At 35.4% G+C, this 56,884-nt stretch overlaps 2 protein-coding genes across 3 annotated transcripts; one reads left to right on the top strand and one right to left on the bottom strand.

Moving 5' to 3' along the window:
- The first annotated feature begins 2,522 nt into the window (after positions 1-2,522).
- Positions 2,523-10,127, top strand: LOC138306185 (uncharacterized). Its single transcript, XM_069246580.1, has 5 exons — positions 2,523-4,912; positions 5,846-5,931; positions 6,541-6,631; positions 9,119-9,338; positions 9,975-10,127. Exons 1-5 carry the CDS (start codon positions 2,620-2,622, stop codon positions 9,988-9,990), a joined length of 2,706 nt encoding a protein of 901 aa, XP_069102681.1. The 5' UTR covers positions 2,523-2,619; the 3' UTR covers positions 9,991-10,127.
- Positions 10,128-29,003: 18,876 nt separating this feature from the next.
- On the bottom strand, positions 29,004-50,854 carry LOC138306760 (alpha-1,3-mannosyl-glycoprotein 2-beta-N-acetylglucosaminyltransferase-like). Of its 2 annotated transcripts, XR_011205911.1 has the most exons (13): positions 50,772-50,854; positions 47,677-47,831; positions 45,784-45,892; positions 45,059-45,194; positions 43,943-44,060; positions 43,522-43,660; positions 34,487-34,621; positions 33,803-33,893; positions 32,898-33,002; positions 32,108-32,198; positions 31,461-31,631; positions 30,702-31,163; positions 29,004-30,296 (listed from the first exon to the last, which is right to left on the bottom strand). XR_011205911.1 is itself a non-coding variant. In XM_069247230.1 (12 exons), the coding sequence occupies exons 2-12, from the start codon at positions 47,785-47,787 to the stop codon at positions 31,050-31,052; spliced, it is 1,320 nt and encodes a 439-aa protein (XP_069103331.1). In that variant the 5' UTR covers positions 47,788-47,831; positions 50,772-50,854; the 3' UTR covers positions 29,004-31,049. The 2 variants fall into 2 exon arrangements, 1 of the variants encoding a protein (XP_069103331.1); XM_069247230.1 differs by having other exon boundaries at positions 29,004-31,163.
- Positions 50,855-56,884: the final 6,030 nt, after the last annotated feature.

Genomic DNA, 56,884 nt, shown 5'->3' with positions numbered 1-56,884 from the left:
ATTGATTTTCTTTTTCTAATATGCTGTGATACTTATTCTCCACTAAGGGGAGAATCAAAATATTGGTAAACTAATGAATATTTAACTCATTTTAAAGCTACATTTTCATGAAAAATAAAAAAATCAGTAAAGCCATATACTTTTGATATTATTGTCCTCACTTGTCAGAGATATAAAAAACGCGCTATTTAAATTCGTAAAATTACACAATTTTGTAGTCTTGGGTAGTGTATAATTTGTGAATGAGACGAAATGAACGTGGGGATAACTACTTATGGTCAATAATTATATACCCTATTGTCATGTGTTTAATTAAGTTGATCACAACATAAGGTTTCTGATTAGTTGAGTAGATCGGCAGCCTGGTACTCGTGTCCTTACCTCGTGCATTCGAATTCATGACTTCAGGTAGAGATTACGTCATGCTGACTTATCAGGGTTAACTCCCTTTTTCCTCTGTCCCACTCCGTCACTACAGACACAGTGACTCGAGGGCAGATGGGTGTAATATATTTGCCGATGCGATCATTTCTCGGTCCGATGACAGGAACAACCTTACTTCATTAGTTAGCTAATGCATCTAAATTTAAAATGTACTCACAGCCAATCAAACGACTTTAAACATAAGAAAAGGAATGTAACAACCAACTTGATTGGTTTACTTGGTTTTGTACCAAAATGAGGACTCGCTTAATCCTCCTCACATAACATTAAAAATGATAACCCCCGTAATCTGATCACACTAAAATGTTTATATTATTCATACAAATAAATCTTTTTCACAAATAAACCGTGCATTTGTTATATTTGTTTACTTTATCGGTATGGCGAATAAAAGTAGATTGTATTCTAATTCAAAATATCGACCAAACAAGACTGGTTTGGTTTTATGTCTTATTTAAAGTTAGGGTTATTTTAGGATTATTAGGGAGTTATTTTTGGATAAATAATATTAATTTAATCCCATGTCCCGTGTATGCAATGTGCTGTGTGTGTGAGTGTCTGTTTAGTTTGGGAGGCTGCGGTATATTAGTGCTGTGTCTCCTTGTTTTACAGGAACTATTGCCCTTTTTACAGTGCTACTAACTCAACATATTCCACCCGGTTACATTATACCGACAACGGGCAAACCACTACACGGCATTTCAATGTAACGTTCCGAACATAAAACCAGTCCGTAATAACTAACATAAAAGTAGTTCGGTTGAGTATTAAGTTTTTTTTAAATGTAGCATAAACGTCACATGCAAAGGAAGAATTCTCTTCGACGCTTCACAGAACATTTAAATGTTTTACAGTGAAGCTGGTTATTTTTGTGGGCCTATTCTTTTTATCTATTCGACTATTTCTGTTTTGACTAAAACTTTAAAATCAAAATAAAACTGTTCTGAAATTTAGCGATTTTGCTGTAATTGTTTAAATATATCATCAATAACTCGATATTGATATCAAAGTTTTGCATACATAGCAATGTCCCGCGGACATGACTGGCCCACACATAGTAATATGTGCTTGCCTCGTACAGGAGTGGTCCTGGGCTAATACCTACATTGTATGTACTGTACAAATAAACAGTTTTGTTGGGTGAGAATAAAATCAAGTTTAGACGCTAATCAATCATCAAAAACTAATTATTTCAAGTATTTTCATTATCCTATTTATGATTAAAATATATACATAATTCATCAAAACATAGTCACGAACATGTAAGTGTATGTATGTTGTTATAGAAGGCTTTAGTAGCATAAACAAAACATGTTCATCAAAGATACTTTACTGAAGATGAAACAATTGAAGTCCACTTAACATCAAATGGCGGAGGGACGGAGGCGGAACAGTTCCTCATCAGCTGGGAACGGAAATAGACACACCACTGTATAATGTCCAATGACCAGTCGTGTTACATAGGACAGGTTGTAAACGCAGTGCTGATTGGTAGAATATGTCTTAAGCAATTAGAGTTCGATAGTAGACCACAAACAACACGCCACAGGATTGGCACCGCTAACACGAGTCAGTATGCAATAAAATATTCTGATATTTTATTCTCGACATTTGCATTCAATCGAGTATTTCGAATCTAATATTATTATCTTTACGTTGATAGAGGGGAGGGGGTGTGATATTCATATTAAATTAATATACCCGAATTAATCAAATCTTTACTTACACATAAATGTTATCATCTAAAGGTAAATTATGATAATTTTAATTAAATTCAAAAGCATTAATTCTATATAACATTCATCAAAAACAATAATAATAAAAATAAATAAATAAATCATCAAAAAATAAGCCTAAAGGAGAACTCAAGGATAACGCAAATTCATTGCGATGTAACGGAATCGAAGCATCCGGGTTTACTTAAAATCTACTTTACTGAAGATAAAGGCCTCTTCAACAACAATTGAGGGAGGTAGGGGGAAGAGTTCCTTGTTACCACATACCCTGTACATTATTTTTGTTGACCAACGACAAATCGCATTACATTAAATTATCTGGACTAAACACCATTGTGATTGGTGAAGTATTACTTGTCGAATTACAGAGGTGCCATCACACGTGGATAAGATACACAACAGATAGGACGTCGTTGTCTCTCTGTTAACAGTAACAGAAATGTATCCAATGTACACATTCGTAGTAATATTTCTACTGGTAAGTACCACTTACCAACAACATATCGGTCCGGACCGTAAACGGGAGTTCTATAAAGCGATTCATATAAATGAGGTGTTAGAAGAGGTCTTGCCTATAATTCGACGTTACTTAGATGGCGAGGCACAAACAAGTAGACAACAAATGGATCAGGTCAAAGCTACTATAGATGAGGTAAAAGAAGACATGAAAACGGTAAAAAAGCAGCTGAAAGTTTCTCTTGGGACCAGACATACAGACCAGGAGCTCGAGGCTACTGAGAGGCTGAATAATGGTACCAATATTTCGTTTGAAAGTTTTAGAGCGAAACTCGAGGATATGAGCATTTCCTTGGTAACAGTTCAATCAGAGCTTGAATCTACAAAACAGTGGAATAAGGATATGAACGTTTCCTTGGTAGCTGTTCAAAAGGAGCTTGCAATTACTAAAAAACAAAATGAGAATATGACCGTTTCCTTGGTAACAGTTCAAGCAGAGCTTGAATCTACCAAACAGTGGAATAAGGATATGGACGTTTCCTTGGTAGCTGTTCAAAAGGAGCTTGCAATTACCAAAAACCAAATTGAGGATATGAACGTTTCCTTGGGTACTATTCAAGTAGAGCTAGAATCTACTAAACAGTGGAATAAGGATATGAACGTTTCCTTGGTAGCTGTTCAAAACGAGCTTGCAATTACCAAAAACCAAATTGAGGATATGACCGTTTCCTTGGTAACAGTTCAAGCAGAGCTTGAATCTACCAAACAGTGGAATAAGGATATGGACGTTTCCTTGGTAGCTGTTCAAAAGGAGCTTGCAATTACCAAAAACCAAAATGAGGATATGAACGTTTCTTTGGTAACAGTTCAAGCAGAGCTTGAATCTACCAAACAGTGGAATAAGGATATGGACGTTTCCTTGGTAACACTTCAAGCAGAGCTTGAATTTGCCAAACAGCGGAATGTGGATATAAACTTTACCTTGGTAGCCGTTCAAAAGGAGCTTGAAACTACCAAAAAACAAAATGAGGACATGGGTATTTTAATGACGGCCGATCAAAATTGTACAGATATTTCGTGTGGAGGTTTTAGAACGAAACTTGAGGATATGAACGTTTCCTTGGTAGCTGTTCAAGCAGATATTGAAACTATGAAACAGCGGAATGTGGATATGAACGTTTCCTTGGTAGCAGTTCAAAAGGAGCTTGAAACTACCAAAAAACAGAATGAGGACATGGGTATTTTAATAATGGCTGATCAGAATTGTACAGATATTTCGTGTGAAGGTTTTCGAACGAAACTTGAGGATATGAACATTTCCTTGGTAGCTGTTCAAGCAGATATTGAATTTACCAAACAGCGGGATGAGGATATGAACGTTTCCTTGGTAGCTGTTCAAGCAGATATTGAAACTATAAAACAGCGGAATGTGGATATGAACGTTTCCTTGGTAGCTGTTCAAAAGGAGTTTGAAACTACCAAAAAACAGAATGAAGACATGGGTATTTTAATAACGGCTGATCAGAATTGTACAGATATTTCGTGTGAAGGTTTTCGAACGAAACTTGAGGATATGAACGTTTCCTTGGTAGCTGTTCAAGCAGATATTGAAACTATAAAACAGCGGAATGTGGATATGAACGTTTCCTTGGTAGCTGTTCAAGCAGATTTTGAATCTGCCAAACAGCGGGATGTGCATATGAACGTTTCATTGGTAGCTATTCAAGCAGAGATTGAATCTGCCAAACAACGGGATGAGGATATGAACGTTTCTTCTGTAGCTATTCAAGCAGATATTGAATCTACCAAACAGTTGAATGAGGATATGAACGTTTCTTTGGTAGCTGTTCAAGCAGAGATTGAATCTACCAAACAGTTGAATGAGGATATGAACGTTTCCTTGGTAGCTGTTCAAGCAGAGATTGAATCTGCCAAACAACGAGATGTGGATATGAACGTTTCCTTGGTAGCTGTTCAAGCAGAGATTGAATCTGCCAAACAACGGGATGAGGATATGAACGTTTCCCTGATAGCTATTCAAGCAGAGATTGAATCTACCAAACTGTGTAATGCGGATATGAACGTTTCCTTGGTAGCTGTTCAAACTGAGCTTGAAACTACCATAAGAGGTAATGGCGACATGAACGTTTCCTTGGTAGCTATGCAGACGACGATGAAGATGCTGAAGGGCCAATTTAATGTTAAGTTGTCCGCCATTGCAGCAGGCCTGGAAGCCACCACACAACAGGTCCAGGAGTTGATTACTGCCATAGCAGGTAATGGGATGGGTTTGTATAATTTCTGACTTTGACAATTTTACCAGGCATACCTGTTTTATTCCATACTTGTTTAAACATAACACGTTTAAATACATAGTTAGTGGTCGTTTATATACGTAATCTGCCTTGGTTTATTCCGTCACTTACCAATATCTCCGTGTTATAATTTAGAATTGTTTTAACACATTGACATATGACATATGTTACGATATGGTCTCGTTATCGGTTGAGATGGTTGAGATGGTTGAGAAGGGACAAGAAAATGTCTTATAAAAGATATTGTTTGAGAACGAAACGATATGCCACGCAAAAATCTTGAGTTCGTACGCAATAATGGTCTTTTCCCAGCCACTGTAGTCACGTGAAAGTATGCTAAATATAACGTATATATTAGCCCTGTTTATTGATAGTACTTGGTCATTTTTTCTTGATGAGAAAAATATTTTAGATCAGGATTTCCATATGTGAAAAATTACTTAAATTTATATATAAGTTGCGATTTTTTAAAGTTCCTATAAGGTACAAAAATGCCTTTGTTTTAGCCTCAATATTCCTCCCAATGAACTTGATTAACTTGAATGGTACGGAGATATAACACAAACACCAGAGTGTTTTCTAAGGCGCCCAGGTTAATGATGAGTACTATAGATTTTGTGATATAGGTCAATATCTTTTAAAAAAATCTATTTAGATAAATCATTTAATACAACCCCGTGTATTAGCCAATACTTTATATCTCTGGCCAATATTAATTCTCTCTCGTGTTTTTCACAAAGATTTTAATTCTCTCTCGTGTTTTTCACAAAGATTTTCCTTTAAAAGTTTTTTTCACTCATGACCTTCAGTTTGAGAATGTTGAGAATTTCTACGTGCTTTTTCTAAAATTTACACAATCTTGCCATTAATGACCATGTATTGTGATATGTTCAGTGGACACGTGTGTGGACCCCTGGGTGGCCCATGGGGATTTCTGTTATCAAATTATTGATGGAAAGATGAACTTTGAACTTGCTACAGTAAGTATATAGTTCACAATACAATCGGTAAGCGAGGTTTTCGATAATCCTATTAAGTCCATCAGCATTGTATGGCAAATTCAACTAGGTCTAATTATGTGTATGATAGTATAGGTAAATGTACCACACACACACACAGGTTGCACTAAAATGTTTAATATCTTTAATATACATGTACATATGCATAAACAAATAATGGTAATTTATAGGTATATGAAATGATTTTATCATCTTTATTGTATTATCATATGTTTTTATTTATTTTATCTATTTACTGAATTTTTTCGGGGGGGGGGGGGGGGGGGATATGTTTCAATTGCATGTATGTTTCAATACGGAGATTTCGAGATCCCAGAACGACGTGGATAAAGTACGATTTACCGTGGATAAGTCCCAACTGCCCTCGGTGACTATGACGTCACAAATCACAAATAAAATGTGACGGTAAAATCACCGAAATGTGGGACTAGTCGACGATAAAACATAGTTGATTCACATCGTATTGGTATCTCAAAGTGGATTAGATATTTTATGACAAAAATATCACTTTGCATCTAACATATTTACTGTGATTTATGACACTTTAATGTAAATTTTTGTATATTCTAGGAACAATGTCAGAATTTGCAAGCCTCAGTTGCAGATATTACAAATGAAGAGGAAGAATTATTCATCGTCAGAGAACTGGAGGAGTTAACAGGTTATACAGATGTAACACATCTTATCGGGAATCTTTGCTCTTTTTTCTCTCTAAATTATTTGTCCTCTATTATTTCACGTGTTTTCATAATATTCATCCTCGATACTCAAGGGGTTACTATCACTGTCGTTATAGCCACCCCTGGGCGATTCACGATATTCCAGGAGTTAATATCAATGTCGTTATAGGCACCCCTGGGCGATTCTCGATACTCCAGTTCATTCTCGATACTCAAGGGGTTACTATCACTGTCGTTATAGCCACCCCTGGGCGATTCACGATACTCATCAATGTCGTTATAGGCACCCATAGACCATCCTCGATACTCCAGGGGTTATTATCACTGTCGTTATAGCCACCCCTAACCATCCCCGATACTCTAGGAGATTATAGCCACCCCTTGACTATATCATATCAACCCTGGGGCATTGCAGGAGAAATTTAGAAGACAAATTTCACATTGCAATGATTATGGCAAAAACAAATTTCACAGAGGAAGAAGAGGGATGTCAGACACCATTTAGGCGATTTCTGGTCTCCTTACTCTAACGATGTATCCATCCATTGTGGTTAAAATACATTGATAACTTTATGACTAATGACGCTTAGAATACATTTGATTAATGCCTAGCACCATGTATGCAAAATCTGATCCCCTTCTCCCAAGGATATTTCGGATCAAATTCAGTGTATATCTATCATCTACTTCTATGATAAGGAGCTTATTTTAAGATTCGTTTTCTCTATTTCCCCTATTCAGCCGTGTCAACCAAGCCCCAGGGGTCAGAAGCATCATTTATGCAAAATCGATCCCCTCCCCGAAGAATGTTTGTAATCAAATCTGCTTAACACCAATCGACTACGTCAATACCATCAGGGATTTGAAGAAAATGTTGATGGACGGATAGACAACGGGCGTTACACCATGACATAAGCTCAAAAACTGAGCACATGTCTGAAGAGACTTTCTTTGTAGATTACAGAGAGTGACGACGTCTATCTTTAAAGTGATAAGTTGGTTATTGGACGTTATTCGATTGATTCCAAGCACATAAAAAGGATTCATATACATGTACTTGTTCCATCTGTTGTCACACACAGATCCTTCAGTTTGGTTTACGCTATGACATAGTCCAGGGGTAGATATCAAGACAGTGATAGTAACCCCCGGATTATCGAGGATGTATACGGTTCAACGACGAAGAAGGGATTAGTTTTTTTTGTAATTTACAATGGTTTTTTATCGTTAGAGAAAGGATTAGTATAGTTTTGTATATTAGGGATTAGTGTATTTTTGTACATTTGCATTGATTTTGTATCGTTTGAGAAGGGATTAGTGTATTTTTGTATATTTACATTGGTTTTGTATCGTTAGAGAAAGAATTAGTATAGTTTTGTATATTAGGGATTAGTGTATTTTTGTACATTTGCATTGATTTTGTATCGTTTGAGAAGGGATTAGTATGGTTTTGTATATTTATATTGATTTTATATCGTTAGAGAAGGGATTAGTGTATGATTGTATATTTACATTGATTTTGTATCGTTAGAGAAGGGATTAGTATGGTTTTGCTTATTTACATTGATTTTGTATCGTTTGAGAAGGGATTAGTGTATTTTTGTATTTTAACTTTGATTTTGTATCGTTAGAGAAGGCATGAGTGTATTTTTGTATATCTATATTTGCTTTTTATCATTAGAGAAGGGATTAGTGTATTTTTGTATATTTGCATTGGTTTCGTATCGTTAGAGAAGGGATTAGTGTATTTTTGTACATTTGCATTGATTTTGTATTGTTTGAGAAGGGATTAGTGTATTTTTGTATATTTACATTGGTTTTGTATCGTTAGAGAAAGAATTAGTATAGTTTTGTATATTAGGGATTAGTGTATTTTTGTACATTTGCATTGATTTTGTATCGTTTGAGAAGGGATTAGTATGGTTTTGTATATTTATATTGATTTTATATCGTTAGAGAAGGGATTAGTGTATGATTGTATATTTACATTGATTTTGTATCGTTAGAGAAGGGATTAGTATGGTTTTGCTTATTTACATTGATTTTGTATCGTTTGAGAAGGGATTAGTGTATTTTTGTATTTTAACTTTGATTTTGTATCGTTAGAGAAGGCATAAGTGTATTTTTGTATATCTATATTTGCTTTTTATCATTAGAGAAGGGATTAGTGTATTTTTGTATATTTGCATTGGTTTCGTATCGTTAGAGAAGGGATTAGTGTATTTTTGTATATTTGCATTGGTTTCGTATCGTTAGATAAGGGATTAGTGTATTTTTGTATATTTGCATTGGTTTCGTATCGTTAGAGAAGGGATTAGTGTATTTTTGTATACATATATTTACAGTGGTTTTGTATCGTTAGAGAAGGGATTAGTATGATTTTGTATATTTACATTTATTTTGTATCGTTAGAGAAGTCATAAATGTATTTTTGCTTTTTATCGTTTATTTTTTATTACATATCGTAGATAACATGCGGTCACGTTACTACTTACTTGGTGGGAATCTGAAGGGAGATGAGTGGGTTTGGAGCAGAACGGGACAGCGGATGGAGTACACCAATTGGTACACTCGGCATTATAACGTGCATGGAAATCACCGGTGTGTGGTTATATGTACAGAGGAATCTTACTGGTGGCACAAAGTAGGATGCACTGAGAAGCGAGATGGTGTGATATGTAAGAAAAGGTAAGCGTGCTCTGCATTTCATAAACCTCACTCGATTCCGGTATCCTACATATTAGATGTAAGATAACGGAATCGGACGAGGTTTGCCGAATTCCATCGGTGTTGTATTTTTGTTGTTTAAAGGTTTATTACTAAAACTGAAACGGGGTTTTGTTTTTATTTTTATTTTAGTTGTAAAGTATTATGAGATTAATAATTTAGTAAGTTCGCAAACGTTATTAGCTTACAGTAAAACCTACACTTACCATCACATTCGGAACAATTAAACTAACATAATTCAAATGTTAATTTTTATAACACGGGTCTTCTTATATTTTCTGTTGGCGTCTTAATCTATAGTGGAATATAATTGCGGCAAACATAATCTTCATTGTTAACATATATTACACTGGGAATCTTGCATTTGTTTGGTGTTGTAACCTCATGTTATTCCATAGATATAAATTTTCTTAAGTTAGGCCTAATGTTTTTGAAAACTTTTTGTTTCGGAAAGGTAGTAGGCCTTTAAATCAGTTTCAAATAAACATGTTTTAAATAAAAAGAAGAAATACGAAAACTAAACTCAAAAGATTGTTTTCATTGTGTTATTGCATGATGAAATTAAATGTCGTTTAAAACGAGTCCTCTTTTATACAGCGCACACATTGGATAAATCATCGTCATCGTCGGATGAGGAGGAGGAGGAAGAGGAGGATGAAGGAGGAGGAGGGAGAGTAGCAGGAGGAGGAGGAAGAGGAGGATGAAGGAGGAGGAGGGAGAGTAGCAGGAGGAGGAGGAAGAGGAGGATGAGGAGGGAGAATAGCAGGAGGAGGAGGGAGAATAGCAGAGGAGGAGGAGGGAGAATAGCAGGAGGAGGAGGGAGAATAGCAGGAGGAGGAGGGAGAATAGGAGGAGGAGGGAGAATAGCAGGAGGAGGAGGGAGAATAGCAGGAGGAGGAGGGAGAATAGCAGGAGGAGGAGGGAGAATAGCAGGAGGAGGAGGGAGAATAGCAGGAGGAGGAGGGAGAATAGCAGGAGGAGGAGGGAGAATAGCAGGAGGAGGAGGGAGAATAGCAGGAGGAGGAGGGAGAGTAGCAGGAGGAGGAGGACGAGAATAGCAGGAGGAGGAGGGAGAGTAGCAGCAGGAGGAGGAGGGAGAGTAGCAGGAGGAGGAAGAGGAGAAGGAAGAGGGAGAGTAGCAGGAGGAGGAGAAGGAGGAGGAGGAAGTGACAGGCAAGCTTACTGGGCAAGATTGTTTGCCGAGATGCAACCTCATCCTCAATATTTTAGGGGTTACTACATGTATCATTTCATATCTATATATTTTATCATTTATATCAACCCCATGAATGCTTTGTGTGTGACCACAAATGGGACAGATGGGTTAGATTAGAGTAACTTCCCTTCATTTCACTTCGTCCCTTAATGTACATCACAATAATAGAATAACGGTACGCTGCATGGTTTTGAAGTTGGGTGTCGCTCTCTGTCAATCGTCATTTTTTTGTAAAATAAATAGCGTAAGCTGTTATATCCGTAAATTTACATCTAGGCCTCACTGTCGTCAAGTTCATCTGTCTCATTTTAGGTGCCGCATTACCGTATTTTACACGCCACTACGCGATATTTTTTTCATAATGATGTCCATTTAAAAATATGATATGAATTGTATTTCGTTTTGTCAATTGTACAAAATTACTGATGAAAAGTAAAAAGTTATTTCTTCAAAACCTACTTATTGGGTTATTTGTGATTTATTCACGACGCACTATATTTTCTTCTGGAAAATTCGGCTGTTTCGGTATTTGAACATGGTGACGTCATTTGCTGATGCGTGCTAAAAAAAATTAAGTATTAGAGATATTCTATACGAAACATACAATGTAAATATAAGCAATAAGCTAACAAAGACTAACGGGCCACATTCATCGTTAAAAAGGAACTAAAGAAAATCCTAATGGACTTTATGATGCCACCCTATATGACAAGAACCGTCTTAAAAGACTGAGTAGAGATAGTTACTATATATAAATGGGGAAAAATTCTATATAATAATGTTGATAAAATCCTCTTAAGTAAGTTACCTTTACCATAAATACTGTGTTTATTGTCCTTGGGCTTGGTGTGTTTTAGTGTCCTTGGACTTGGTGTGTTTTGTTGTCCTTGGCTATGGTGAGTTTTCTTGTCCTTGGTCTTGGTGAATATTGTTGTCCTTGGGCTTGGTGGGTTTAACTGTCCTGTGGATTGGTGTGTTTTCTTGTCCTTGGGCTTAGTGAATTTTGTTGTCCTTGGACTTGGTAAGTTTTATTGTCCTTGGGCATGGTGATTTTTATTGCCACGAGTTTTGTTGTCCTTGTACACGGTGGATTTTTTTGTCCTTGGACTTGGTGGGTTTTATTGTCCTTGGGTATGATGAGTTTTATTGTCCTTGGGCATGTTTAGTTTTATAGTCCTTGGGCTTGATGAGTTTTATTGTCCTTGTGCTTGGTGGGGTTTATTGTCCTTGGGTATGATGAGTTTTATTGTCCTTGGTGAGTTTTGTTGTATTTGGACTTTTAGTACTTCGTCCTTGGTTTTTGTTGTCCTTTGGTTTGTTGTCCTTGGTTTTGGCTGTTCTTGGGTTTGGTGTTTGTCAAGTGCAGATCAGTTTTTTTACTCAAAACTTTTTTTTTATTTCTGCTGGAACAGTTGCCATACGTTTGTCACATTGACAGTAATTATAGGGTAACCTAATATAAACCATCAAGCTTATTAGTCTGATTGATCAGGTTTATTTCCCTTCATTCAGTTCTGACGGAGTGAAACGAAGGAAAGTAACTCTAATTTATCAGACTGACAGTGAAACGAAGGAAAGTAACTCTAATTTATCAGACTGACAGTGAAACAAAGGAAAGTAACTCTAATTTATCAGACTGACAGTGAAACGAAGGAAAGTAACTCTAATTTATCAGACTGACAGTGAAACAAAGGAAAGTAACTCTAATTTATCAGACTGACAGTGAAACGAAGGAAAGTAACTCTAATTTATCAGACTGACAGTGAAACAAAGGAAAGTAACTCTAATTTATCAGACTGACAGTGAAACAAAGGAAAGTAGCTCTTGATATATATATATATCCAATAGGTTTAAAGGTGACAATCTTATTTGTTGTCACAGAAACACCAATCTGATAGGTTGTTGTAGAAACATGTCACCAATCCTATTGGTTGTCACAGAAACACCAATCCTATTGGTTGTCACAGAAACACCAATCCTATTGGTTGTCATAGAAACACCAATCTGATTGCCTATTGGTTGTCCCAGAAACACTAATCTGATCGGCTGTCATAGAAATATTAGTTTGATACGTGGTAACAAGAAATCTTCTGCTGAAATTCTGTTTGTTGCTTACATCTTTTATTAAGCATCTACCAAGACATTTAAATATTTATTAAACATTCAGTACCTTTACACACACACACACCTCCATGATTAGTCACATTTTCTGTATTGTATATATTGATATTAACAATATTGACCACCTGTCTCACAATTCATTCACCCCTGAAATTTCACAATAAACTGGACTTGGTTGTTCAAAGGATGATTAGCTTAATCACATGATTAGTGAAATTTTTATTTCTCATTTGCAGCAAAATTGTGAATTATCTTCAGTAAAATAAGCAAGTAGGTAAAAATAGAGTTCCTAAGAATCTTATAAAATTTTGTAAACTTTGTAATATAAATTTAATACCAGAAATAATTTGTCTTGATTTGAAAATTATCGTTAAACTTTGATTAGCCTGGTCACCTTTTGAATAACTGGGCTCTGATCTTGTTTATGATTTGGAAGAGTCTAAATGTCTTCATGGGTGAATGAGTAAACAGTATCTTATTTTATCTATTATCATAAAATTGAAATAATCAAATACATGACCTTTTATATAAAAAAAAAACTGCTGAAAGCACACCAGTACTGGGGATGTTAATTAACTGCTAGTTCTCTCTCATTTACACCATGGAAGCTGCACACATCAATCGTTTCTCTGTATTGCCCAGACACAGACACAATGTACTAATAGATACAGTAAACAGACCGCCTGTCGTGACCACTAAATGTCCACGGTCTAGATTTTCAAAACAAGTTGGATAAGATTATTATCTTGGATTTAAATGTTGAAAGGGGATTCCTATCAATATAAATGATGAAGATGTTATTTCAGAAATAAACTTTCCTGAATTACTTGGATCGAGAAAGTAAATCATACTCGAAAGACAGCTGGTGTATAGTACCCATCATTAGTACTCCATACAAAATCATTCTCTTTTCTCACTTAATGTTAAAATAAAACAACATTCTTTGTCCACACACCAGATTCACCATACACTACTGTACCCTTGGAAATTTTCACAGTGGAAATATTTCTGTGATTTCATTGAATAGTGTTAAGATAACGAATACTTAACCCGCAAAATACCAAGTAACTTGATCATATATACATGTAGTATTATCTTTGAGCCGCAGAATACAAATGTAGAACCGAAAATTTGGTAAGTAGGGAAAATAAACCGACTTTCCTTTTCATTGAAAAACAATGAGTTTTGTCTCTAGATCTTCTACAGTAAACACTTAGAACTCTCATCACTTGTATTATTACACACCAATTCTGTACAACAGAGGTCAATTCATACCTATTTATTCATAGTGAACTGTTCCAGTCTATGAATCAGAAGGGTTCAAATCTTTATTCAGGGGTAACAGACACCCTGGTTCCCATACCCTTTGATTGTCCTTCTCTGCCTATAAATCACAACTTGTCTACACATTAATTCCAAGTCCTATAAACTTGTGTTGTAGATTTGTGTTGTCTGTCCTTTAGATTTGTGTTGTCTGTCCTTTAGATTTGTGTTGTCTGTCCATTAGATTTGTGTTGTCTGTCCTTTAGATTTGTGTTGTCTGTCCTTTAGATTTGTGTTGTCTGTCCTTTAGATTTGTGTTGTCTGTCCTTTAGATTTGTGTTGTCTGTCCATTAGATTTGGGTTGTCTGTCCATTAGATTTGGGTTGTCTGTCCATTAGATTTGGGTTGTCTGTCCATTAGATTTGGGTTGTCTGTCCATTAGATTTGGGTTGTCTGTCCATTAGATTTGTGTTGTCTGTCCATTAGATTTGTGTTGTCTGTCCATTAGATTTGTGTTGTCTGTCCTTTAGATTTGTGTTGTCTGTCCTTTAGATTTGTGTTGTCTGTCCTTTAGATTTGTGTTGTCTGTCCTTTAGATTTGTGTTGTCTGTCCTTTAGATTTGTGTTGTCTGTCCTTTAGATTTGTGTTGTCTGTCCTTTAGATTTGTGTTGTCTGTCCTTTAGATTTGTGTTGTCTGTCCTTTAGATTTGTGTTGTCTGTCCTTTAGATTTGTGTTGTCTGTCCTTTAGATTTGTGTTGTCTGTCCTTTAGATTTGTGTTGTCTGTCCTTTAGATTTGTGTTGTCTGTCCTTTAGATTTGTGTTGTCTGTCCTTTAGATTTGTGTTGTCTGTCCTTTAGATTTGTGTTGTCTGTCCTTTAGATTTGTGTTGTCTGTCCTTTAGATTTGTGTTGTCTGTCCTTTAGATTTGTGTTGTCTGTCCTTTAGATTTGTGTTGTCTGTCCTTTAGATTTGTGTTGTCTGTCCTTTAGATTTGTGTTGTCTGTCCTTTAGATTTGTGTTGTCTGTCCTTAGATTTGTGTTGTCTGTCCATTAGATTTGTGTTGTCTGTCCTTAGATTTGTGTTGTCTGTCCTTTAGATTTGTGTTGTCTGTCCATTAGATTTGTGTTGTCTGTCCATTAGATTTGTGTTGTCTGTCCATTAGATTTGGGTTGTCTGTCCATTAGATTTGGGTTGTCTGTCCATTAGATTTGGGTTGTCTGTCCATTAGATTTGGGTTGTCTGTCCATTAGATTTGGGTTGTCTGTCCATTAGATTTGGGTTGTCTGTCCATTAGATTTGGGTTGTCTGTCCATTAGAAATGATCAAAACTGAATTGTTTTGAATTATGTTTATTCAAAAATACTTTAATACAAACATGAAATAACATCACAATACATTATTTTTTCTAGTTCTCTTCTGTGATACACACAATGTATTCAGGTATATTAGTAAGTAAAGAGCAGTTCTTGATACTTTGCTGCAATATTGAAGAAAAGTCATATATCAAAGTCAGATTCAGTATGATACTGTCTCTATATAATGCATAAAATGGACACTGAGAATTCTTAACAGCATATTAAAACAACCATTCTCAAAATCAGTGTGTTATTTGTATACACTGACATGTACATTGGACCCTCGATAATCTGGACACCTTCGTTCCCAGCCTAAACCGCCCAGATTACAAATTTTCCGGACTGCCGAATTTCGTGTACCCTAGTCAATTTTGAAATTGTCATGTACAAGTTACTCCCCTTGACCTTGTAAATCAATGATCGGTTTTTATGTTTATGTACTAAAATAAATACTTTTTTGTTATGTTTTAAAGGTTTTTTCCCATTTAATTATGTTAAGAATATGAAATTAACGTACATGTAATCACACATTATTGGCAACTTGTTGTTAATGTCACATTGCTTACAAATGTTTATACATATATTGGTAACAAGATCAGAAACAGTTGTAAAAACATTTGATAGAGGCATCAACTAATGGGAACAACCAATGGGCTATGTCACCAGAAGCGTTAAAATTTGTGTCATTTTGGTGAACACACTGCACAAAGTCAACAAGTAAAACTGTTTAATATGTTTCTGTTGTAGCAAATAAATGAATGTCATTCCATATACAATGTTCTTATATGGCCGTGTCACAGATGTGAATCATTGAAATATACATTGTAGCAATGATAATTCAGGCGTGATGATGGGTAAATAAATTATCAGTTTATATTATAAATGTAGGATATTTCTATATATATCTAAATGCAAAGTTACTCGACACTCACTAATTGTCATCACTTGATGTTTTGCAACATTACAGTCAATGGGACAGAATTGTAGTTCTGATAATGACCGTCTGTCAGAACATATATAGTGTGTTTCATTCAAGCCAAGAAAACTCTTTTTGTTTGTATGAATTTTACAACAAAACAGAAAGACTAACATGTGAGTCAGTCTGTGAAGTTAAAAGTTTAAACACCTTCTATCTCTCCACAGATTGATAACAATCGGCAGCATGTCAAATGGTGACAACTCTTTGCAAAAGTTGCAAATTTGTGTTTTAATTGGCATTATGAAACAATGCGAATGAGAAGCACCAATCCATATGCTTGTTGTCCAGAGCTACATGTATGTTGTCGCAGCTAGTTTAATATATGCCTGGTAGTCATCCTTAGAATCATTTCACAGCTTCCAATGTAATCCTGATAATCTCCAGTCTTCAACAATTATGAATCTGCTTCAGATGACTAGCCAATGAGTCCTGTAATTATAAAATTTAACATATATATCAATATTCTTAATTTGTTATAAAAAAGTTACAGAAATCATCTAACAATGACAAAAGGAAGAAATTGGACTCATGTACACAAGTACATTGAGTTAAAGATGCTCCACCGCCGACAGAGTATAAATGATATTCATCATTTGAACAATAATTAGTTAACCTTAATCGTGTATGCATAAGTCTAATTAACACAAAAAATAATATAAAATAATTAATTTTTCCTTTGGGTCAAGCGCACTCAGTACTTCATTCCATATAGGATATAGTGCTACAGAATTTTTTTGGGATGCATGCAATTAATTATTTTATTTATATTTTTAACTTTTGTAACTGAAGAAAAATACTAAATTGTCTGCTCCCGTTTTTGATTGTGAAAAAATACCATTTGTCAGCGGTGGAAGCATCTTTAATATATTAGCATCATAATTAATTTGTCTCCTATATCTGATACACATTGATAAAATACAATGTTTTGACTGTTAGCAAAACTTACTTTAAACCAAATACTGTAATATTGAGCAAGTGTAAATTTACCATGTATGATATATTACAGTGCACAGGTTATTGTTTATTTTGGTAAGTGTTATTATAAATTCTTAAATTTTAAAATGTAGTGACTGTTTAATCGATGTTTTAAGTTCATACCGCCAATTTCGAAATCCCAGATATTAATGGTCTTAAATAAATCTAGCATTACAATTCTTCTATTTATCTAAAGAAATTCTGTATTCACATGTGTATTACCAGAAACATATATACATAGAGATTGGAAACTCCTTCTTTGTCTTTGTTGACAGGCAGCGGGACTTACGGTTTATAGATATTTTCCCTTGGCTAACTACTTTCTAGTGTATTCTTTTAAACATGATATTTTTGCATCAATACAAAGTTTAAACATTATAGCATGGTTTGATGTGACCAGTTTGTCCAATTGATGTTATTTAATATGTTTTTTGAAAGCATGAAAATCGGCAATTTTACCTGGTTTTTCGAAAATCAGACATTCAAAACCGGAAGTGCATTTTGTTTTATTAATATATAAGTTAAAATATTATTTTTCTTTCCAAAATCGTCCTCAAACCATCTGAAAATTACTGAACTTTTATAATATTTCAAAGTTATTCTGCTGTATTTTACTATTTAAAAGTTTATCTAAAAACCCCTAAGCACATACAGAGGTACATCTGCCGATCGTAAAAATGGCGGAGTTGCCAATCTCTATGTATATATATTTCTGGTATTACACATACATGCTAAATTCTGGTAAATTGACTCTATGCATTAATATTAAATTTGATGTCATCGCATTAGAAAATAATACCAAAAATGAATCTTGTCAACTGCTAATTATATAACAACAAACTACTTCAAATTTAAAGTGATATTCAATTTTGTTGCGTTGTAATAAAATAAAACGTCGATTATATGGATGTTAGCAGGAATTCACACATACTCATGATGTGTTCACTTCATGTGCAGATGTCTGTCAAATAGTTCATATAATAATATACCGACCCATAGGCATGATAGGCAAAGAAGCAAAACGAAATGAAACTTACGATTTTCACTGCTTCTGTCTCCAAATACAAAAAGAATTCCGTACTTTTACTAGCAAGGTGGCTTGCAACATGCAGTGTTCAAATATTCTTCGGTGTTTTTCAGATATGAGAATGCATTTATTACGCTCGATAATTAAATGGAAAATATCTCTTGACTTGCAAGTTTACATCACAGGTCCGCTTTGCGTGATGACGTCTTTGTTTACATTCGGCCGTTTACACTATTGCTGAGTGTCACGATATTTCATTGTATCTGTATCCGTGTATTAAATATTCCCTTCGTTAATGAATGGATGCGTTAGTTGACAATCCGTGCGAAATGATAAGGAACCAGCGTAACTCAGAATTTATCGTGTTTGTTAGCTTCTGCATAGATCACCCAGACGCTTGATGCGTACGTAAGTTAACAAGCGTCTGTTTGAGTGAGACTTGGTTAAATTCAGTGGGCCATCGTAATGACATGATCACAATACGAACGTACCTGTTCTCCAAAATGACTATCAATATAATACATGTAAAAACAAACAACTTTTGTATCTTTCGTACGTCGGGATGAATAAAAAAATGTCATTATATAATAGATTATGAATGTATACATCAAACTACAATTAGATACTTACATACCAAAATCCTGACAATTCCTTTATTTAGTGTTACCCAAACCGGATGTTTACATAAATATATGCAAATGCTGGCGAGAATTAGGCCACCGATCGCTACCACTGATGCAAATTATCCTCACTATTTTTCAATTATAGACGCTCATGCTATAGTTTTTGTAGACATGTTTGAAACTATTCTATTTAATGAAATACCATAGAAGTTGTTTAACTGCACTATGGCAGTATATTTGTTCTAGAAAGAGGAAAAGAGAAAAAATCGCATGCAAATGAGAGGTCAATCGCATTTAAATTAGTGGGTCATCCGGGCCGTAGCAATACTGGAAAAGCAAGCTTTTTCAGTAAAAAGCGGATAATCTGTTTCGTTGACGCACTGTATATATATATGTGTCTGATATTACATGTACAATTATTGATCAAAAGGGCCTTATTTTGGTTGGCCAATGAATGTGCTTCGAAAACGTCATAATACACGGCGTACAATTCTGTTGGTCTATGGAAAAATAACCTCAAACTTTTAGCCAAAAGAAAAATAAAGAGAGATAAGCATTAATTTTTTGTATCTGTAAGAGATCCACTACCTTACCGGAGCAAAACTTATAGGTTTCTGAAAAAAACCATTAATATAAATATCAGAAAATATGTTAATATTTCATACCAAATACCAATCTCTCCAAGGGTTTATTGAAATTGTGGGGACCGCAATGCACTCTGGGAGAGATTGACTAAATAATTTAAGATTTCCTTCGTAATATATGATAAAATTGGACAGTCATTTTGTTGATTTGCCGTATGGCGCAATAATAACGATCAACTACTGAGCGGTACTTAGGACGACGGCGGGAAAAATAAGACGACTTGCGTTATCAATCTTAACATTTTATTTATTTTTATCAAATTGTTCAGAAGGTGATGATATGTGTAAGTTTTAATGGTTAATTAATAGCTTCTGCTTCTCTACAATATTATCGATCTCGTTTTACAATCCTATTTTAGGAATTAAAAGCCGTTTCGGAAAGGTGGGCCTTTAAATCATAGTTCATTAGGTCACCTGATATGAAGTCTCATCTGACCTATTCTTATTGCCTTTCAAGGACCTTTTGGTTTACAATTTATATATTATTTCCATCCGTAATAAAGATATATTATTACGATTTCTCTGTTCGCTTCATTGTGTTTAATTACCGGTATGCTAAATATTGATATCTTAACATGTTCCTATAAAATGCACTTATAATTCCATTTCACTGAAACAGATTTTAATTTAACATCTACATAATGTATCGTGCTGAATTTTATTGCAAAGACAGGTTTGCTTAAATCAGTGTTTTCTACTCATTTTGTGAAATATTTCAAACATTTCTCAATGCTTGACAAATGATTAACGTCAACAGTGCCAGAGTGTTAACCAACCCTCCTTATTTAGCCTTCCTAGGTCACCAATAACGTTGATCAAGAGAAATTTCTAAATTATTATTTAATTGAAACATATATTTAAAGGCCCATAACCTTTCCGGAGCAAAATATAAAGGTTTCTTAAAGAACATTAATAACATCAGAAAATGCATACCGATGACCTAAAATAAGGTTACGACACCAAACATATGCAAGATTTCCTGCGTAATATATGAAAACAGTGGAGAGTCCATTCGCTGTTTTGCCGTCTGGTGCAGTGATAGTCAACTACCGCGCGGTATTTAGGACGACGGTGGGAAACATAACACGACCCGCGTTATGAAAATAAACATTTTACTTATTTTAATCAAATCGTTCAGAAGGTGATGATAAATGTAGTGTTAACGGTAAGTTAATAATTTTTAAGACTCTACAAAATTATCGATCTTGTTTTACATTCCCATTTTAAAAATCATAAGCCGTTTCGGAAAGGTAGTGGGCCTTTAAAGGCTGTTATTGTACGATAACAGTGGAGATTCATTTCGCTGTTTTGCCGTCTGGCGCAGTGATAGTCAACTACCGCGCGGCATTCAGGACGACGGCGGGAAACATAAAACGACCCGCGTTATCAAAATTCAACATTTTATTTATTCTAATTAAACAGTTCTGAAGGTGATGATTAGAGTGCTTGTAAACGTATAGTTAATAACTTCTGCGACTCTACAAAATTCTTGATCTCGTTTTACATTCCTATTTCAAAATTAAAAGCCGTTCTGGAAAGGTAGTGGCCCTTTAATAACATAAGGAAATATATATCGATCGTCTAAGATGATTTTACAATACCAAACACATGCAAAATTTCCTGCGTAATATATGATAACAGTGGAGAGTAATTTCGCTGATTTGTCGTATGGCGCAGTGATAGTCAAATACCGCGCGGTATTTAGGACGACGGCGGGAAACATAATACGACTCGCGTTAATATGAAATTAACATTTAATTAATTTAATTAAATTGTTCAGAAGGTGATGGCAAATGTAGTATTATGGTAAGCTTTTGCGACTCTACAAAATTATAAATCTCGTTTTACATTCCAATTGTATATGAAAATTAAAGGTCGTTTCAGTAGGGAAGTGGGCATTTAATAAAATAATGATATTGGGACATTACTTAAAATTATGTGTTAAATGGTAAGTTTGTGTTTTGCATCAGAGCAATCAGCTAACGTCTGAATAAAAATCAATGTAACTTGTGCATTTGTTGTTCTTTAATTTGACATAACAAGTGTCTTAGTTGTTGAACTCATCATATGTCCATAATTTTCCGAAACGGCTTTTAATTTTTAAAATGGGAATGTAAAACAAGATCCATAATTTTGAAGAGTCGCAAAGATTATTAACATATATTACGCAGGAAATTTTGCATATGTTTGGTGTTGTAACCTCATCCAAGGCCATCGGTATATATTTTCTGATGTTATAAATGTTTTTAAGAAACCTTTATGTTTTGCTTCGGAAAGGTAGTGGGTCTTTAAAGGGCCACTATCTTTCCGAAACGGCTTTTAATTTTAAAATAGGAATGTAAAACGAGATCAAGAATTTTGTAGAGTCGCAGAAGTTATTAACTATACGTTTACAAGCACTCTTATCATCACCTTCAGAACTGTTTAATTAGAATAAATAAAATGTTTTAATTAATTTTCATAACGCGGGTCGTTTTATGTTTCCCGCCGTCGTCCTCAATGCCGCGCGGTAGTTGACTATCACTGCTCCAGACGGCAAAACAGCGAAATGAATCTCCACTGTTATCGTACATTAGACAGGAAATCTTGCATATGTTTGGTGTTGTAACCTCATCTTAAGCCATTGATATATATTTTCTTTTGTTATTAATGTTTTTAAGAAACCTTTAAATTTTCTTTCGGAAAGGCCCACTACTTTTCAGGAGGAAAACATAAAGGTTTCTTAAAAACATTAATAACATCAGAAAATATATACCAATGGCCTAAGCTGAGGTTAGAAAACCAAATATATGCAAGATTTCCTGCGTAATGTTTGATAAAAGTGGAGAGTTATTTCGCTGTTTTGCCGTCTGGCGCAGTGATAGTCAACTACCGCGCGGTATTTAGGACGACGGCGGGAAACATAAGACGACCCGCGTTATGCAAATTAACATGTTATTTATTTCAGTCAAATTGTTCATAATGTGATGACACGTGTAGCGTTAAGTTAATAACTTTAGCGACAATACAAAAATATCGATCTCGTTTTACTTTCCCATTTTAAAAATTAAAAGCCGTTCGTTGAGCGTTCGTCCCTCTGGGTTCTGTCCCCTGGCCGAGACACACCAAAGTCTATAAAAGTGGTATTTTCTGCTCCTGCTTAGCGCTCAGCATACAGGGAGTGGGACGACTGGTTCGCCCGTTGTCAGTATAATGTGACCGGGTGGGGTGTGTTGCTCGGTGTCTTCGGCGGCATGCTTCAGTGATATAGCACTATAAAAAGGGCAACAGTTCCACTATACAAGAAGACACAACATGAATATACCGCAGCCTCCCAAAACACGCACCTCGCACATAATACATGCAACACGCCGCATACATGGGAGGCCGTCCTTACATGACCATAACTGTTAATAGGACGTTAATTAATCAAACAAAAAAAACAAAGAAATCGGAAAGGTAGTGGGCCTTTAAACAAAGTTGACTTCGACAAAATTAATCCAATACTCCTTCTTGCATTTAAGATTCTGCACTGAAATGACCATGTGTACAGAGAATAACTGGAGTTGTTCAAAGTGTGTGGAAATAAAACAATTAATGGTAATTCTTCTGACAAAAAATAATTACGTATATCAATGTTGTTTTATTTCGTTATTGCTTAAATAGTTGATGTTATTTTATTTTTGGGTTGTTTACTAATTTGCAGTAATACTGAATCGTCGTCTGCTACATCACTGCCCAGTCTCTATGCACGTGAAGGCTGACTTACAGTACCCGTCATCCTCGAGTACATATCCAGACCGACATTGTATTTTTTTTTCACTTACATAAGGGTGCCGATAACTTGTTCATTAGTGGGCAGTTTGATATATTTATTAGAACCACAGCAAATGCGGCCTTTGATCCCAGAGGTTAGTCAGAGATAAATGGAGGTTGTTTACTGCTACAGTACTTTCAGTACTTTGATGTACCTTGTATGCCTATCAAGATAACACAAAGCTGCTGTAAAAAGTATAACAACAGAATAAGACTACTTGTAAATTATATCGTTCACTGATGATCCGTTACCTGTACTTTCAATTCTGTTTGATCCCCGACGACATACTCGACCCAATAACATTAGATGCACAACATTGAGAAACCGATGACAGGTTTGTCTAGATAGGATGTAATGATTCCAAAGTGTCTGGTTGTGCTATACACCTCTAACATTGATGGAGTTTATACACCTTCGTCTCCTTCCTATCAACTATTCTACCACACAGGGGTATAGTAGTGAGTTAGCTGTTGTTTCATAACCAACCAAAATTGTTTCACAATTGTTGTAATATTAATAAAATTCATATATTTAATAATAACACCGACAACCATACATTATTTCAATGTTTTTAATTAGAATAGTTGATATATATATATATATCACATCACAGAGATCTCAGAGATAGAAAAGGTGCTTTGGCGATACCTAAACATAACTTTAAAACTATATAGCATTCAAATACCATGTAATTGTAATTACCATAATCATCCCCACTAAGCATTTCACCTACCAAAATTAAAACATTTTAGTTCTAATTTCATTTGCATTTTTTTTTTAATTTTTGGTACCTTGACACATTGAAAAGTGAAAAAATATCAATTCCCCCTAAAGAAGTTTCCTAGTTACAGTAAAACACGGCTATAATGAACCTCAGACGACCAACAAAACTACTGTATTATAAGTAAAGTTTGTTATCCTCATCTTAAACCTCAGGTCTACTGACATCAGAAAGGATTTCTAGCCAATAAAAAGCATTTTATGTTATATATTACACTAGTGACATGCAAAAATATTACACAGGCCACATGGACCTGGCACAAAATGTTTTAAGCATGGTACAGCCTACATATATATATTTTATATTATACTGTTGGTTAAAGGCCCACTACCTTTCCGAAACGGTTTTTTATTTTTAAAATGGGAATGTAAAACAAGATCGATAATTTTGTAGAGTCTTAAAAATTATTAACTTACCATTAATACTACATTTATCATCACCTTCTGAACGATTTGATTAAAATAAATAAAATGTTTATTTTCATAATGCGGGTCGTATTATGTTTCTCACCGTCGTCCTAAATACCGCGCGGTAGTTGACTATCACTGCACCAGACGTCAAAACAGCGAATGGACTCTCCACTTTTTCATATATTACGCAGGAAATCTTGCATATGTTTGGTGTCGTAACCTTATTTTAGGTCATCGGTATGCATTTTCTGATGTTATTAATGTTCTTTAAGAAACCTTTATATTTTGCTCCGGAAAGGTTATGGGCCTTTAAAAAGAAAAATTGTGCCAGTTTCCTGTGACACAGGCAGCATCCCTGCTATCAAGCAGATAATGTGATAAATAAATATAGGACTTTAAATATTGTATTTAATGTGGCCACTAATGTTTTCATGACAAAGAAAAAATAATACTGAAAGATAAAAGTAAACTTAAAATTTTTTGGTTCCCTCTTTAGAAAATCTATGGCCACTTCATTAGTAAATACATAAATAAATATTAAAATAAACATTTATCTATAACTCTTATAATGGAATCTTAATTTCATGTTGTTCATCATTATAATGACTTTTGAGATCTTTCAATGGTCTCATTAATATAAAATCTACCGATCAAATTTACTACTTTATGTAGTGGTCATGTGATATACTCTGTAATTATACCTGTAGTGGTCATGCGACTTTTGTATGTAACACACAGAAACCTGTTACTATAGATACAGATTGTATGCGAAAATTCCTAGCCCAAGAAACTGAGAACATGAAACAAATTGATATTATCAAAACTTAGAGAACAACTCTTATAATCCTAAGAATTAACATACAATGTAGTAGTATTACATAGTTTTTAAAGTTTGGTTTTAAAGTACATATGTGTAGTAAAAGAGGTAAGGAAGGCATGGAGAGAAAATATCGTTATTACATACATGTAGTACAAAATATATTTGGTAAATAGACAAGATTGTAGTGCAAATATACAAAATTTTACACAAAATGTGTCATGATTTATTAGATGATTTGAATCTTATTTTACAAATAATATTGCCAAGTGGCTGAACTAATATTGAACACATTTAAAGTAAAAGATGCACTTGGAAATAAGTTAAAGACATCATAAGTTTGTTATAATGTCAACATATTATAGAATCGGATTTAAAAAGTAACATATAAATAAACAGGTAAGAAAAGCAGCAGCTTTAATGGAATAATAAGACAGGATATACATAATTTCTGAGTTTACCACATACACCTTGTAAATACTTAATGTACTCCAAAACACTGACACAGAAAGTTATCTCCCCTGTCACACAGGAGTTATCTCCCCTGTATCATATACTGGTTACACACAAATTATTTCCCTTGTATCATATACAGGTAACAAATGAGTTATCTCCCCTACATCATATACCCTTCTCTCACGAGTTATCTCCCCTACATCATATACCCTTCTCACACAAATTATCTCTTACAGTCACTGCGATTCCTAGCTAGTTGTTGTGGAAAAGATATCACATTCTGACCAATTTTTCCGGAAGGTGATATCTTTTCCACTTCAACAATTGCTATACGATCTCCTGGGATATTGGCAACATGTTGATAAAAACTATGTAGTTATATTCAAAGAGATTTACATTCAAACAGAAGTTATCTACTCTGTATAATATACATGTATAATAAACACTTAACACAGAATTAAATTTATTTATACCAAAGTTACTATCTTTTAATCAAACATATTCATATATATCAAGACAGGAAGTTACTTCCTTTGTGTGATATAGAATTAAAACAAGTTACTTCCCTTGCATGATATAGAATTAAAATGAGTTACTTCCCTTGTATAATACAGAATTTAAATGAGTTACTTACCTTGTATAATACATAATTTAAATGAGTTACTTCCCTTGTATGATAAAGAATTAAAACGAGTTACTTCTCTTTAAATTCAAGCTGCTATTATAATTCAGATAATTTCTTCAAAAATTCCGAATTCATTTTGGAAATGTATATTTGTTCTGATAGTATGAATGACATTTTTTCCATTATGGGCCGATAAAGTCAAATTTTAAGCCAATGAAAATGCTTGTTACAAACAAAGTAAATTATATATGAATATCATAACAGCAAAATGAACTTCACCACTCTAGCAGTATCTAATACCATGTACAATGTACATGTAGTGGCTAGCACCAGTAAAAAGGCCGTTTGTAAAAGAGATTAAACGAAAAATGAACAAAATTTATCCATTTTTCATGATTGTACAGTATATGAATATTCATTAAAGAGCAACATGAATCAGCTTCACTGAGCCACATTATATACTAACAGTAAACTCTACATTTTACAAAGATTTAAAACTCAAATCCTATATCACTAAAGCTTGAAAAATCCCCTGTCAAGAACCTGTATTTACAAAGCAATGCTATATAATATAATTTATAAAATACATTTCAGCTTAAATAATTTAATACGAAATCTGGTTAAATATTAATCAAATCAAAAGTCATCTAGGTCCTGTTAAATGTTTTAGGGGTAATCATCATATTTTAGGGGGAACAATATTTTCTTGCAATATACAAACTTTAATCAAACTATATTTTCTAAGAATATAAATCCAATTAATTTTCATACATCTGACCCCGATTTCTTGAAACAATCTCATGTCAAAAACTGACGTTAGTCAAATTTATTCACATACATAATACAATGTAAGTTACATAAGGAGAAAAACTTAACTTTAAATATGTGTACTTTTGTTTCGAAAAATTGGAGCCTGGTCCCCTATAGAAATCAAAGTGCCAAGGCCACTCATAGATGCTGTGAATGAAGGACTCAAACAAAGGAATAAAGAAATTGGTTTTTCATTCAAATATAAAATTTAGTAAACTATACATAAGTGTGCAGTATTGAATTTCGGAGTTAAATAAAAAATATTTACGATATAACGTATTTATTTTATGATATTTGAAGTTTTTCAAGAACAATAAGTTGAATAACTTATTATCCTGAAATAACTGTAATAAATTTTATTTCTAAATTATTTTTGAAATAACTATTTCATCACCAATGAAACCGTTTAGAATCTGAGTATCATTTTTTTAATAATTCTTTATTAATTGCTAAATTATCAATTTCATCAATGTCTCTTCAAAGGCAAAAAAATAATAAGTAAACATTTTCGTATCTTAATATCCTCTTAACATTGAAGAATATTTTCGGAAAAATATAACATTAGAAATATTACCATTTCCGGATATCTTTTGGTTTCCTTTTTAGAAAACTAACATGGGTTGCTTTGACGACTTTTGACTAATAAATCATGGCCAGATACTTATGCCAAATAAAAGGTACATTATCTCATTACGTATATCACTCGGATTTCTTTTAAATTCACAAGAACGCTAGCCATTAACATCAAGAAAACTTCATGTAATGTATCGGACTTTAGCAAGTCTACGTAAGCCTAACAGTAACTGGTTGGCGAGATATTATCGTGCAGAACATTTATCGTGAGTTTTGCTTTGCAGAATTTTAACTTATAATAAAACATGGCCATATACGTTTGTCAAGTAAAGGGTACATTATTTGGTTACTTATAACAGTCAAATTTCTTTTGAATTCATAAGAACGCTATCATCAAGAAAACTTCCTGCAATACATCAGACTTTAGCAAGTCTTCATAAGGCTAATGTATATTACACGGCAATATAAGTTCATTTGTCACTTTAAGTTGCTCGTACATAAATAGATCTATATTATCATTATATTTTGTAAGTTTATGTTGTTAGATTTGGTACTTTTTTTCCTTTCAATATACCGCAGTTGTCGATAAACAAAAGACAGAACTCCAAGTGACAGATCAAGGGAGGAGGCACATACTCAAAACTATTAACTTTTTACTGCCCAATAATATCTCAGATATAGTTTGTCAATACAACCAACACAAAAAACTTTATAAGCGTTATAAGAACTTCCTAACATTTGATTACAATAATCGATCATTAGCATGAATTACGTAAAATTTAAATAAACACCAACAATCCAAAATCCACCGAAAGTCTGTCGCGGAGGAAGACAGCGAAGAAGGCAATGTTCGTGATTTTCGGGAGACCAGTGTTCTCGGAGTAAAACAAATATTATAGAGTCCTAACTGAACACTTAAAACACTCCATCCATGGTGTATAAGTATGAACAAATTCTATCTCTGTGGTTTTGAATATTGGGGTTTTATTTTTTCATACCATCAAGTATTACATGAAATGAACAAAACAACTTTTAATTTTTATCGCGGAGTGGTTTCATTGTTTTGATGTGCACAGGCTCTCCGAGCGTACCTAAGAATGCTGTTTCACAGCATCAAAAAATCTCTAACAAAGATCTTCAAGTTCCTTCAAGTTCACTTGGATAGTAGTTACTGGTTATTTAAAAGTTTTTGAAATTATTGTTTGTTTGAAATATTCACTTTTCCTGTCAGGGCAAGAACAAAATTTCTCCGATGTATGCTTTTGTCTAATTTCTCCAACTTATACTTTTGTCTACAAAACAATAAATAAATATTTTTGCTTGCCTTTGGCAATTTGTCGTAAGTTTTTGCTTGAAATGAGACAGTTATAGATTCATTCTTAATACTTATATGTCTATCTCTCTCTCTCTCTCTCTCTCTCTCTTCCCTCATTTCCACTCTCTTGCTTTCTCTTTGTCTCTATCCTTCATTCATATTTTACGGTAATCTCTCAATTTCTCTTGTTATTAAAACACTATTCCAGCCACTCTAACTCTCTGTTATACCTCAACATGATTTAAACATTTACAAACTTTGAACTTTTATTGTTTGTACAAGAATCTTTACAATATGGAATGCTGCAGTACAGAATACAGAATAAACATGGGCTTTCATTGATCTATTCAAAGTCAGCCTGGGTATCACTGGTTATTCCATATTTGACACATTACAGAGTTATCTGCCCTTGCGAGCAGGTATTCATTGTGACGTCAGGGTGCCATAAAGAAAACTCAATTTGTACAATTTTAAATCCCCACCATTTAAAAATGCTACCATTTCATTATGAGTGCTATCAGATGCTTATTAGTTTCAGAGAAGAAGACGCTTACATGAAAATAGCCAATTTGACCCCTTTTGGCCCCGCCCCTCAGGCCCCGGGGGTTAGACCGAATATTTGTACAATTTTCAGTCAGTAGCCCATAAGGATCCTACCAGTCAAATTTCAGTCAAACTAGTCAAACAGCGGTTATAGAGAAGAAGTCAATAGTTGATAGACGGACGGACTCCGGACGCTGTGTTATCGCATAAGCTCACCTTGGTTCTTTGGACCTGGTGAGCTAAAAAGTGATGTGCTCATATCACATGATGTCACAATATTTTTTATCAATACCTACCCGCCAGGGCAGATAACTCTGTAATATGCGAAAATGAAAACTATAAATTTGTACAGTAATATTCAGGAGATGGACATGGCCGCAGTATTTGACGATAAAATCATCTAAATATCGAAGACATTAAATGCCCTGGCCTCCAAATAAAGTCTATGAGCCTGAAACTATGTGACACAAGACACAACGAGGAGGAGCAATTAAGTTCAGACCAAACATGAACATTTATATCCATTTTATGGAAAGGGTTGAATTCCTTGTACTGATTCACCACATTATGAAAATCAAGCACAAACCTATAAAGGCCCACTACCTTTCCGAAACAGCTTTTAATTTTTAAAATGGGAATGTAAAACAAGATTGATATTTTTTGTAGAGTCTTAAAAATGATTAACTTACAGTTAATACTACATTTATCATCACCTTCTGAACGATTTGATTAAGATAAATAAAATGTTTATTTTCATAACGCGGGTCGTATTATGTTTCCCGCCGTCGTCCTAAATACCGCGCAGTAGTTGACTATCACTGCGCCAGACGGCAAAACAGCGAATTGACTCTCCACTGTTTTCATGTATTACGCAGGAAATCTTGCATACGTTTGGTGTCGTAATCATATTTTAGGTCATCGGTATGCATTTTCTGATGTTATTAAGGTTTATTAAGAAACCTTTATATTTTGCTCCAGAAAGGTAATGGGCCTTTAAAGGTGGCCATGACAGGTATTATAATAGTAATTCATAATTAATAATAAAATAGCCGTTCTTTTATCACATTATTTGAGCCAACTATTAACAAGGTACATTGTGACATTTCAATATAATTTACACCTATAACTCAAACTAAATCTGCCTCTATGTTTACAACTATAACAGCCACTCTGTAATGATCACAAAATGGAGAATTATAAATAAAACTAAAAATATATTAAATGTTCTATGCAAAACATAATTTGTTAATGAATTAAAGATGACCCTTCAACACTGACCACAGATAAAATATGTCCTTTCTTGAAGGTCACTGAGCCGAAGGTCACCGCTTGCTCAAGGTCACGTCCATTTGATGTCATATTTTTGCCAATCTGATTTTGGAGCAAAATAAATTCTTTGTCCTTTGTATACAAAACTGACAACTCCTCTGTAGGCAACGCGCGGAACACCAGCCTGTAACAAATCAAATCTAAATATCTTATCTCTTCAAATCTCCGGAAAAGATGGCCAACTATTTGACTGCAAATAAGACCCACATCCACCCCCAAATTCCACTCACTCACTCAGAGAAGAACAAAAGGTAGAAATTTGCTGATGATAAATATTGTTTACGTCAATAGTGGAGCAGCTTTTTAATTAATTTACAGATAACTGAAAAAAAATCAGGCCAGACAAAACAATGTAATGACTTTAACATTTATACTCTAACATTGGATAAGTCTTTAATATCCAAGTTGACCTCCAACTGACCTTGAAATCGTCCATTATACCAAGCTTTTTAGCTGTAGATTTGTATTGTTCCTTTGTAGTGTAAGTCACACGTAATGCCTTCAAGTGTTTCTTACTGCCAGACATCACTTCGGCAACTGTCACCTCCGGCGTATCATATACCATATGTTTGAACCAGGGGTCATAGTTCTCCTGAAAAATATAAAGGTCATAGGTCACAAGAGGTTAAAGTTCTCCTGTATCATATACCAGCTAGGGGTCATGGTTCTCCTGAAAAATATAAAGGTCACAGGTCACAAGAGGTTAAAGTTCTCCTGTTAGAGTAATAAACCTTTTTCCCGGGTGATAAATAGGACTGTACCGCTAATACATCATATTTATTTTAATATTTAATTCAGCTTTTAAAAAAATGTCCTTAAGTACTTGTTCTGCTCCAGAAATAACAATATGACAAAAATATGAATGTTATTTGACAAAAATAATATGAATGTTATTTGACAAAAATATGAATGTTATTTGACAAAAATATGAATGTTACTTGACAAAAATATGAATGTTATTTGACAAAAATATGAATGTTATTGGAATTTTCTCTGAACTATTATGCAGCTTTACATTTATGAGACCGAGTAGAGTGCAAAATTATATTACTTGTCAAGGTCACTTACCTTCATGAGGTAGGAGAGATTTTTTTTTGTAAAAGCTACAAACTGGTCATTCAACTTGATATGCTTTAAATGTTTATCGAAGTATAATCCTCTACAAAAAAAGGTTTAGGAGTCAGATACAAACTATACATTGATATAATTAATATAATTATAATTAAAATATTTGTTGATATAATTAAAATATAAACTTTATATTGATTACGAAACAAGTTACACAACTTATGCAAATCATTTTGATGGCCCGGATGGAAATGCACAAGGCGTCTTAGGCCGTTTTCGATTTTACGGTTTGACTGGTTGGACCTAGTTGTATGTATATTAATTAAAGATGGACCTGGTGATTTTATATTTTTTCGGACAAGCCTTGACAAAGTCCTCACAGACCTGTAGCAAAAACTGCAGGTCCATCAGGAATTATACACGAAATAATGACCTTAACAAACGGTCGAACCGGTTGTTCCGAATAAACGAAAACGGCCTTAAAGCGCTAAGACATCAGAGTGTCCGTAGAAAATTTACACGATTGGGCAGGTGACCCCTAACCTTTTCACGTCTGTGCTGGAGTATGTAATTAGGGTTTATACTGTAGCATATACAATATCAAGGTGTTGACTGACTTATTGATCAGTTGAGTGTATTGTAAGTAGCTATTGTGTTCTATCAATACTGGTCAATTTTATTATTCAATATATTGGTTTAAATTAACAGATAATTAGCATCCAACATCACTAGACAACTTCCATGTCTTATACAGTATCATACTTCTCCTGACACGATCAGATAATCTTACTTGCTAACTCCTTTCTTGCCAAATGTACTTGTCCTACAGATCTCGGGACGTATACAAACTCGGTCTTTTCTTTGGTCCTGGTGCCTCATCCAGTCGTCCCAAAATCTTCAGGTATATAAAATATAATATTACATTTTGTATAATGATTCCAGGATCTTTAATTTGTAATGTAAACATGTACATGTGTTATATTTTAAAACTCCAATGATCAAGAGTTACAATTGAATTTAGCCTGGAATTCTATTGAACTCTTTCAGTACTGTAATTCCGGACCGGGTTCCTGACCGGGTTCCGGTCCGGAAGTCATTATTAGGCTCCTCCCTGGACATTTCAGCAATATGGTGGGGTATTTGTTTTGTGTTCTTGTGTGTTCTGATGTGGTTGGAATTATGCCGAAATATTGCAGAAAAAGGAGATCTAATGTGTCTGGCATTAGCAAATTTGTTTGATAACATAAATATTTTCATTTTCCAGGGTTTCTTTTTTAATGACATATGTTTGCGATTGTCACCATGTTGTTTACATTTTAATAATTTGTGATAACAATTGGAACACATTGCGGGAAATTCAAGTAATCAGGGTAGCATGAGAGAAAATGTATACTTTTCTCGTATCAAATTTTTGTAATAAACCAAGATGTTGTTTTTGCATAAAATATTATTGTGTGACTTATACATATGTATATCGTTTGCTGGACACAACTAATCAAAGATCAGGTAAAGCCAAATATCTTTTCATCTGTATAGGACAACGGAAATGAGACCGCTCATTTTTCTATACGACAACGGTACGGAAAGAGTTGAAAATTGAATCAAGGCAGACAATTTTTTACTTGATTTCTAAATATTGGTTTGTTCTCATAGTTCATTTCAACCACAGTAGCATATCTACAGTATATAACTCACGTGATGGGCCATTTTGGACCAATCTCCAGCCAAGTTTTCCTTTCTAACATCCAGCCTAGCCCAGGGAAAAAGTCAGACCTATACAGCAGCTCTGTTAGGACAATAAAATACAGAATCAATAATAATATTATCATACTATTATTATTGTTTTTGTCAAAGTAATAGTTAACCATGTAACATTTACCTAACTAAATCTATATGGCAACCCACTCTTACTAACGACGTAACATTTACCTAACTAAATCTATATGGCAACCCACTCTTACTAACCACGTAACATTTACCTAACTGAATCTATATGGCCATCCACTGCATTTACAGTCTGTGTTTTAAAAGGCTGTTATACATTTCTGTTTCCTGTATTCTTGTCCAGTAAATGTTTCAAACAAACTGTAAAGTGATGATCTCATTGGAATATACTCTCATCTAGGAGGCCTCAGAACAGGGTCATCTAGAAAACTGTACCCTCAGTCCCTCACCCACAAACCAAAATCTCCTTTACCTCGATCCCCTCCTCCTCCACCACCATCCCCAAAAAAATGCCAATGATTTCAGGTGAACTTTTTGAAACAAAGGGAGGTAGATCAGTTGTTACTACATGTCATGTATTTAAACATAGATACATTGAAGTTGATGGGACCATGCAGGTAAAATGTTCCACTATACTTTTAAGTTGAGTCTCACCTGGTTCATCTGATACCATTCCATTTTTACCGTTGTCATTCCACGCCGACACACACCAGACCGATGGATCAGAGGTCAGAATACGATGAGTAGCAGCAAAATATTCAAAAAAATCCGGAGAGATGTCAAGGTCGTCTAAAATAACAAGCAAAATACATGTATAACTCTTTCTCTCATTATAACCTATGCATGTAATACTACTTCGCCTGACTCTGTATTACATGTACTCATACAATACACCCATGTTGCCTGACTCTGTATTACATGGCTACCCATACAATACACTCATGTCGCCTGCGGCTGTACTACATGGCTACCCATACAATACACTCATGTCGCCTGACTTTGTATTACATGTACTCATACAATACACTCATGTCGCCTGAGGCTGTAATACATATACTCATACAATACACTCATGTCGCCTGAGGCTGTATTACATGTACCCATATAATACACTCATGTCGTCTGAGGCTGTATTACATGTACTCATACAATACACTCATGTCGTCTGAGACTGTATTACATGTACTCATACAATACACTCATGTCGCCTGAGGCTGTATTACATGTACCCATACAATACACTCATGTCGCCTGAGGCTTTAATACATGTACCCATACAATACACTCATGTCGCCTGAGGCTTTAATACATGTACCCATACAATACACTCATGTCGCCTGAGGCTTTAATACATGTACCCATACAATACACTCATGTCGCCTGAGGCTGTATTACATGTACTCATACAATACACTCCTGTCGTCTGAGGCTGTATTACATGTACCCATACAATACACTCATGTCGTCTGAGGCTGTATTACATGTACCCATACAATACACTCATGTCGCCTGAGACTGTAATACATATACCCATACAATACACTCATGTCGCCTGAGGCTGTATTACATGTACCCATACAATGCACTCCTGTCGTCTGAGGCTGTATTACATGTACCCATACAATACACTCATGTCGCCTGACTCTGTATTACATGGCTACCCATACAATACACTCATGTCGCCTGACTCTGTATTACATATACTCGTACAATACACTCATGTCGCCTGAGGCTGTATTACATGTACCAATATAATATACTCATGTCGCCTGAGGCTGTATTGCATGTACCCATACAATACACTCATGTCGCCTGAGGCTATATTACATGTACTCATACAATACACTCCTGTCGTCTGAGGCTGTATTACATGTACCCATATAATACACTCATGTCACCTGACTCTGTATTACATGTACCCATACAATATACAATGTATTACACTCATGTCGACTGAGGCTGTATTACAATTTACATGGCTATTCATACAATACACTCATGTCGCCTGAGGCTGTATTACATGTACTCATACAATACACTCATGTCGCCTGAGGCTGTATTACATGTACCCATACAATACAATCATGTTGACTGAGGCTGTATTACATGTACCCATACAAAACACTCATGTCGACTGTGGCGGTATTACATGTACCCATATAATACACTCATGTCGACTGAGGCTGTATTACATGGCTACCCATACAATACACTCATGTCGCCTGAGGCTGTATTACATGTACCCATACAATACACTCATGTCGACTGAGGCTGTATTACATGGCTACACATGCAATACACTCATGTTGCCTGAGGCTGTATTACATGTACCCATACAATACACTCATGTCGCCTGACTCTGTATTACATGTACTCATACAATACACTCATGTCGCCTGAGGCTGTAATACATATACTCATACAATACACTCATGTCGCCTGAGGCTGTATTACATGTACCCATATAATACACTCATGTCGTCTGAGGCTGTATTACATGTACTCATACAATACACTCATGTCGTCTGAGACTGTATTACATGTACTCATACAATACACTCATGTCGCCTGAGGCTGTATTACATGTACCCATACAATACACTCATGTCGCCTGAGGCTTTAATACATGTACCCATACAATACACTCATGTCGCCTGAGGCTTTAATACATGTACCCATACAATACACTCATGTCGCCTGAGGCTGTAATACATGTACCCATACAATACACTCATGTCGCCTGAGGCTGTATTACATGTACCCATACAATACACTCATGTCGCCTGAGGCTGTATTACATGTACCCATACAATGCACTCCTGTCGTCTGAGGCTGTATTACATGTACCCATACAATACACTCATGTCGCCTGACTCTGTATTACATGGCTACCCATACAATACACTCATGTCGCCTGAGGCTGTATTACATGTACCCATACAATGCACTCCTGTCGTCTGAGGCTGTATTACATGTACCCATACAATACACTCATGTCGCCTGACTCTGTATTACATGGCTACCCATACAATACACTCATGTCGCCTGACTCTGTATTACATATACTCATACAATACACTCATGTCGCCTGAGGCTGTATTACATGTACCAATATAATATACTCATGTCGCCTGAGGCTGTATTGCATGTACCCATACAATACACTCATGTCGCCTGAGGCTATATTACATGTACTCATACAATACACTCCTGTCGTCTGAGGCTGTATTACATGTACCCATATAATACACTCATGTCACCTGACTCTGTATTACATGTACCCATACAATATACAATGTATTACACTCATGTCGACTGAGGCTGTATTACAATTTACATGGCTATTCATACAATACACTCATGTCGCCTGAGGCTGTATTACATGTACTCATACAATACACTCATGTCGCCTGAGGCTGTATTACATGTACCCATACAATACAATCATGTTGACTGAGGCTGTATTACATGTACCCATACAAAACACTCATGTCGACTGTGGCGGTATTACATGTACCCATATAATACACTCATGTCGACTGAGGCTGTATTACATGGCTACCCATACAATACACTCATGTCGCCTGAGGCTGTATTACATGTACCCATACAATACACTCATGTCGACTGAGGCTGTATTACATGGCTACACATGCAATACACTCATGTTGCCTGAGGCTGTATTACATGTACCCATACAATACACTCATGTCGCCTGAGGCTGTATTACATGTACCCATACAATGCACTCCTGTCGTCTGAGGCTATATTACATGTACTCATACAATACACTCCTGTCGTCTGAGGCTGTATTACATGTACCCATATAATACACTCATGTCACCTGACTCTGTATTACATGTACCCATACAATATACAATGTATTACACTCATGTCGACTGAGGCTGTATTACAATTTACATGGCTATTCATACAATACACTCATGTCGCCTGAGGCTGTATTACATGTACTCATACAATACACTCATGTCGCCTGAGGCTGTATTACATGTACCCATACAATACAATCATGTTGACTGAGGCTGTATTACATGTACCCATACAAAACACTCATGTCGACTGTGGCGGTATTACATGTACCCATATAATACACTCATGTCGACTGAAGCTGTATTACATGGCTACCCATACAATACACTCATGTCGCCTGAGGCTGTATTACATGTACCCATACAATACACTCATGTCGACTGAGGCTGTATTACATGGCTACACATGCAATACACTCATGTCGCCTGAGGCTGTATTACATGTACCCATACAATACACTCATGTCGCCTGAGGCTATATTACATGGCTACCCATACAATACACTCATGTCCCCTGAGGCTATATTACATGGCTACCCATACAATACACTCATGTCCCCTGAGGCTATATTACATGGCTACCCATACAATACACTCATGTCCCCTGAGGCTATATTACATGGCTACCCATACAATACACTCATGTCCCCTGAGGCTATATTACATGGCTACCCATACAATACACTCATGTCCCCTGAGGCTGTATTGCATGTACCCATACAATACACTCATGTCGCCTGAGGCTATATTACATGTACTCATACAATACACTCCTGTCGTCTGAGGCTGTATTACATGTACCCATATAATACACTCATGTCACCTGACTCTGTATTACATGTACCCATACAATATACAATGTATTACACTCATGTCGACTGAGGCTGTATTACAATTTACATGGCTATTCATACAATACACTCATGTCGCCTGAGGCTGTATTACATGTACTCATACAATACACTCATGTCGCCTGAGGCTGTATTACATGTACCCATACAATACAATCATGTTGACTGAGGCTGTATTACATGTACCCATACAAAACACTCATGTCGACTGTGGCGGTATTACATGTACCCATATAATACACTCATGTCGACTGAAGCTGTATTACATGGCTACCCATACAATACACTCATGTCGCCTGAGGCTGTATTACATGTACCCATACAATACACTCATGTCGACTGAGGCTGTATTACATGGCTACACATGCAATACACTCATGTCGCCTGAGGCTGTATTACATGTACCCATACAATACACTCATGTCGCCTGACTCTGTATTACATGGCTACCCATACAATACACTCATGTCGCCTGACTCTGTATTACATATACTCGTACAATACACTCATGTCGCCTGACTCTGTATTACATGGCTACCCATACAATACACTCATGTCGCCTGACTCTGTATTACATATACTCGTACAATACACTCATGTCGCCTGAGGCTGTATTACATGTACCAATATAATATACTCATGTCGCCTGAGGCTGTATTGCATGTACCCATACAATACACTCATGTCGCCTGAGGCTATATTACATGTACTCATACAATACACTCCTGTCGTCTGAGGCTGTATTACATGTACCCATATAATACACTCATGTCACCTGACTCTGTATTACATGTACCCATACAATATACAATGTATTACACTCATGTCGACTGAGGCTGTATTAAAATTTACATGGCTATTCATACAATACACTCCTGTCGCCTGAGGCTGTATTACATGTACTCATACAATACACTCATGTCGCCTGAGGCTGTATTACATGTACCCATACAATACAATCATGTTGACTGAGGCTGTATTACATGTACCCATACAAAACACTCATGTCGACTGTGGCGGTATTACATGTACCCATATAATACACTCATGTCGACTGAGGCTGTATTACATGGCTACCCATACAATACACTCATGTCGCCTGAGGCTGTATTACATGTACCCATACAATACACTCATGTCGACTGAGGCTGTATTACATGGCTACACATGCAATACACTCATGTTGCCTGAGGCTGTATTACATGTACCCATACAATACACTCATGTCGCCTGAGGCTGTATTACATGTACCCATACAATGCACTCCTGTCGTCTGAGGCTATATTACATGTACTCATACAATACACTCCTGTCGTCTGAGGCTGTATTACATGTACCCATATAATACACTCATGTCACCTGACTCTGTATTACATGTACCCATACAATATACAATGTATTACACTCATGTCGACTGAGGCTGTATTACAATTTACATGGCTATTCATACAATACACTCATGTCGCCTGAGGCTGTATTACATGTACTCATACAATACACTCATGTCGCCTGAGGCTGTATTACATGTACCCATACAATACAATCATGTTGACTGAGGCTGTATTACATGTACCCATACAAAACACTCATGTCGACTGTGGCGGTATTACATGTACCCATATAATACACTCATGTCGACTGAGGCTGTATTACATGGCTACCCATACAATACACTCATGTCGCCTGAGGCTGTATTACATGTACCCATACAATACACTCATGTCGACTGAGGCTGTATTACATGGCTACACATGCAATACACTCATGTCGCCTGAGGCTGTATTACATGTACCCATACAATACACTCATGTCGCCTGAGGCTGTATTACATGTACCCATACAATGCACTCCTGTCGTCTGAGGCTGTATTACATGTACCCATACAATACACTCATGTCGCCTGACTCTGTATTACATGGCTACCCATACAATACACTCATGTCGCCTGACTCTGTATTACATATACTCATACAATACACTCATGTCGCCTGAGGCTGTATTACATGTACCAATATAATATACTCATGTCGCCTGAGGCTGTATTGCATGTACCCATACAATACACTCATGTCGCCTGAGGCTATATTACATGTACTCATACAATACACTCCTATCGTCTGAGGCTGTATTACATGTACCCATATAATACACTCATGTCACCTGACTCTGTATTACATGTACCCATACAATATACAATGTATTACACTCATGTCGACTGAGGCTGTATTACAATTTACATGGCTATTCATACAATACACTCATGTCGCCTGAGGCTGTATTACATGTACTCATACAATACACTCATGTCGCCTGAGGCTGTATTACATGTACCCATACAATACAATCATGTTGACTGAGGCTGTATTACATGTACCCATACAAAACACTCATGTCGACTGTGGCGGTATTACATGTACCCATATAATACACTCATGTCGACTGAAGCTGTATTACATGGCTACCCATACAATACACTCATGTCGCCTGAGGCTGTATTACATGTACCCATACAATACACTCATGTCGACTGAGGCTGTATTACATGGCTACACATGCAATACACTCATGTCGCCTGAGGCTGTATTACATGTACCCATACAATACACTCATGTCGACTGAGGCTGTATTACATGGCTACGCATGCAATACACTCATGTCGTTTGAGGCTGTATTACATGTACCCATACAATACACTCATGTCGACTGTGGCTGTATTACATAACTACCCATTCAATACACTCATGTCATCTGAGGCTGTATTACATGGCTACCCTTACAATACAGTCTTGTGACATCAAAGTCACATAACTACCCATTCAATACACTCATGTCATCTGAGGCTGTATTACATGGCTACCCTTACAATACAGTCTTGTGACATCAAAGTCTCAACAAAATTACTACTATTATCGTTACCAGCTGACTGACCCTCTACTATTATCGTTACCAGCTGACTGACCCTCTACTATTATCGTTACCAGCTGACTGACCCTCTCATATGATCGTTACCAGCTGACTCACCCTCTACTTTTAACGTTACCAGCTGACTCACCCTCTACTATTATCGTTACCAGCTGACTCACCCTCTACTATTATCATTACCAGCTGACTCACCCTCTACTATTATTGTTACCAGCTGACTCACCCTCTACTATTATCATTACCAGCTGACTCACCCTCTACTATTAACGTTACAAGCTGACTCACCCTCTACTATTATCGTTACCAGCTGACTGACCCTCTACTATTATCGTTACCAGCTGACTCACCCTCTACTATTAACGTTACCAGCTGACTCACCCTCTACTATTATCGTTACCAGCTGACTCACCCTCTACTATTAACGTTACCAGCTGACTCACCCTCTACTATTATCGTTACCAGCTGACTGACCCTCTACTATTATCGTTACCAGCTGACTCATCCTCTACTATTATCGTTACCAGCTGACTCATCCTCTACTATTATCGTTACCAGCTGACTCACCCTCTACTATTATCATTACCAGCTGACTCACCCTCTACTATTATCATTACCAGCTGACTCACCCTCTACTATGATCTTTACCAGCTGACTCACCCTCTACTATTAACGTTACCAGCTGACTCATCCTCTACTATTATCGTTACCAGCTGACTCACCCTCTACTTTTATCATTACCAGCTGACTCACCCTCTACTATTATCATTACCAGCTGACTCACCCTCTACTATTATCATTACCAGCTGACTCACCCTTTACTATAATCGTTACCAGCTGACTCACCCTCTACTATTATCATTACCAGCTGACTCACCCTCTACTATTAATGTTACCAGCTGACTCACCCTCTACTATTATCATTACCAGCTGACTCACCCTCTACTATTATCATTACCAGCTGACTCACCCTCTACTATTATTGTTACCATTATCATTACCAGCTGACTCACCCTCTACTATTATCATTACCAGCTGACTCACCCTCTACTATTATCATTACCAGCTGACTCACCCTCTACTATTATTGTTACCATTATCATTACCAGCTGACTCACCCTCTACTATTATCATTACCAGCTGACTCACCCTCTACTATAATCGTTACCAGCTGACTGACCCTCTACTATTATCGTTACCAGCTGACTCACCCTCTACTATTATCGTTACCAGCTGACTCACCCTCTACTATAATCGTTACCAGCTGACTCACCCTCTACTATTATTGTTACCATTATCATTACCAGCTGACTCACCCTCTACTATTATCATTACCAGCTGACTCACCCTCTACTATAATCGTTACCAGCTGACTCACCCTCTACTATTATCATTACCAGCTGACTCACCCTCTACTATTATCATTACCAGCTGACTCACCCTCTACTATTATCGTTACCAGCTGACTCACCCTCTACTATTATCATTACCAGCTGACTCACCCTCTACTATTAACGTTACCAGCTGACTCACCCTCTACTATTATCATTACCAGCTGACTCACCCTCTACTATTATCATTACCAGCTGACTCACCCTCTACTATTATCATTACCAGCTGACTCACCCTCTACTATATCGTTACCAGCTGACTCACCCTCTACTATTATCATTTCCAGCTGACTCACCCTCTACTATTATCATTACCAGCTGACTCACCCTCTACTATATCATTACCAGCTGACTCACCCTCTACTATTATCATTACCAGCTGACTCACCCTCTACTATTATCGTTACCAGCTGACTCACCCTCTACTATTATCATTACCAGCTGACTCACCCTCTACTATTAACGTTACCAGCTGACTCACCCTCTACTATTATCATTACCAGCTGACTCACCCTCTACTATTATCATTACCAGCTGACTCACCCTCTACTATTATCATTACCAGCTGACTCACCCTCTACTATTATCATTACCAGCTGACTCACCCTCTACTATTATCATTACCAGCTGACTCACCCTCTACTATTATCATTACCAGCTGATTCACCCTCTACTATTATCGTTACCAGCTGACTCACCCTCTACTATGATGGCTGTGGAGTAGTTAAACTTGAGGAAGATCTGATCCAGGGCCCATTTGTAGTGGCGAGCAATCTTATAGTAACCTAGGAACTTCTTATCTTTCTTATTTAAAGGTATGTCTGTCTGGTTAGGGTGCTGAAACAAAAAACAATCTTATAATTCAATACACAAGGGGAAGATCAAGAGGCTGAAATAAACATATCAGTAAACATTACTGTAACATAGACAAGCATCAAGGGGAGGATTATTATTATTATTTTATTGCTTGAAGTCATGACTTCCTTTAATTTGATTGAAATGTGCTACTTACCTCATGTTTTTGGACGTTGTCAGATTGCGACAAATTCCTGTACGATGTCCTTTTTAATAATGATGTAGAAGCTAACTCTCACCTGCCAGCTATATATTAATTCTCACCTTTATATGTTTTTGGACGTTGTCTGACGCGATGTATTTCTGTATGACATCTGATGTTAGTTTGTGGTTACAATCCTGGCTTACAATGATCGGGAATCGCTCCTTTGATGTACGATATCTATCAAACAACACAAACAAATGGACAACCATTCATCAAACAATTTCAAAGTAATTTTGTATAACAATAATCATATTGTGATTTTAAACAATCATTAGCGTAAGAATTAAAATATCTTAAACAACACAAACAAATGGACAACCATTCATCAAACAATTTCAAAGTAATTTTGTATAACAATACCAATAACCATATTGTGATTTTAAACAATCATAAAAACAATCTTATAATTCAATGAAACACAAGGGGAAGATCAATCTTATAATTCAATTCACAAGGGGAAGATCAAGAGGCTGAAATAAACATATCAGTAAACATTACTGTAACATAGACAGGCATCAAGGGGAGGATTATTATTATCATTTTATTGCTTGAAGTCATGACTTCCTTTAATTTGATTGAAATGTGCTACTTACCTCATGTTTTTGGACGTTGTCAGATTGCGACAAATTCCTGTACAATGTCCTTTTTAATAATGATGTAGAAGCTAACTCTCACCTGCCAGCTATATATTAATTCTCACCTTTATATGTTTTTTGGACGTTGTCTGACACGATGTTCATTTCTGTATGACATCTGATGTTAGTTTGTGGTTACAATCCTGGCTTACAATGATCGGGAATCGCTCCTTTGATGTACGATATCTATCAAACAACACAAACAAATGGACAACCATTCATCAAACAATTTCAAAGTAATTTTGTATAACAATAACCATATTGTGATTTTAAACAATCATTAGCTTAAGAATAAAAATATTTTAATATCCATCAACTGGAAACAGTCATGGTATTTGCATATTTGGTAGACTTCCTTTTCCTTAAATGAATGTTTTTATTTTACAATTCTAAATTTCGGCCAATCATACACCTTTATTAATTCTTCAGATACGGCAAATCTACTGTATTTAATGGAAATAACAGACACACTGCTAAACTACAATACATGTAACTATACTCCATTCTGGTTTCTGGTGTGGGACAAATTTATATACTCACTTAATGAGGAGGTCCAAACTACGACTGACCGTTACTCTGTCACAGGCTATCATCAGTATAGGCAGTACCACATTATCGTCTCCACTTGGCCCTGGTGGTGCCACATGCTGTGTCCTGTCTGACTTCATCCCCAACCCTGTTATCACATCGATGGAATGTAAGTGCATCAAAATTTGCGTCTAATGTTCTAACATTTCTCTAACTAAAATTTGATGTACCTGCATGGTATTACTTGCCAAAACTGTTTAAAGAAAACATGATCTTCAAAATATATATTATAACAAAGTCTTTTTTTTTTTAATTTTGGGCATAGACTTTGACGAGAAAACTTTTTCCAGCTTACTGTATAGTTGTAAAATTTTGCGGTTTTTGAAATTTTGCGATTTACTGTTGAATCACTCTGTATCCCTTGAAAGTGTCATTTATGTGACAGTGTATGCTATGTAAATCCATGACCTTGAAAATTTATATCAAATTTCGTGAATTTGGTGAAATCTGCAAATTTAGCCAAATAAAAACGCTGTGAATATTATAAGCAACTATACAGTACTTGGCAAGTGACCTTCTTGCTATAAAAAATATTTTACATTTTATGGTCTTTTTGTTATTTTTGGTCTTGAATTTTCAGTAAAACCATTTCACTCTAGAGAAAGTCTGAATTACTACCGTAATATAACTTATAACTTAATCATTACAGCACACGAGACTACGACTGCTGACATTACCAGTTTCATTCCGAAGACTGCGAAGCTTTGACAGCAATTCTAGATTTCGTCTCAGTTGATTCTGGATGCCGAAATCCAAGTTGTCTAGCTCAACATCCGAGGGTATCTTCTAAAAAAATATAACAATGATTGATGAAATTATTCACTACATATATAGTATACTATTTTGATTTGTATATTTCTTAATTTATGTACAAGTTGACCGTGGGAATTTAGAAGGGGTACACACTGGACCATTTCTTGATAATGATTTAATTACTTAGATCTGTGGCTACTGTGTGTCTGTATATATGACACTGTTTAGGTTTACAGCCCACTAGCTTGACTCTGAGCAGGGACAAATGCTACAATATATATATTTTTTAAACTTGATGTTTTTTAGCATTCTTTTGCACTGAATTAAATTCACTAACTCTATTGGGCCCTATCGCTGAGAGATTATACAAACTAGTCAGTAATTTTTCTCCTTATACATGTATAACTGGGGTCAGTAAACGACCCCATTCCCAATGCCAAACCCGCCTATATTTTTCCCAACTACAATGAAAAATTCCCAAAATCGAATTGCTGAGAAAAAAAATCTGTCCTGATAAAAGATTATTTTGTTGAAGCAATACAGGTCCATGTAAAAACAGCATGTAACATCAAATAAAACAGTTATACAATATAGAATTACCTATAACAGCCATGTTCAGTAATGAATAACTCCCTAACACCGCTCTTTTTGCTGTTACAAATTCCCAATTCGTGTCAAAAACTGTTTCCCCAAAATACCCTGAAAAATCACTGCTATAGTGTCTGTCCCCCAGGGATGTTCATGGCTTTTGGTTACAATCTACATGTCTGCAGAACTCAATGAAAAGTAACAATTATTAGAATTTAGATATATGTCGTGTAATTTTAATATTCACCAAATCAAGAAGTGCATTTAAAATGTTATTCACTACCAAAAGTTACCAACATTTATAATTTCTGTAACAATACTTATAATAATTACTTACATTGCATGCAGTTTTTAATTTTACACAGACAAATAAGAGCTCAAAAATAATAATATTTATGTTTATAATGCATACATTTATGGGCAGATCTTGAAAAAAGTTGAAGTCTGCATTTTCATTGCACATTTATACAGTGTTATTAGTAATTATAATAATATATTGTAAAAGGTCTTCTGCAGATATTTTTCCTCTAAACATATATTAAACATCAAAACAAAAACTTTTACAATGTAAAAATTCTCTCTTATAACAAACGTATATAGGGCATGATACATTTTTTCTGTGCATTTGAATGATATTCACCGCTAAATTCATCAAAAACGTCTGACTTCCAATACATTACTGTGAAAAAAAATAACATGTCAAAATGTTCGCCCAGTTACAGAACATATATAACTTGAAAGGAAATGTTAATGGATTGATGACAGAGCCATGCTGTGGCTTAAGCTCACTGGCCCGCCATCTGGTCCTGTAATCTAAAATTCAACATAATAATTATTCATCAAAAAATCTGCAGATGTCCTGATATCACCCGTGTAATATTTTTAATATGTTACCAGAGTGTCATATGACCTGAAGCAATTTTCAGTGGCTGAAATTCACTGTGGTATTAAGACAAAAACAACGACAGGACAAAATGGAAACCTCCACTGGATTTTCACAATACGTTTTGACACAATATTCTACGAAATGTAGATTGAATGTATAGTTATGTGATTGAAAGTATCTTAAATTTGTGTTCATTTCATGTGAGATTTTATGAAACAAGTCTCCAAGTTTTAATTTTTTCTCACCAAAGCTTGCAAAATTAAATCTTTTACTTGACTCTTAAAATCTCATATGAAATTGAAATAAACACTCATATATAAGATACTAAGTAATCTACAAGTACCTTGCGAGCGTGTCGTGACATCAGAACGTAGTACATGATAGCGTTCCAAGAGATGAACACGGCCACCACTACACACAGCACGTGTTTACGTCTGACATTGGTCATTACCATCTTCTTCTCTCACAGTACAGGGGCGATGTGAAATGGTTCCATCCCTAAAATAAATTTTAGACTTTATTAACTTCCTAAAAATTCCCTCAATCTGACAGTACTGGGGCGATGTGAAATGGTTCCATCCCTAAAATAAATGTTAGACTTTATTAACTTCCTAAAAATTCCCTCAAATGGTTCCATCCCTAAAAAAAATGTTAGACTTTATAAACTTCCTAAAAATTCCCCCAATCTGACAGTAACGAGGTGATGTGAAATGGTTCCATCTTTCCTAAAATACGCCCTGCTTACAATGAAATGGGTCCATCTCTTAAATAAACGTTACACTTTCTTAACTTCCTAAAAATTCCCTCAATTTGACAGCACTGGGGCGATGTGAAATGGTTCCATCCCTAAATAAATAATTCTATGCAGATTCACACAGTGAAAAGTTAAAAACAAATTTCTTTCATAACCCGATTAAGTTAAAAAATGGTGACATCAATGCTCAAATAAATATAAACAAACCTAAACTTACCAGTAAAGCAATCCAACAGACAGAACTTATCTTATGTTACATGTAACATATGCAACCAGTGATTATAAAGGGTCTTGATAGTCAATCATTTGATGTAAGAATATAAATATTAATGACACATTTAAAAACCTGTTACTTGACAGAGGAATATAAATATGAATATCACAAACCTGTGATTTGAGAGAACTTTCTGATCCGATTGATATATGATACAAAGATATTTAACTTCATCAACAAAAGTTGTCTCCAATGGAAAAGAACCATAAGCATACCTCCCTTGGGTTTCAGGTGTGCATTGGAATAACAGCTGTTACGCTATAGGTGAGAATGCCATATTCTTCATTAAAATCATAATTAACTACCCAAGGCAGTAATTATATCAATCTATGTCATTATACATGCAAAAAGGGAGCAGCTGTATTTGTTTAGACTGACTGAGCATAAGTATGACACACGAGAATATATGGGTATATATATTATCAGGTAGACAAGAGTAAAATAGCTTACAGAAATTTCATCTATGGAGGGGAGGGGATATTCAAACAAAACCAGAAGAGAAGCCGAAGCTGAAAAAGTTAGAAGACATTTTCATCTATTGTAATAGATTGAATTAGTAAATTTTCTTTCTTTTATGACAATTGTACAAATGTGGAGCACATGACGTCAGGGAATCCCACCTTAATTAACACAGTAACCATTAATTTGTTGTAAATATGTTTGTTATAAATGTAACAGGGTGCAGGATTTGTAATGAATTTAATACCTGGCTCTGCCAACAATCGAACTCCGGACCTCTGGAATACTAGACCGACGATCAACTGATCGAGCTAAAGCGAAGTTCTCTCTAACTGAGCGATATATTGCGGCTAGTATTAACCAGGGTTACATAAATATAGGGTTAACTGTAGGTTAATTGAGCTATTTTAGTTTATTTCCAGCATCACATAAGATTTACAATTGGTCACTAATAACCAATGGCATGAATTAATTACAGCTTCTGTGAGACAAATTTAAGTCAGAAAAAAAATTGGATAAATTAGTTTTAAATGTTATGTAGCATGTCAGTGTGGTTTCTACCTAGCATTAGTATGGTCTCTCTCACTCAGCTGATGGAACATTTTTCGATTATTTGGCTCCGTCGATGGAGCCGTAGATTTTCACACATGGAGCCAGATTTTCACACCAGAGACACTTGTTCAATTCTTGGTCGGGTACTCGACAGGATATTGTGAATTTTTTCCCTTCTTCTAAAATTATTTACCTAAAATAATATCATCCACATGTGCACATTAACCTGTAGTGTATGTGACATATACATGTACGTGATAGGAACCAAGGACATATATGAGATGGATAAGTCATACTGGGTTTTGGGCCAATACAACGTAGGAGCTTTTGTGTTTATGCACTGACCGTGACGTTGGGCGACAACTGATTTTTTCCTTTGACATCCGTTGGCGCAGGTTTGATGTAGCATGTGGGTGCGAGGGTTACTGTCTTACTTTCTGAAGCGTGCTGTCATTTCATGAGCAGTCATATTTTTTTAACGAAAATTTAAGACATCTCTTCTAAATCTTCCGTCCTTAAAGCATGTACTAAATGTTATGAAATTTTATTAACTTTATTTGTTTCGTTTTACTTGATAAGACAAGTACTGATTGAGAAAAATAGTTTTTATTCCTGGTTCTTGGCATCTCGTGTGGTGTTTAAAAGTGTAGTTAGTACTAGAGACAGTGATGAATCCTTCTCACTTATCCTTGTAGGAACTCTGAATGATTTACTTGAACAGATCATCGTGTTCAATTTAATCATCGTACAGTTTGACTGTTCAACACAAGTAATATTAAGCTATTTAATTTTTAAACCCCTGTCACACTTCACTGATTTCAGAAGTGAATTGCCATGTACCTGTGTATTGGGACCCATTTCTCACACTAAATAATTAACATGCAGACCTAAATCATCGGCTCTGATCTTAAGGCTGACAAAAAATAAAATACCAGGTTAAATTCTAACCACATGTGGCCCTAATTAATGCAATGTGTATATAAACATACAGATGTATGTACCCGACTATGGAAAACCCAGACCTAGGCCGTTTTCGTTTATTCGGAACAACCGGTTCGACCGTTTGTAAAAGTCATTATTTCAGGTATAAATCCTGACGGACCTGCAGTTTCTGATACAGGCCTGTGAGGGTTTTGTCAAAGCTCGTCTGAAAACGATATAATATCACCAGGTCCGTCTTTAATTCATAAACGAACAACTAGGTCCGACCAGTCAAACCGCATAATCGAAAACGGCCCTACTCGGTAGGCTACTGCACTTGGTCCTACTTGGCAAGCTCGGCTCATCAAATCTCACGAAATAATGAACTCTCAATAGTATCTACATGCACATTACATTTCTGACAGAAGATAACAATCTTGCACTATTATTTCCCCGACACGTAATCCTAATACTTTACCTAAAATCTGTCAGACCGGTAGTAGATTCGGCACGACAGACGACACACTTTCCGTGTCCATGTTGGCAAAAAAAAAAAATACACACCCAATCATGAGCTTCTGTGCGCTTGATCAGCATGCGAAAAACTACAGCAAGCGTCTAAGAGACGTGAGTTGCTTAAAAGCGCCAAAGCACATGAATGGTTAGTAAGTGTCCGGAAACCATGGAACGTGTTAGGAAGATAAACATTTCCAGCAAGGACGTGTTAGGAAGATAAACATTTAGTAATTTCTGGAAAATTTTAATGTATAGTATCAGTTTTTCCATATAAAAGGCACATACGTATATCTTGTACTAATCTATATGTACAGAAGCCAATATCGACACATGAACAATAGAACATATTGGAGTATCAATAAAGTTGGACTGGGATCGATTCATGTACCACTACAACAGCTGACCAGTACTGTTTGTATACAATACAATGACTTTTATTTATGATTTTGCTCGATCTATTATATCAATAAGCGTAAAGTACGTCAATGTTCAGGAGTTGTATCAAGATCTACCAGACTGAAGCGAATGATTGTACAATATTTTCATTAGAGTTACCCCTTGATTTGCGGAAGAGTATGATAATAAATAGTTAATGTGCAGGGCTGGAGTGTTGATGATAATTTCTAAATTCACAGTCACATGTACTAAAAATATGTTTGCTAAAAATATGTTTGCAAATAAGAAGTTAATTACAGTTGAGATAAATACATGTAAGTATTTAATTATTGAAATTCTGAATACCAGGACTAATTTACTGATTCTAACTTATATAATTCGGCTAGAACGTCTCAAATGGTAGTGTCCCAGGCTCGGTTATAACCGGATCAATGACGTTAAGCCCCAGCAATCAATCAATCTCACATGGATAACCGGAACAAAGATGCTTCACCGCCGACAGAGCATAAATGATATTTATCATTCAAACAATAATTTGTGTTTAATCGTGTATAAAATATGCCTAATTAACATAAAAAATGATATAAAATAATTGATTTCGACTTTGGTGCATGGCAATCAGTTTTCTTACTTATTTCATATAGGATGTAGTGCCACGGAACTTTTTCGGGATGCAATTATAATTATTTTTTGATATTTTTAACTTGAAGTAAAATTAGAAGCTCAAACTTTATTTTCAATGGTGGTAATGGTATAAAGTAAGAAACTTTTGAAACAGAAGAAAAATACTAAATCGTCTGCTCCTGTTTTCGATAGTGAACATGTACCATTTGACAGCGGTGGAGCATCAATCTCACAAGGAGGTGAATCTATGCTCTGGCGAGAATCTGTCAGTGACCAAACTGAATAAGTTTGGGCCCAGCTGAGTAAGTCACAGTGAAGCAGTCTCTATGCCTAGGTGGTATTACAGCTAGTTAAGGAACATAGGTTGTTCATAGTGATTCAATGTCCTATTTACCAGAATATAGTTGTTAAAGATGCTCCACCGCCGACAAAGCATAAATGAAATTCATTAGTTGAACAATAATTGTTGTTTGATCATGTATATATATGTCTAATTAACACAAAAAATAATATAGAATGCTCCATTTCGCCTTTGAGGCATGCGCAATCAGTACTTCCTTCCATATATGATATAGTGACACGGATTTTTTTCGGGATGCAATTAATTATTTTTCATATTTTTAACTTGAAGTAAAATTAGAAGCTCAAACTTTTCAGTGGTGGTAATGGTGTAAAGTAAGTAACTTTTGTAACTGAAGAAAATATTTAATCGTCTGTTCCTGTTTTTAATAGTGAAAAAATACCATTTGTCAGCGGTGGAGCATCTTTAATATGTGATTACGAGTCAAGTAGACTTGCCATTTATTTGTATATCTTGTCGGCAGTATTTAGTTAGTGCCTGGGTCCAAGATATAACTTGGTAACGGGTGACAGTCGTTTCGGTACTAAGTAGTTTCGGCACTTCAAAAGAAAGTCGTTTCGGTACTCTTCGGTAAAAAGTCGGTTCGGCATTTTCTTTTGTCAATGAATAAAACAATATATCATGTAATGAATGTCTTGTTTTGTTTGTTTCATTAAGTATTTAATTGTTTCATTAAGTAGTTAAATGTTCCATTAAGTAATTAAATGTTCCATTAAGTATTTAATGTTAGTTTGTTTATTGATATAATTTGCCGTATCCGGCTCTTACCGGCTACTCGAAACTTGGTGGGTGGTAATTGCGGGTTAGGCGGGCGGGCCCATGTGCGCCAGTCGCTATTGTGGTAGCCTAGGTGTTACGTTGTCCCACGTGATAGTAATGTTTATGTCGTGGGAGGGTGACCGAAGGGGGCCAAGAAGGCTTACTGATATAAAATATATGTATATAAAAAAAATTACATTTTATTGGTATATATTAAAGTGAAAAATATTTATTCTTTTTTATAAAAAGTGTAATTATTGCGGTATGTTATTATTCATGAGGGAGTATTTTTTAAAGGATTTGTGTAGTCAAAAATGATAATTTTAGTTTATGCTGGAAATGGCTTTATTAGCACGTGTAGAAACCTCTCCGTGCCGCGCGCGACCGGATTAACCTGTAAGCCGTCGATTTTGAGGTCAAAAATTCTGACCGCCCGATTATGCATATTTTCTAGCTCTAAACCGTGTGACGTCATGATAGTCCGTGGCTTATAACTGCACTATAACTGATGTGCTATCACTTACATCGACTGTCACAGAAAAAGCCGATCAACGATTTTTTATGATTAATTTTGAGTGTAGTTAATCGTACAATAACTTTGACTCGAATGTAAATAACCAAAAGAGTGAAATTCGATGTTTCAAATACTCTAATTTATGCTCTAATAGCAGGTATCTTCGTGTAATTATGAAAGAAAATCAACACAGAAATAAAAGTTTCGGATTTTTTGTCGAGGAGTTCAGCAACAAATAAGCTTTAATTAGATGATATTTTCCTGTAGTCTGTATCTTTGATACATTGTGAATTACAAAGCTTGTGAATGTAAAATGAAATTTTACGTAACAATTTAAGAAATCCTTGATTAAAGTATTGACGTACGTACACACCGATGATTGATCATTACAATCATTGTGTTGTGTGTTGCTAACCGAATGAATTGTGATACATTTATTACAATATCGTAAAACGTTTCAACATGTGGAAGAAAGAATTTATTTTTGATATTATAAAAGATCAAAATATTGAGATATTAAGCAAAACAAACTATTTTTTCAGACCGTGCGGTAGCTTTTAATTTTTAATCGATATACATATGTACGAGTAGATACTCCGATATAGATATATAGTTAGCCATGCCTGTGGTTTGATGGTTATGTAATACCTGGACCAGAATGTTATTTACCTGTACACAACGCCTTTCATCGAACTCACCTGTAATTACCTGGCCGCGGGCAATTTGCTATTCGGTGGACTATATCGGGTATTTGCTATTGTCTTATTATCAATCAGATTAGGACATCCGTTAATTGGATTGTGATTTGAATTATGGAAACCCCGTACATCTATGCTCTAGGTTTTTTTCATTGTCACCTCCATTTTTAAATTGAAAATGTAAAAGCAAATGGAAATCAAATATCCCTGATCATACCTAGGAATATATATTAAACTTATATATGTCGTACACAGGTAAAACAATAATGGAAGTTGACTTATTCAGAAACAAAAATTGTTCTAAGAACTATTTCAACTAAAGATTTAACCTTAAAAGTTATTCCAGTCTAGAACTGTAATTACGGAATCGTGGCATATAGAAATCTCCCGTAATTTCTAAGGTATTCACCGTTTCGAATCTACATGTATTACCACACTAAATGCACTTATTTAAATACCACTAAGTGTATTTTTGAAAAGGTACAATATATCATATCTATATACAAGTAATTTCAATTTTCATTTGAACACTAAATGTGGTTACTATTTGGATTATACGATAAATGTTCATATATCATACTATTAAAGGCCCACTACCTTGCAGGAGGAAAACATAAAGGTTTCTTAAAAACATTAATAACATCAGAAAATATATACCAATGGCCTAAGCTGAGGTTAGAAAACCAAATATATGCAAGATTTCCTGCGTAATTTTTGATAACAGTGGAGAGTTATTTCGCTGTTTTGCCGTCTGGCGCAGTGATAGTCAACTACCGCGCGGTATTTAGGACGACGGCGGGAAACATGAGACGACCCGCGTTATGAAAATTAACATTTTATTTATTTTAATCAAATTGTTCAGAATGTGATGACACGTGTAGCGTTAACGGTAAGTTAATAACTTTAGCGACTATACAAAAATATCGATCTCGTTTTACTTTCACATTTTAAAAATTAAAAGCCGTTTCGGAAAGGTAGCCTTTAAATCTCGGTATGATATACAAAAGGATCGACAATAAATATAATACTATTATAAGGATTTAATATAATTTTGAAATAATGAATTTAAATCTACACTTATACATATGTACTGTAACTTAGAAACATATATCAGAAATATCATTGATGTATATCTGCTTTTTAGTAAACGTTATGGGTAAAGTTTCAAAGGCAACAATATAGATATACATATTATGTTCGGTTTAATTTCGGCACTGTTACTCAAATATAACATAACTGACAACCGTCCACATTTTAGTGCAGTTATAAACTGTGCCGTGTTTGCATCGTTATGGCAGAAGCTTGAAATAAAAACACGCATTCTAGATATATTCATGCTTATTTTTGTGATTTTACTCGTAAAAATATAGTGTTACATTATACTGTTTTTATTACACAGATATTTACATCATATGCTATCTAAATCTCAGTCCAGACTGATCCGAACATCATTTTAATATCGCTATCAAATTGGACTGATTATCTAATCTAAAGTTAGATATATGCTTGTTTGAATGTTTGAAATAGTGTAAATGGAATGTTTTGAAACTGAAAATATCTACATCATAAAGCTAGAATAACCATTTATTCGAAAAACTCATATTGTAGATCTAACGTATACGTATATATGCTGTATACATGTATAGTACTAGGCTTACCTTGTGTAGCCGCGGACTACTCTGACATCACAAGACCACGTGACCGCCTTTCTCATTATCTCTGAACCGTAGTCGACACTACCCGTAAATCACGACCAAAACCAACCGATAGCGCAAAAAGCTAGGCGATTCGTTGGATGGGACTTGATTTTTCATTCATCTAAAGCAATATCCTGACGTATTATCAAAAAAAAAAAAAAAAAAAAAAAATGGCTGCACAAATCCTTTTAAAAGAGTTGTTTTGTGCCCCGGGTCTACACCCGCAGTTGAGGAGTTCACCGCTTCCGTTAAGTACGGTACTTCGTTTATTTGCCGGGTTTGGATGGAGGTATAGATTGTCCGGGGGTTCAAGTGTGTGCTGACTTTGAAATCATATTTTGTAATAGGACGAGTCGGAGTTCCGGGATAACAAAACTGCACATATTAAAAACCCCCTCCTATTACAATTATATTAAGTGTATGCGTTACTAGCGTAGAGGAGAAGAACAATGAGATCATTGGTATTAATCACTTGGATATATTGATCAAAAATTGAAATATTAATCTATTTATAAAAATTAAATTAAAAATATTGTATCAAATGACTTCGCCGTCATTAATAATTATTTGATACTTGGTAAAGTAACTTAATGTGAGGGAACCAACCAGCTTATTATTTTTTTAGGTACGGATACGTATAATTGTATAGTTAATTAAAAGGATTAAAATTTTTAAAAAAATAGCTTTAGAAGGCAGATTAGCTTTATTCTTTCATATATCTATAATTATGTAGATCAACTGATTAACCTGCCACGTTAAACATTGACTAATAATATAATCATATATATAATTTAAAGGCCCACTACCTTTCCGAAACGGCTTTTAATTTTTAAAATGGGATCGTAAAACAAGATCGATAATTTTGTAGAGTCTTAAAAATTATTAACTTACCGTTAATACTACATTTATCATCACCTTCTGAACGATTTGATTAAAATAAATAAAATGTTTATTTTCATAACGCGGGTCGTATTATGTTTCCCACCGTCGTTCTAAATACCGCGCGCGGTACTTCACTATCACTGC

Source organism: Argopecten irradians, chromosome 13 (genome assembly GCF_041381155.1).
Source record: "Argopecten irradians isolate NY chromosome 13, Ai_NY, whole genome shotgun sequence".
Classification (NCBI taxonomy): domain Eukaryota; kingdom Metazoa; phylum Mollusca; class Bivalvia; order Pectinida; family Pectinidae; genus Argopecten; species Argopecten irradians.
The sequence above is the reverse complement of the archived record's forward strand: the minus strand, read 5'-3'. Positions and strand labels throughout refer to the sequence as shown.

Bases quoted from the DNA above. Each gene is read 5' to 3' on its own strand.
- LOC138306760 (XM_069247230.1), bottom strand. From the start codon at position 47,787: ATGGTAATGACCAATGTCAGACGTAAACACGTGCTGTGTGTAGTGGTG. The intron at 33,003-33,802 runs GTGAGTTATATA...ATATACCTGAAG, and splicing joins GGTCCAAAATGGCCCATCAC to ATTTTGGGACGACTGGATGA. The intron at 31,632-32,107 runs GTAAGTGACCTT...TATATTTTTCAG, and splicing joins ATCTCTCCTACCTCATGAAG to GAGAACTATGACCCCTGGTT.
- LOC138306185 (XM_069246580.1), top strand. From the start codon at position 2,620: ATGTATCCAATGTACACATTCGTAGTAATATTTCTACTGGTAAGTACC. The intron at 4,913-5,845 runs GTAATGGGATGG...TGATATGTTCAG, and splicing joins GTTGATTACTGCCATAGCAG to TGGACACGTGTGTGGACCCC. The intron at 5,932-6,540 runs GTAAGTATATAG...TGTATATTCTAG, and splicing joins TGAACTTTGAACTTGCTACA to GAACAATGTCAGAATTTGCA.